The sequence below is a fragment of the Arachis ipaensis genome, chromosome B1 (assembly GCF_059453495.1).
Source record: "Arachis ipaensis isolate K30076 ecotype BB chromosome B1, ASM5945349v1, whole genome shotgun sequence".
Lineage (NCBI taxonomy): Eukaryota > Viridiplantae > Streptophyta > Magnoliopsida > Fabales > Fabaceae > Arachis > Arachis ipaensis.
This window is the reverse complement of record NC_142436.1, coordinates 116155239-116225965: the sequence shown is the minus strand read 5'-3', so window position 1 is coordinate 116225965 and position 70727 is coordinate 116155239. Positions and strand designations below refer to the sequence as shown.

General features: G+C 33.6%; 6 protein-coding genes, 2 long non-coding RNA genes and 1 other non-coding gene across 15 annotated transcripts; 5 read left to right on the top strand and 4 right to left on the bottom strand.

The window, feature by feature from the left end:
* Window positions 1–14518: 14518 nt before the first annotated feature.
* On the bottom strand, window positions 14519–15157 carry LOC110266317 (aldehyde dehydrogenase family 2 member B4, mitochondrial-like). Its single transcript, XM_088502941.1, has 4 exons — window positions 15092–15157; window positions 14857–14931; window positions 14623–14760; window positions 14519–14539 (listed from the first exon to the last, which is right to left on the bottom strand). The coding sequence occupies exons 1-4, from the start codon at window positions 15155–15157 to the stop codon at window positions 14519–14521; spliced, it is 300 nt and encodes a 99-aa protein (XP_088359067.1).
* A 5448-nt stretch (window positions 15158–20605) lies between these two features.
* Window positions 20606–23527, top strand: LOC148578041 (uncharacterized). Its single transcript, XR_015902403.1, has 2 exons — window positions 20606–21144; window positions 22085–23527. It is a non-coding gene; the product is annotated as an uncharacterized LOC148578041 (long non-coding RNA).
* LOC107632539 (uncharacterized) lies at window positions 21953–22969 on the bottom strand. Its single transcript, XM_016336214.3, has 2 exons — window positions 22798–22969; window positions 21953–22707 (listed from the first exon to the last, which is right to left on the bottom strand). Exons 1-2 carry the CDS (start codon window positions 22967–22969, stop codon window positions 22211–22213), a joined length of 669 nt encoding a protein of 222 aa, XP_016191700.1. The 3' UTR covers window positions 21953–22210.
* Window positions 23528–33720: 10193 nt separating the features above from the next.
* Window positions 33721–35685, top strand: LOC107609874 (uncharacterized). Of its 2 annotated transcripts, XM_021122959.2 has the most exons (7): window positions 33721–33831; window positions 33928–34012; window positions 34129–34302; window positions 34385–34522; window positions 34693–34817; window positions 34980–35054; window positions 35155–35685. In XM_021122959.2, exons 2-7 carry the CDS (start codon window positions 33977–33979, stop codon window positions 35177–35179), a joined length of 573 nt encoding a protein of 190 aa, XP_020978618.2. In that variant the 5' UTR covers window positions 33721–33831; window positions 33928–33976; the 3' UTR covers window positions 35180–35685. The 2 variants fall into 2 exon arrangements, with proteins under 2 accessions (XP_020978618.2, XP_088359474.1); XM_088503348.1 differs by lacking the exon at window positions 33721–33831 and having other exon boundaries at window positions 33841–34012.
* A 1554-nt stretch (window positions 35686–37239) lies between these two features.
* On the bottom strand, window positions 37240–40957 carry LOC107632509 (protein FAR1-RELATED SEQUENCE 5-like). 5 transcript variants are annotated; one of them, XM_021122937.2, is made up of 5 exons: window positions 40905–40957; window positions 40510–40837; window positions 39911–40040; window positions 37576–39782; window positions 37240–37484 (listed from the first exon to the last, which is right to left on the bottom strand). In XM_021122937.2, the coding sequence occupies exons 4-5, from the start codon at window positions 39658–39660 to the stop codon at window positions 37434–37436; spliced, it is 2136 nt and encodes a 711-aa protein (XP_020978596.1). In that variant the 5' UTR covers window positions 39661–39782; window positions 39911–40040; window positions 40510–40837; window positions 40905–40957; the 3' UTR covers window positions 37240–37433. The 5 variants fall into 5 exon arrangements, with proteins under 5 accessions (XP_020978596.1, XP_088357753.1, XP_016191669.1 ...); XM_088501627.1 differs by having other exon boundaries at window positions 39911–40120; window positions 40510–40922; XM_016336183.3 differs by having other exon boundaries at window positions 40510–40922.
* Window positions 40958–42962: 2005 nt separating this feature from the next.
* LOC107609855 (fe(2+) transport protein 2) lies at window positions 42963–51455 on the top strand. Its single transcript, XM_088501628.1, has 8 exons — window positions 42963–43143; window positions 43285–43373; window positions 43935–44008; window positions 44100–44150; window positions 44278–44354; window positions 48059–48639; window positions 48973–49122; window positions 50860–51455. The coding sequence occupies exons 1-8, from the start codon at window positions 43098–43100 to the stop codon at window positions 51163–51165; spliced, it is 1374 nt and encodes a 457-aa protein (XP_088357754.1). The 5' UTR covers window positions 42963–43097; the 3' UTR covers window positions 51166–51455.
* A 1850-nt stretch (window positions 51456–53305) lies between these two features.
* LOC107632478 (uncharacterized) lies at window positions 53306–57600 on the bottom strand. Of its 2 annotated transcripts, none has more exons than XM_021122929.2 (11): window positions 57355–57600; window positions 56906–56989; window positions 56705–56762; window positions 56465–56508; window positions 56233–56296; window positions 55890–56001; window positions 55729–55796; window positions 55542–55647; window positions 55113–55247; window positions 54073–54291; window positions 53306–53610 (listed from the first exon to the last, which is right to left on the bottom strand). In XM_021122929.2, exons 1-9 carry the CDS (start codon window positions 57462–57464, stop codon window positions 55228–55230), a joined length of 666 nt encoding a protein of 221 aa, XP_020978588.1. In that variant the 5' UTR covers window positions 57465–57600; the 3' UTR covers window positions 53306–53610; window positions 54073–54291; window positions 55113–55227. The 2 variants fall into 2 exon arrangements, with proteins under 2 accessions (XP_020978588.1, XP_088357752.1); XM_088501626.1 differs by lacking the exon at window positions 53306–53610 and adding an exon at window positions 54508–54577 and having other exon boundaries at window positions 54154–54291.
* A 464-nt stretch (window positions 57601–58064) lies between these two features.
* LOC107618884 (uncharacterized) lies at window positions 58065–60710 on the top strand. Its single transcript, XR_001615407.3, has 5 exons — window positions 58065–58231; window positions 58363–58422; window positions 59687–59875; window positions 59980–60049; window positions 60232–60710. It is a non-coding gene; the product is annotated as an uncharacterized LOC107618884 (long non-coding RNA).
* Window positions 60711–63264: 2554 nt separating this feature from the next.
* Window positions 63265–63348, top strand: TRNAY-GUA (transfer RNA tyrosine (anticodon GUA)). The gene is given in 2 exon segments: window positions 63265–63301; window positions 63313–63348. It is a non-coding gene; the product is annotated as a tRNA-Tyr (tRNA).
* Window positions 63349–70727: the final 7379 nt, after the last annotated feature.

The window sequence follows — 70727 nt, the reverse complement described above, 5'->3', positions numbered from 1 at the left end:
AGTTTAGTTTTTAGTTAGTTTTAGTGAGAGTTAGTTCCTAGAGAGAGAAGCTCTCTTCTCTCTAGAATTAGGATTATGTTTAGATCTAGATCTAGTTCTTTTTCTCTCTTCTAATTTTGCTTTTCCTTCCTTAATTGTTCTCTTGTAGTTGTAGAATTCTTCTTCTCTTGTAATTTCTTTGTATTGTTAGTTGTAGTTTATGAACTTTCTTTTGTAGATCTACATTTCTTTTTCAATGCAATTGGTAAGTTCTTTGTTGTTTCATAATTGTTTTTCTTTTCTATTGTTGATCTCTTGCTATTCTAGTTAGATCTCTCTTTAATTCTTGCAATTCATGTTGTTTATTTTTATTGTCTTCTATGTGTTTGATGAAATGCTTCTTCTAGTCATTAGTTAGATTTTGTTCCTCTTGGCCTAGGTAGAGTAATTAGTGACACTTGAGTTATCAAACTCTTTTGTTAATTAGAGATTGCTAATTGACTTGGATACCACTAAAGCTAGTCTTTCCTTAGGAGTTGGCTAGGACTTGTGGAATCAAGTTAATTCATCCACTTGACTTTCCTCCATGGTTAGAGGTTAACTAAGTGGTAGCAATGGACAATTCTCATCACAATTGAGGAGGATAGCTAGGATAGGACTTCTAGTTCTCATACCTTGTCAAGAGCTTTGTTAGTTGTTAGTTTATTTTCATTTCCATATATATTTCTTGTTCCTTATTCCCAAAACCCCAAAACATTCCTCAACCAATAACAAGAACACTTTATTGTAATTTGTAGGGAGAACGACCCGAGGTTTAAATACTTCGGTTTACAATTTTAGGGGTTTGTACTTGTGACAAACAAAATTTTTGTATGAAAGGATTATTGTTTGGTTTAGAAACTATACTTGCAACGAGAATCCATTTGTGAATTCTAAACCATCAAAATTCCAATCATTAAAATGGCGTCGTTGTCGGGGATTGCAATGGTGTTATGTTATTGGTTATTGTATATATGTGAATGTTGTGAATAGCTTGATTTTTGGATTGCTTGTTAGTCTTTGCTAGTTTAGGACTTTGTTTCATTCTTTATTATTAGCTTTTGTTTCTTATTTTCTCTTTCCATTATGAATTCTCACCTTGGCTATGAGTTTGGTTCTAACTATGTTGTAGGAAATGAGGGCTACAATGAAGATGTGTATCAAGGATGGGATAATCAAAGGTGGGAGGAGCCATATGCATATGATCAATCTTCATGGCAACAACCTCCACTAATACACTATGAACAAGAGCCATTCTATGATGTATATCAATCTAATGGCTATGGTGAATCTCCTTGTGACTTTCAAGAACCACCATCATATGCCTATGAGCTATATCCTCAACATAACCCTCAACCATACTCACAAGCCCCTTCTTACCAACCACCTTCATATGACCCTAATCCATATCCACGATTCCAACAACCATATGAGCCATATGAGCCACCACCATCCCAACATCAATATTTTCAAGAGCCACCCCCTCCTTATTATGACCAAGATGAATTCTACTTCCTACCACAACCTCCCATGAAAAAATACTCATGTCCATTGATCCAAGAGCCGTATGATCCTAATCATATTATCCAAGAGGAACAAGAGTCAAGGAATCGTCTTAAGGAAACATTGGATCAACTTCAAGCAACCATGGAGCGTGTTGTGCAACAAGTGGAAAGAGTGAAAAGTATTGAACCACCACAACTCTACCAAGAGGAACCACCTTCCTACTATGAACCCTTCCATCCACCCCAACCTCCAATGGATGACATCCTTGATGTTCTTGTTCAAGGAAAAGAGGAGATAAAAAGGGATGTGGAACAATTCACGGCCGCCTTGGACGAGGTGGTAAACCGGTTAGCATCCCAATGCTTAAACACTTAAGGAACTCCCATGGCTACATGTAGAGAAACAAATGAAGAGCATAACATGAAGGAGAGATTGGTGGAGAATGAGGGAAGTTGCTTTGTATTGGAACAATTGGAGGAAGCCACAATTGTTGAAGAAAAGAAAGAAGTGGTTGAAGACTTAGGAGATGCGGAACTACCTTGGGAATCTAGAATTGATGAAAACCCCTCCAACAAGATTGAAGTTGATGTTGAGGAGGAATGTGCACAAACTCCAAGGTATATTCCATATGAAGAATTGGATGGGATAAAGCAAGGATTGAGTTCCCTTGGTGATGAGGATCAAGCATCAAGTCTTAGTGGCGAAGAATCCTTTGAGCATGAAGAACCTTCTCCCAATGAGGTAGAAAGCAATGTGAAGGTAAATTTCTCTCACCCTCCCATTTATGATTTGAGTAAAGGAAAAGGCTTAGATAAAATTGATGAACAAAGGATTATATTTGAAGAATCTTGTGAAAAGGTGGAAGCCCTTAGAAAAAAGGGGATGGGAATTGAATACGCTTTGTCAAGATCCTCAGACGCTTCTTTGCCTAGGTTGCCATCTACACCTTCATTTGAGTGGGTGAAATTCATTTCTATTAGCTTTATTATCCCACTTGAATATGGCTTGCTTGAAATGGATTGCCAACTTAGGAAACTTTGTGGGATGAAGCATAAGCGAAAAAGGTTTTGTGGTTGGCATTGCAAATCAAGGCTCATTAGGGTTGAGACATCAAACATGAAATACAAAGGTTGGAGTAGTGCTCAACTAGATGGGTCTAGGAGGATTGTAGATCACTTTATTGAGAATTCACCTTACTTGCCACCCGGATGGACCAATGATGATCAATTCAAGGATGGGTGTGGAAACAAGATATGTGATCCGGGAATACATGAGAATCAATTTTGGGAGCCCCAAGCTTGTGGAGAACTCCATCAACACTTGGTGCAACAACTAAGGAATCTTGGAGCATAATGGAGGACCAAGTATTGGTGGATGTTCAAAGATAGCTTCAAGCACAAGCCACCTTGAGAGGAGCTCCCCATAAGTCCAACTTAAGGACAATAAACAAAAGTGTTAGGTAGGAGACACCCCACCATGGTAAATTCTTTTCATTTTTCTCTTTTGTAAATATTGGTAGAATAGGTTTGATTTCATGTTTTGTTTTGTTTGTTGAGTTATTTTGTAGCTTGGTATGTTAAATAAGGTTTTAGGGTGTTTTGGTAGCTGTTTGGAGGTTTGGAATGCTTGGTTTGGTGCAAGAACTTGGAAAAATTTTGAAAAATAGAACACCAACCCACGCGTACGCGTAACCCAAGCATTTTCAACTATCCACGCGTACGCGTACATGGCGCGTACACGTGGATGCAAAAATTCCACCCCCAGCCAAAAACCTGAGAGTTAGGCCTGCACTGTGCGAACATTGGGCCTAAGGCATAAACCAACCCACGCGTACGCGCACCTGGCGCGTACGCGTCCATAAAGCTAAATGCGCAATGCACGCATACGCAGGCTGTACGCGCGCGCGCCGATAGCGCTACCTGCCTTCCTGGTACATTTTCCAAAGAGTTGGGCCAACCTTGGGCTGACACTGTGCCCTGCGCATAATCCCACCCACGCGTGTGCGCACCTGGCGCGTACGCGCCCTTCGGCCAATCTGCACATCGACGCGTGGGCGTGCATGACGCGTCCGCGCCGGTAAAAAAAAGAGTTTTTTTCTCCTCCTCTTCCATTTTCTTTTGTTTATCGCATTCGTATACTTCTATTCTTTGCATTTTAATTTTGTTTTTATAGCTTGTTTTCATTTTATTTTCTAAGTTTTTCATTTTAATAATGGTGTTGCATCCTCTTACTCAATTGTTGAGAATTTCTTGGTTATTTTGGTGCCTCATGACTTGTTTGATATTATTGGGTGATGAAACTTCTAAAATCAGTGCTCAATCTTTTATGACACTTATGTCTTTATGCATTGATATGACCTCATATCGTCTTTCATGACCCACTCTTTCTTATTTGATCTTGATGCTCAATATGCTCTTCATGCTTTGACTTTACTTTTGCATCAAGCTTAATGATATGCCTTAGCTTATATTGTTTTCTCACCCACATGTTGTAGCTACCATGTAGGGAGAACCTTACTCTTATTCGGCATTAGCCCCCGCCTATGTTCTATTTGCTTTGCTATCTTTGTTGTAGGCTTCATTCTCTTTCTTTTTCTTTCCTTTTAGGCTGGCCACCAAGAAGGGAGAAAGGAAAAGCTTTTAAATAGGGGCAACAAACAAGTCATCTGCACAATCTTTTGAAAGAGCTCATCAGTTGTAGCACCCCGTCCACCTTGCTCTTCTTTGCATGCACCGAGGACGGTGCAATCTTCAAGTGTGGGGAGGTCGTCCGACTGATCTCCATGGGTAACAATTTTCTTGTCCAACACCAATTCTTATTTTTCTTTGTTAGATTAGTTATTGCATTGCATGATAGGTTGTATGATAGTTAGAATTTGTACATATTTTTACCACTTCTTTCTTATTAGGACTACTTGGTTAGGGTAATGATTTCTTTTCCAAGAAAACTGTCTTAGGGCACCCTACCAATTTGAAAAATTTTTGTTGAACTTGCTTGAAAGAATTTATTTTGGAACATGTTTTTTGAGCTAAGAACACAAGCTTGTGAGTTTTGAGCATAATGGCGTGGTTACATCTTATAACCACTTATTTGTTTGATTCTTTATGTCCATTATTCCTTGTATTCATGCACTTATATGATTGAGGCCATTGTTTCATTAGCTCACTTACCCAAATAGCCTACCTTTTATCAACCTTTGTTAGCCAACTTTGAGCCTACGATTAACCCACTTTGTTCTTTAATTTAGCACATTACAAGCCTTAAAGTGAAAAACAATAAATGTCCTCAATTTGGATCTTTGATTAGCTTAGGCTAGTGTGAGTGTGTATCATTCAAGTGTGAGAAAACTTGGGACATTGGTCGGGAAAAGGTGTATGTTGTATTGTTATTAAAAATATTGGGAATTGGGTACATGCTCATGTGTTAATTAAATGTAAAACCATATGCATTAATACTTTTGTATATACTTTATTGCAAAAAGAAAAAAATGATGGGAAAATAAAAAGAAATAAAAAAATATGTAGATATCAAAAGAAAAAGAAAAAAATAGAAAGAAAAGAAAAGTAATAAAAAGGGTACAAAATGCCCCAAGTGAAGCTTGATAAAATCAATGCATATGTGTTGTGATCAAGAAAAAATGCATGAGTATGTGAAAAAGTGAAGGATGGGTAGTTAGGATTGTATGGAATTGTATAGGTTGCTATATAGGTTAGGTGGGAAGTTTAAGGTAATCAAAGATTCAAATTTCAAGTCCACTTGACCAAATATGCATCCCTACTTTGACCCTAACCCCATTCCAACCTATAAAAAGACCTCATGATGAATGTATGTGTGCATTGAATAATTGTTGATTGTTAGATGAAAAACAAATCTTGGAAAGCATGAATAGGAGAGAATTGAGAGAATCGACCCTATACACTTGAGCGACTAGAGTGCAAACACTTCCGGTGAAGGTTTGATGCTCAATTCCGTGATTCCCGGCTTTAATGAGCGTTCTTCTTGGAAGTCTATTTGAACTTCATTTTTATATTTGAATTGGTAGGATCTATGAATTGTTATATGATCTTGGCCCTACTTGTGCATGTATGTCTTGGAGGATTGATTTATTTTTAACCAAGTAGGTAGAATCATTTGGCATTTAGTTGCATGCATGTAGATAAGTTTATATAGTTTCCTTACATTAAATAAATGTTCATACCCCTTCTCTTATCCTTCTTGGTTTAGCATGAGGACATGCTATGGTATAAGTGTGGGGAGGTTGATAAACCCCATATTTAGGGTTTATCTTGTGTTGAATTTAGAGGGTTTTGTCAACTTTTCTCCCATGTATCCAATAAAATAGCATGGTTTTGCAAAATCTCCTTTAAATGTGCTTAAGAGTGAAAACGTGCTTTTTTAGGTCTTAAAATAGCTAATTTTAATTCACCTTGATTCCATTAGATGCCTTGATATTTTTGTTAAGTGATTTCAAATTTAGGAGCCAAAGATTGGATTGAGGGAATGAAGAAAAAGCATGTAGAAATGGAGAACTCATGAAGAAATGAAGGAATCGAAAAAGCTGTCAAGTCTGACCTCTTTTCACTTAATCGATCATAACTTGAGCTACAGAGGTCCAAATAATGCGGTTTTAGTTGCGTTGAAAAGCTAACATTCGGGGCTTCGAAATGGTATAAGATTTTCCATAGTTGCCGTACTTATACAGACACATACGCGTACTGTATGCGTATGCACCGATGGTTGCACATGATTCACTTAATGCAACTCGTGGCCAGCAATTTTAGAAGCCTTGTGGGCCCAATCCAACTCATTTTTTATGCTATTTAACCCAGGGATTGAAGGGGAATCAACATCTTTAGCCATAGTTTAGTTTTTAGTTATTTTTAGTAAGAGTTAGTTCCTAGAGAGATAAGCTCTCTTCTCTCTAGAATTAGGATTATGTTTAGATCTAGATCTAGTTCTTCTTCTCTCTTCTAATTTTCCTTTTCCTTCCTTAGTTGTTCTCTTGTAGTTGTAGAATTCTTCTTCTCTTGTAATTCCTTTGTATTGTTAGTTGTAGTTTATGAACTTTCTTTTGTAGATCTATATTTCTTCTTCAATGCAATTGGTAAGTTCTTTGTTGTTTCATAATTGTTTTCCTTTTCTATTATTGATCTCTTGCTATTCTAGTTAGATCTCTTTAATTCTTGCAATTCATGTTTACTTTTATTGTCTTCTATGTGTTTGATGAAATGCTTCTTCTAGTTATTAGTTATATTTTGTTCCTCTTGGCCTAGGTAGAGTAATTAGTGACACTTGAGTTATCAAACTCTTTTGTTGATTGATAATTAGAGATTGCTAATTGACTTGGATACCATTAAAGCTAGTCTTTCCTTAGGAGTTGGCTAGGACTTGTGAAATCAAGTTAATTCATCCACTTGACTTTTCTCCATGGTTAGAGGTTAACTAAGTGGTAGCAATGGACAATTCTCATCACAATTGATGAGGATAGCTAGGATAGGACTTCTAGTTCTCATACCTTGTCAAGAGCTTTGTTAGTTGTTAGTTTATTTTCATTGCTATTTATATTTCTTGTTCCTTATTCCCAAAACCCCAAAACATACCTCAACCAATAACAAGAATACTTTATTGTAATTCCTAGGGAGAACGACCTGAAGTTTAAATACTTCGGTTTACAATTTTAGGGGTTTGTACTTGTGACAAACAAAATTTTTGTATGAAAGGATTATTGTTTGGTTTAGAAACTATACTTGCAACGAGAATCCATTTGTGAATTCTAAACCATCAAAATTCCAATCATTAAGTGCGTACAGCTCATTCTCCTGAATGATCCTACTCAAAACGCCACAAACAAGGTCGGATCTTCCAGATCAAAGAATGCTGCATCATTAGGTTCTAGCCTCTACCACAGAGACCCTAATCTCCCCGTAAATCGGTTGAACTGATGTCTCGAGAAGTCCCTAACGAAGTTGTGGATTAGCCGTCTGAGAGATGTATGATTCAAGCTGGTAGTGTGTGCTTTCCACTGAAGTATTCACACGAACCCAAGTAGATGTGGGTGTTTGTCAGGCACGTTCGTCTTAATGTGATGAACAGAGCTGATTGTCACTGATCATCCTATCTACCACGTTGAAGTACGAATATACATCTTAGAATTAATCAAACACGGATCGAAGAAGAAATAGTAATACTTTTATTAATTCATAGGACTCAGCAGGGCTCCTCCCCTTAACCTAGGAGATTCAGAAACTCATACTGATATAAAATACAATGGTGAAAACATGTATGGTATGCGTCCTCCCTATGGAGAATGTAAAATACACTTTAAATATTAAACAGATGAATAGTAAGGGTAAAACAGTCTTTTTAGTGCTAAAATCCACTTCTGAGGCCCACTTGGTGAGTGTTTGGGCTGAGCTTTGATGAGATCCACGTGCTATGAGGCTCCTAGAGCATTGAACGCTAGCTATGAGGTCTACGTGCTATGGAACAATTATGTTGTTTGTGAGATGATTGTATTGTTTGTATTAAATTTTTAATTTGCATGCTCATTAGATTATTGGTAGCACAAATCCCCACACATTCATACTGTTGTACCAGCAAGTGTACTGGGTCGTCCAAGTAATACCTGAGTGAGCCAGAGTCGGAGAAAAGGACAAATAGGTCCCTGACCTTTTGTCCCGTAGACATTTTTGTCCCTAACCATTGAAAAATACTTTTAAGTCCCTGACCTTCACAAAACTTGGACGGATCAGTCCCTCCGTCCAAATGCCTCCGTCAGGGACTGATCCGTCCAAGTTTTGTGAAGGTCAGAGACTTAAAAGTATTTTTCAATGGTCAGGGATGAAAATGTCCATAGAGCAAAAAGTCAAGGACCTATTTGTCCTTTTCTCCCAGAGTCGATCCCACGAGGATTGTAGTTTGAAGAAAGCTATGGTTATCTTGCAGGTCTTAGTTAAGTAGATCAGAAGGTTGTTGGTTGTGAGATCATGAAACTGTGAAGACATGTAACTAATAAAGCAAAAAGGGTAGAAAATACATTATAAGTTGGTATGGAATCAGTAATAGGAATAGGGTTAAGGATTGGAGTTGCTTTGTCTTTCTGAATTAACTCTGGTATTACTGTCTTCTTTGCTTGTGAGTGATCTCTTCAATGGCAGACTGTAATTGATTAACGCCTTTATTGAGAGGTCGTCAATACTCCTCCAGATCTAAACCACAGGGTTAGTGTGGATCCATCTCTGCTTGAGGGTGAAGCGCGTACAGTTCATTCTCCTGAATGATCCTACTCAAAACGCCACAAACAAGGTCGGATCTTCCGGATCAGAGAATGCTGCATCATTGGGTTCTAGCCTCTACCACAGAGACCCTAATCTCCTCGTAAATCGGTTGAACTGATGTCTCGAGAAGTCCCCAATGAAGTTGTGGATTAGCCGTCTGAGAGATGTATGATTCAAGCTGGTAGTGCGTGCTTTCCACTGAAGTATTCACATGAACCCAAGTAGACGCGGGTGTTTGTCAGGCACGTTTGTCTTAATATGATGAACAGAGCTGATTATCACTGATCATCCTATCCACCATGTTGAAGTACGAATATACATCTTAGAATTAATCAAACATGGATCGAAGAAGAAACAGTAATACTTTTATTAATTCATAGGACTCAGCAGGGCTCCTCCCCTTAATCTAGGAGGTTCAGAAACTTATACTGATATAAAATACAATGGTAAAAATGTGTATAGTGTGCATCCTCCTTATGGAGAATGTAAAATACACTTTAAATATTAAACAGATGAATAGTAAGGGTAAAATAGTCTTTTTAGTGCAAAAATCCACTTCCGAGGCCCACTTGGTGAGTGTTTGGGCTGAGCTTTGATGAGATCCACATGCTATGAGGCTCCTAGAATGTTGAACGATGGCTAGGAGGTCCTATTTGGGCGTTTGGACGCTGGTCTCTGCTCTTTGGGCACTGGACGCTTGGAAGGGGCAGGAAGCTGGCGTTGGACGCCAGTTTTGGGCCTTCTAATCCGAAGCAAAGTATAGACTATTAAATATTGCTGGAAAGCTCTAGAAGTCAGCTTTCCATAGCCATTAAGAACACTCCATTTGGACTTCTGTAACTCCAGAAAAGCTCTTCCGAGTGCAAGGAGGTCAGATCCAGACAGCATCTGTAGTGCTTTCTCTGTCTCTGAATCAGACTTTTGCTCCAGCTCCTCAATTTCAGCCAGAAAATACCTGAAATTGTACAAAAACACAAAAACTCATAGTAGAATCCAAAAATGTGAATTTAACACTAAAACCTATAAAAACTTAATAAAAACTAAACAAAACATACTAAAAACTATATGAAAATGATCCCAAAAAGCGTATAAAATATCCGCTCATCACAACACCAAACTTAAACTGTTGCTTGTCCCCAAGAAACTAAAAACACAGTAGGATAAAAATAAAATTAAGATACAATAAATGTCTAAGTTTCCAATAAAGCTTAGTTACAATTAGATGAGCGGGACTTAGTAGCTTTTTGCTTCTGAATAGGTTTGGCATCTCACTATCCATTGAAACTCAAAATGGTTGGTATCTTTAGTAGGGCTGGCAATTCATACCCTACCTGCGGGTACCCAACCCGGTTCAACCCGTTCGGATAGGGTAGAATCCAGATGATATTATTGACTCTCCTAGTTAAGCTCTTTTTTATTCTTGAATACAACTTTCAGAGTCTTGGTCATGACCCTAAGCACCTTGTTTTTCCGGTATTACTACCGGATACAATAATGCCATAGACACTTTAACTGGGTGAAACTTTTCAGATTGTGACTCAGCTTTGCTAGAGTCCCCAGATAGAGGTGTCCAAAGTTTTTAAGCACACTCTTTTTGCTTTGGATCACGACTTTAACTGCTCAGTCTCAAGCTTTTCACTTGACACCTTCACGCCACAAACACATGGTTAGGGATAGCTTAGTTGAGCCACTTAGGCCAGGATTTTATTCCTTTAGGCCCTCCTATCCATTAATGCTCAAAGTCTTGGATCCTTTTACCCTTGCCTTTTGGCTTAAAGGGTTACTAGCTTTTTCAATCTGCCCTCCTTTTCCTGCATTTTTTGGCAGTAATGGATTTTTTTGCTTTTTATTTATTTATCTTTTTTCGTATTCATTCATTTTTTTTCTTTTGCAACATGCTTTTTCTTTTTCTTTTTGCTGCTTTTTCTTGCTTCTAAAATCAATTTTTGAATTTTTCAGATTATCAATAATAATTTTCCTTTTTCCTTATTCTTTCAAGAGCCAACATTCTAGAATCTCAACTTCAAATATGCACTGTTCATTCATACATTCAGAAAACAATCAGAAAACAAAAGCAATGGCACCACATCAACATAATTAAACTATTCTTATTTTAAACTTGAAATTCATGCATCTCTAATTTTTTTTCAAATAAAATTTTCCTTTAAGCAAGGTGAGAGATATATGGACATTTTACATCTTTAAGGCATAAATGCAAATGATCATGCAATAAGAACAAGAGAACAGACAAGACAACGTAGTAGAAAATAGAAAAATAATAAAAGGAAATGAGTAAAAGAGAACGAGTCCACCTTTAATGGTAGCGGCTAGTGCTCCTCCTTGAGGATCCAATGTGATGCTTGATCTCTTCTATGTCACTCCTTTGCCTTTGCTGTTCTTCCCTCATAGCCCTTTGTTCTTCTCTTATGGCTCTTTGATCTTCTCTTATTTCATTGAGGGTGGTGGAATGCTCTTGATACTCTATCCTCAATTGCTCCATGTTAGTGCTCAATTCTCCAAGAGAAGTCTGCCATTGATCCCAATAATTTTGAGGAGAAAAGTACATCCCTTGAGGCATCTCAGGGATCTCATACTAAAGCGGCTGCACAGGCTCTTGTGCATACTCTCTAGTTTGCTCCATCCTCTTCTTAGGGACAAAAGAAGGGTTTGGTGCTGTTGGTCATGCTTTGAGTGCTGCTTGGACTGCTGTTAAGATTAGGAAGGCTCTTAACTCTAAGAATGCGCTTAAACCTACCTCCCTGGACAAAACAGGTGTTAAAATTGCAGCTGAGGAATTTAAGGTCAAAAGTTCCAAGTAATTATGCGAAGGTTAGTTCAATTTAATTTTATGTAAAGCTTATATCAGCTTTCTGTTATCTACTTTTTTCTCCAAGAGAACATGAGAAGTTGAGAACATAAACATATTGGTTGTTGTTTTTAGTGTATTCATGTACATGTGTAAAGTGTGCCTGTTGTATTTATTGCTAACTATCTTTGGCTACTCTTTTTTTGCCTAATCTTATTTATTCAACATTTTCTTATGAGATATTTTGCACTATGTTATTGATGTTGATTCATGCTAAATACTCATATCATCCTGACTGCCTCCTTCCTTTTATGTCGGTTGAGACAATGACATAAATAATAGGGTTATGTGACATTTAGGTTTGTGAAACAAATACTAAATTGTATTTTCCTTTAAGCCATTTAAACTAAATCGGATGTTTGTTTTACTATAATTGCAAATGGTTCTTTCCATTTTGAAGTGGATGGTTTTTGGGTATATTATTTGTAATACAATTTATTACCCTGTTGTGTTAATGTAAACAAAAAAATTAAAAGAAAAACTAAAATAGGCCAGATGTTCATTTTACTAGGTAGGCCGATAGTTATTTTATTTTAATTTAGATGTTTATTTGATTTGGATTGAATTTAATATAATTTTGCCTGATTAGAAGAATTTGTTAAAAAATATTATGAGCACGGTGCCTATTATAAACTGAAATTTTACTAACACGCTTAATCCGGTTTAAGTTAGTCATTTTCTTGGTGGTTCATATTGTTGATATTTATGACATAGTACCATATGTCACTTAATTCCTTTGGTTGATTTTTTTTTATTGTGTTCAATTGCAGGTTGTGGGTGTGACGGACGTGACTGAGTTAGAAACTGATGAGATGGAATGTGGTCATATTGTTGAATGGATTTAGTTTACCATTCACTGAATTCAAATATGCTTGGGGTTGTTGCAGTTAGATATAAGTGATTAAGTTATAACAGACATGTTATTACATTGCTAAATCCTATTTAATTATGTTATATTCCATAATGTAAATTTATCACAAAGTGTAAATTTTTTCAATTATAAAACATATGTCGTTAGTATGATGAATATGTGATTAAGGAGAAGTTTAACCCAAAAGTGTTATAAGTTGTGGTCAATGATGAATATTCTAGATGTTCATTTTACTATGTTGGCAAATGGTTCTTTTTATTCATACGTGGATGGTTATTTAAGTAATCACATGTTAAATATACTAAATGCTCAATTCACTAGGTGTGCAGATGGTTGTTTTAATTAGTAATTGGATAGTTATTTTATTAGATTCGGTTTAAGTATAAACAGTTAATAAATGCGGGATGTTCAGTTCTCTATGTAGCCGGATGGTTATTTTACATGCTACGTGGATGGTTATTTTGTTGGAATTGGGACTCTCAAACTTATCAGAAATTGCAACAGAATCACGGAGTTTTACAAAAAGAACAGAGCATATACGTAATTGTGACTAGCAAAACATCCCCCTGCGTCTTACAAAAGAAAAATCCCTATATTCAAGAAAATAAAATGTGGCAAAGTAAATTGTACTATTCAAATTTATCCGTCTATTTTTTTCCTCCCTTTGTCAGCCCTCTTCATGGGTAACCCTTCAGCCATTTGTACCAGGGTTCTTGTGCTTGGTGCTGTGAACGGTGTTCCGACCTCCTTACCCATAATTCTGGTTAGTTGGTAGACTATTAAGAACCAATAATCATTGGGTTTTCCTCAATCCGAAAATCATAATCTGATTACCAAACGAGCATGTAGCGAGCAATAGAACAGCATGACATTCATACTTAAAAAACATGATCAATGATACTGTTAAATCCGTCAAACTAGGTAGGTAAAATCGGAAAGATTCCAATAAAAACTTATTCGACCAAAGTGAGAACAAGAAAAAGTGTGATCCTTACAAAATTAAAATGCTTTTTAACCGATAACTCAACTTATTCTTCTTTGGCCAAAGCAAGGAGCGTATAAAAAGTAACTCAACCAAATCTATTGCATAAACATCATGTTATCAGCTAAACCCTTAGTCAACAAGTATAAAAAGTTCCAACCACCACTAAGCAAATTAAGAATACAAGCATTAAAATGTGTGCAACTAAATGTGCTCAAGTGTTCAATAAACTCACAATCCAAAACAAATAACAATCAATATGGTGTTCTTAATTAAATCCAATGCAACCATCAACAGCAATAACTTGTTCGATATGTTCCAATACATTCAAATTCCAACCATGGAGTTCTTAATTATGAACAACTAACTAACTCAGCAAGATTCATAGCATGAACATCTAGTTATAAGTAAAACTATTATCATCAACTAACCATATTAATCAATTAACCTTTGGTAGCAAGTATGGCTGGTCATGGCTGCCGTAGCAGCAAGGAGGGCAACCTGTTCAGCGGTCACGGCTTCTACGGACTGGGAGGCTAGGGCGACAGACGCAGGACACGGACCTCATGATAAGTGCCGGCACGCGAGAGAGCGGTGACCTAGGCAGCAGCGATGCATGACTGGGACGACGAAGAAGGCGTTCTACGGATAACACAAGAGACCCGCGACCGGAAGCAGGCACCGTCTAAGCTGTTGGCTGTCAGCGACGGGGACAGACGCGCGCTAGAAGGGGGTGCACTGCGGTCGCCGGTGTTGGATGGTCAGGTGTGTCTCCAATGCTGCTGAGGTAGGATGGTTAGTGAAGAATTTGGGCTGGGTGGGGGGTGGTGCCGGCTAAAGAAGAAGAAGAATTTGGGTGAAATTTGTTTGCAATTAGGGTTTGGATGGTTGTTTTGATAAAGTAATTCAATGGGGATTTTTGGAATTATGATAATTTGTGGGGTGGTTTTCATTTTTTATCCTTATTAGGCTAAATAACCAGTCTATTGTACACATTGTCAAGATTCTTTATTGTATCCCTAGCAGAGTTGTTAGCATATTTAGGTTATGAGTCTTAATGTGCAAGCCACTTGTGCCAATACAAAATGAAACAAAAGAATACCTTATCATTGGAGAAAACAGTTGGCTCGATGAAGAAGCCTTTTGAGCCCAATCGCTGACCCTCACATTCAAGGGTAGCATTGCTTTCAGTTCCAAATCTTATGTACTTAAGCACTTTCTCAAATTGTTCTGTGTCAATCTGAGATTTGAATTTCACTCAGTTAATTACATGCATCAAAGTCATTTATTCTAAAAACCGAGGAGTGAATGGATTAGAATAGAGAGCATGCAGCACCTGAGGGCCTTCTTCAATACCCTTCTTGAATGGATCACCAACAACGCGTCTCAAAGCACGTTTTCTTTGACTTCTCTAAGAACTCATCATAGATACATTCATGTACAAAGGTTTGAGACCCAGCACAGAAACATTGTCCCTACAAATCAAGATTATATTACATAGACATATTAGAATTCACCTATATATTTATACGTATCTTATTAAAGAAGAGAGCAAAGGTTGCTTGTTCAACAGCGTGGTCAACATCAGCATCATGACACACAATGAAAGCTGATTTGCCTCCCAGCTCCAATGTCATAAGCTTCAGATTGCTTCTTGCAGCCAATTCAAGCACAATTTTTCCAGTGTCTGTTGATCCAGTAAATGCTAGCTGCAACAAGTAATAAATACGTGCTTTAACATTATTGTCTATGATTTATGACTGGCTTATTAGGAATGTTAAAACAAACAAATCTTCAACCTTGTTAACTCAATAGCTTAACAAATTAACGTATGAGAAAATGAAGCATGCTAGTACCTTGTCAACGTCCATGTGACTTGCAAGAGCTGCACCAACAATTGGGCCAAATCCAGAAACTATATTCAGAACACCTGGTAGAAGACCAGCCTGCCAAAAGGAAAATTCAGGGTAAACCATGAACTCTCTCTTTTTTAAAATATATATACATCTTTTTTTTTTTACCAAAGATAGAGAGATTCGAATCTGCGACCTCTTGGATGAGTATGGAGAGACTATGCCATTTGAGCTATAACTCATTCGCATATATACATCTTTTGTTTTGATGATTATAAATATATCTTTTATTGTTTAAGTTTATTAAAAAATTAATATATAAAAAATTTATTCAAATATATTTGTATGTTAAGTACAATAATATACCTAATTGAGAGCAACTACTGCTATTTATACAAATAAGAGAAAACAAAAAATATATCTTTTATATGATTATAGTAATTGGTAAAGTATAATTTTTTTTTTTGAAATTTGTTAAAAAATTAAAAAATATTCATAAGTTTTATTTTATTTTAATTTTGTCTCAAAAATTTTTAATTTGCATCAAATATATTTTCTTGTGGTTAATTTTTCAAAAAATTTAAAATCAATTTAGTAACAATTTCATAATAACAATCTTTAACTTTAACACGTGCAAATTAAATATAGTTGTTATGCATTATTATTGGATTGGTTCTATATTTTCTGAAAGTTTAACGGTTAAGAATATATTTGATTTAAATCGAAAATTTTAAAGACAAAATTAAAATAAAATAAAATTTAAAAATTTTTAAAATTTTTTAAAAAGTTTTAAAAAAATATAATTTATCCTATATATATTATTTTTTTATTTATACCATATGACAATAGGACATCTGTTGGGGTCAAAGACAAATCAGAACAAATATATAGATAAAAATATTTTTTATTTTAAATTTTAAGTTGCAAATATTCTATACATGCAAAAAGTTGGAGACAATTAAAATATAGATAAAGACATCACTCATATTATTTTGTTGTTTCTGTGTTATGATTGTACCATTTATCTACAAACATTTATTAAGAATGAATATGTTAGTTAACATAGTGTTTTATGCCTTAAAAAGTTTATTTAAGGGGAAAAATATTAATCATTAAATTAATTATATATTTTTATATAAAAAGTTTTTTGAAAACTAAAATTACACAATTAATATGATAGTCCATATTTAACATTAAAAAATATTTAAAATTTTTAAATATAAGAACATTCAAAATTTAATTAAAAAATCCAAAATCTAAACTCAACGAAACTAATTGTTAGTAAGCTGTGTACTGAATCTACTATAATATTGGCTAAATTAATTACTGCAGTATTGACTAAATTAATTACTCGTATATAATTACACGTATCTTGTTTCATATTTTTAAGAGTAATTACCCAAATCAGTCCCCGAGAATTTTAGAATCGGACATTTTAGTCCCCAAGGAAAATTAATACACAGATCAGTCCCCAAGGTTTTACTCCGGCAGACAAATCAATTCCCAATTCATTTTCCGGCAGAGTAATTACCCAGATCAGTCCCCAAAGATTTTAAAAACGGACATTTTAGTCCCCAAGAAAAACTAATGTACAAATCAATCCCCAACTTTTCTCTATGTTAGACATAATAGTCCCCCGTCCAAAAATAAAATAAAATAAAATAATTATTATTATTAATTGTACAATAATATTGTACTATATTTTTTGTATTTTTTAGACAAAAATAATGATAAATTTATTCATTAAATTCTTATAATATATATATATATATATATATATATATATATATATATATATATATATATAGTCACTCAATAATAATAATAATAATAATAATAATAATAATAATAAAATTATTAGATATTATTTTACAAGAAATTCAAAGTTAAAATCATTTGATATTTTTATATTTAATATAATCAAAAGATGTCCTATGTAAAAAAAAATTATATATGTTTATATTAAAAATATGTATTAAAACAAAGTATTTTAATTTGAATTTATATTAAATATATATTTTTTAATACAAACATATTTTTAAAATAGTACATCTTTTGATTATATTAAATACAAAAATATTAAATGGTTTTAACCTTAAATTTCTTATAAAATAATCTCTAATAATTTTATTTATTATTATTATTATTATTATTATTATTATTATTATTATTATTATTATTATTATTATTATTATTATTATTATTATTATTATTATTGAGTGACTATATATATATATAAGAATCTAATAAATAAATTTATCATTATTTTTATCTAGAAAATACAAAAAATCATGGTATAATATTATTATGTAATTAATAATAATAATAATAATAATAATAAATAAAATTATTAGAGATTATTTTATAAAAAAATCAAGGTTAAAATTATTTGATATTTTTGTATTTAATATAATCAAAAGATGTACTATTTTAAAAAATATGTTTGTATTAAAAAAATATGTATTTAATATAAATTTAAATTAAAATATTTTGTTTTAATACATATTTTTTAATATAAACATATATAATTTTTTTTACATAGGACATCTTTTGATTATATTAAATACAAAAATATCAAATGATTTTAATTTTGAATTTCTTGTAAAATAATCTTTATTATTATTATTATTATTATTATTATTATTATTATTATTATTATTATTATTATTATTATTGAGTGACTATATATATATATATATATAAGAATTTAATGAATAAATTTATCATTATTTTTGTCTAAAAAATACAAAAAATATAATGCAATATTATTGTACAATTAATAATAATAATTATTTTATTTTATTTTAATTTTGGACGGGGGACTATTATGTCTAACATAGAGAAAAGTTGGGAATTGATTTGTACATTAATTTTTCTTGGGGACTAAAATGTCCGTTTTTAAAATCTTTGGGACTGATCTGGGTAATTACTCTGCCGGAAAATAAACTGGGGATTGATTTGTCTGCCGGAGTAAAACCTTGGGGACTGATCCGTGTATTAATTTTCTTTGGGGACTAAAATGTCCGATTCTAAAATCCTCGGGGACTGATTTGGGTAATTACTCTATTTTTAATATATATATACCCATAAAAAATAAACTACCAAACTAATCATATATATATATATATATATATATATATATATATATATATATATATATATTACCTCTATCATTTTATATATTTTTAATATATATTTTTAGTATCCTTCCACGTAGACACGTAGGACGGCAACAACAGTAGTGAATTTGTCGTCTCTTTTATGGCGTCTTTTTGAGTTTCAGTTACAGCGCTCTTCTTATCTTCCTCTTTTTTTTTTTTTTTTTGCGTTTTCTGCAACATATAAATGTTTGTTAAAAAGCACAAACTTATTGATGTAATATAGATTTTTGAAATATAACACACAAAATCTTGCGCATAACACAAATTTATCAATGTAGCACAAATATTTTTACGCATCGCACACATATTTTTGTATATAGCACACAAATCTTTATAAACAATACAAATTTTTGCTATATACGAATTTATTTTATTAGTTTGATAAGTCAATATTCTAGATATGTAGTCCTCCAAATCTTTCTATCATGCGCATGAAAATTTGTATATTATTAATTTATTATGTAACAAGATCTTTGTGCTGTTTACACAAATTTATGTGTTATGCGTATTTTATTGGTTAGATGTCAATGTTTTGGGCATGTGGTCCTTAAAAATTTTGTTTGCTGTATACTAAAACTTGTGTACCAACATTACAAGAAAAAAGGTATATGACCACGTTTTTCTTGCCACACTTTAAAAGCATGGCCAAAAGTGGTCAACGGCCACACTTTTATGGGTGCGGTGATTGATTACAAATTCGGCCATGTTTTTTCTTGCTACGCTTAAAAAGTGTGGTGAAAGGGGTTTATGGCCACGCTTTTATTAGGATGGCAATTGAGTTGAGATTTAGCCACGCTTAAAAAGTGTGACCGTAGAGAGAAACATGTACGCTTTTAAAGTGTTGCAACAAGGTTTTGTTTGGAGGTGTACATGGGTCGGGCTACACTGGATTTGTCCTATCCCAGACCCAACCCGAAATATATACCGAGCCTATTTTATAGACCTTAACCCGGCTCTAAACCCGATAAAACTTACACATCTTCGGACCAGGTAAAAATCGAACGAAAATCGAGCTTTTAGTATGTGAAAATCTCCCTTTCTCCAACCATTATTTCACAATTCACATGGTAAAATTCACTTAAAAAATATAATAAGAACCAATCATTTTTCAAAATTAAAGCATAACCACAAATCCACAATCAATATTAATATTGTCTAATAACACCAAATATTTAAACTACATACAAATAACACACAATATTATACATTAGTCTAAAATTTTGTACTTCTTAAACATAGAACTTAAATTTATAGTTTTTATAACACAAAACATTAATAAAAAAAATAATCATCATCCATAAATTATTATTAGGAAAAGTATAGGGTACCAATATACTATCTGCCAACTTATTGCCAACAATAATTAATTATTATATTTTAAACACATGTATAAGGAGACACATCCAGAAAATATATATATATATATATATATATAAAGACACTTCCATTAGACACAGGCATAAAAAAGACATTTTTGTTAGACACATCCACAAAGACACTTCCGTTAAACACAGTTATAAACAAGAGTTGGCAGAAGTTGGCAGAAACGCTGTTGGTAACGTAGCGGGATTGTTATTATTAATATTGTCAACTTGGTCTTTGTGATATAGATGCATTAACAAAACCTACAAAATACATATATATATATATATATATATATATATATATATATATATATATATATATATATATATATATATATATATATATATATATATATATATATATATATATATATGGAAGGTTATCAGGTATACCACCGTACGGATATGGAATATTTCAATTCCAATAAATTGATCCGTGTAGATTTAATATAGATAAAGGTGACGGTGTTGATGCAGTGTAAAAAATGTATTGTGAAGAAGCAGAAAAAGAGGCCCATGATACTCTGGAAACCGGTAGTATCATTGTGCATGGTTCAAAAAGTTGAACGCCAGCTTTGTGGTCATAGCTGTGACAAGTCAGCCAAGTTGAAGTGATTGTTTTAGTGGGGATTAGAAAATTGAGTCGAGCTGACATTCACTTGGGCTATGGGCTCAATAAAATGGACTTATCATAGGAATTTTTTTGTTTTTTTTATGGAAATGTTACAATGGAGTAATTTTTGTTGGGATAACAAAAACATAGCGGCATGAAAAAAATTGTTGTGAGTACAAATTAGATAAAAATATTTGTGGGCACAAATTTTTGGGAGTTGTTCTGATCCTGCATTTTGTCTGGTGTGATCCCATTCTCACGCTCCCAATGGAGCACTGCCGCCATTAGTGGTGGTGGCTTGGCCACAATCGGAGAAACACACCATGACCGAGTTGCAGCCGCGACGGCGTTCGTCTAGGAAGGCCTCGCTTCAAGCATCGCTAATCTGTTGCTTCTTCCTCGTCGGTGCCGCCTCCTCTGTTTAGCGTTGTAGCATCGTGGGCACCGCGTGAGAGTTCAGATGTGGTGGTTGTGGTGGTGGTCGCGGTACCCTCACCGCTGTCGGTGCTGAATCCGTGAACTTCACCCTCTCCATCGCGACCACGCCGCTTCGAGTCCCATTACCGTTGCCCAAATTGGTGTCGTCCACTGCTCGTACATCCACCTCGACACCGTCAATCCCAATCGCGATAGGTAATTCCAAATTTGCCTCTGAATCTTCTACTTGGTGAATTGCTTGTGTTGTCTTGTCCCGAATTGCGAAACCCTGTAATGTTGATTGGAATTTAGGCTTGTTCTGTATTTGCTGTAAAAAAGTGGAGCTGACGGATAGATCTGAATTTCTGGGTTTGAGATTTGAATTTCTGCCTGATCTGCACTTTTTGTTGAATCCTCTTGTTATTGTTGAGGTAGGAATTTGAAATGGAAATTTGATGAGGCTCCTTCTTCTCCTTTGATGTGAACTTTTGCTGTGATATCTAAATTCCATGCTGATTTTGAAGCTTTTGCTGTTGTAGAATCTAAATCTGCAATTTTATATTCTGAATCTGAATTCCGAAATCAGAGATTTGTGATCATTGAATTCTCTGCAACTAGCTTTGTTGCATTGTTGCTGAGTATTCAAGTGAGAATTCGTATTTGAAAAATCTACACTATACGTTCTGGCAAACGGATTTTTTTTATTCTTGTAGTATTTGTTATCCCTATTGTTAATGGCAAAAAATATTGAACTTTGTTAAGACATTGTTTAAAAACATCTTACTGTGACAATTCGTTGAAATCAAAGGTGACTAATGTTGACTGTGACAGCAAAAAAACTTAGATTGTGGATTGAAATTAGCATTTTGGGAGATTTAAAGTTTTGTAAATTTCGATAAGTGCTATTGTAGCTAGAATTATGGAATAAGATGTAAATTTCCATAATTTACGATTTTGGAAATGGTAGATTTCACCAGTTTCTCTGGATGGGTGAGTATTCTTCTAAACATATGAGTTTTCTTCCACATCCATACCTTGCATGTCCCCTTCAATAATTATTAACACACTGGTGAGAATGCAGCCAAAATTTGATGAAAAGATTTAATAAATACAGGACATTACGTTCAGTTGATAACATCACTGATAATTTGTACAGCGTTCACGAGTCTGTTACAACAAGTAGTACGAAGAGAAAAATGAAAATAGAATGGATTGGCAATGAACCAGTTATGACAGGAAATCACGACTTGTAGAAGAACCCGAACCCCACCAGTAATGCTACCTACACAGTAGGATCTTCGTCCAGGGGATGTGTTGCTTCCTGTGAGGAATGAGCGGTTCTGCCGGAATTATAAAGGGCATTGCGTAACGCATCCTTGTAACGTTCGACTTCCTCTAATCTGGCCTGGGTAGCTCCCAACTCACGAGCCAGATCAAGGTATCTTTCTTTCCACCGAAGTACAAGATCAAAGTTGTAATCGTATACGTAACCATCCACAGCCCGGCATAGGTGGCGAATGCAGAGGCGAGCACAGTCTTCCTTGCTAACTGCGGCATCGTATGCGAATCGGCCTTCAGAAACAATTGCCTCGGAGCTCCCAGGAGGGACGACCGCGACTAGGTGACGGTGAAGTCGGCGACCATGGTGTGTGTTATTCATCATTGAACGATAGATAGGTTCCGTTATGTTTAGTCTGGTGCAGGCCTTCTTCAGCATCTTTGTCATGCGGACGGAAATAACTTCCCAGCGCTTTGGCTTAGGTGGAACAAGATGGTGGGCTGCACGTAAGCAGAAATTAGCAGAGAGAAAATAGTAATGAGTTATGTTGCTGCAGACGGAAGTTGAGGGATGAGTGATAGCATACTTACTGGGTTGGTTATCATTATTCAGGTGCAGTAGCTGCAGGAATCGAGTGCCTAATGCATGGATAGCTAGTCGCTCCTTAGCGCGTACTGAGGGTGGCTGCATTGGTGCCCAAACTTTTCTATTCAGTACCAGTCTTCTTCCGTTTTGTGGGTCACCACACGCCAACGAAAGCATGATATGCCTCCTCGTCCTCCTCCTGTGTGCTGTAGGCCATCCAGCGAGTATCGTCAAAGTCTTGTATTTGAAGCCCAACGTCGTCCATGGAAGTGTAGACCCCAGGAACCCATCCCACGAAAACACAATAATGAGTGTGAACTGGAGTTGCCTGCATGATATTTTGTTTTCGAATGTTATTAGATATAATTCGGGGTGGATCGAATGGAAGGAATGAGATTATATATAGGCTTTAAGGTTTTTCCAGTTGTGGGATTTTAAAGGAGTGGGAATGTAAGGGAGGAATCTTAGCAGGAGAGGTAAAGGTCGCAGTTGTCATCAAGTGAGCTGTGATGGAATTATAAAAGAGAATCGGATTCTGTAAAATGCGGTGGACCCAACCATTGCAATTGATGTGAGTTTGCTTGAAGGACCAGCTAAGGGGGATGGGATGGGGGTTGGGAGCTAATGAAATCATGTAAACTTGCAATTGAATGGGTGATGGGTGTGTGGAAGCAAATAGAAACACGTCAACTTTGAATTATGGAATGAAATAATGAAGTAGATTGGAATTTTTAACCTTTTTTATTTTCTCGGTATCATTTAGTCATGCCATATAAAAATGTAGATAAATATTTAATCAGGATTCGAATGTTTTATTGTAGATGATCTGGGAGCAAAAGCAATACATAGATTGCATGTTTGCAAATTATAATTACGAATATATTAAGAGTAATATATCTAGCGCATTTTTTAAATATTTAAAATTTAATAAATGCCTAGAACAAATTATAATTACGAAATTAGTTAATTATATTTTACGTTGTTATACTAATTAAACATGACTTGAAAATTGTGCATAAATTTTGACCAAATAATTTGTTTTCATATTTAATACAACTCTAAATTTCAATATAAATAAGGAACCGAAAATACTGATTAGTTTTGGCAATAAAGTCAAAGGTTAAGCAATAAATTAGTAATCCAAGGCTAAAAATTAAGATGTTTAACAAGGCTAAGATAAAGGGTAAGGTATCCAAATGAATTTAAATGCAATTAAAATTATTTAATTATTGAAATTATGTTAATAAACTTTTCACTACTCTATAGCGAATTTTGTAAAATAGAGCCAAATGGAATTAGTGAGAGGAAGTTGTGGATTAAACCTAGCTAAATTTCCCACATATAGCTTTAGAGGGCAAGTATAAAGTGGTTGGGTATCATTCTTCACAATGATTGGTGAATAAAGTTTTTTATTTTTACGATTTAAAAAAATAATGACCTAATTAAACATTTAACATATTTTATTTAGTCGAGTATTACGTTTTCTTCCTTGTTAATATAGAAAAAAATAAAGAATAAAAAAATATTAATTTCTTCCCTAAGGAGCAATAACATCGTTTACAAAGATTATAACAATTTTTATTAGTGTATAACCGTTCATGAAAGGGATATTTTGTTATATTTTTTAAAACTCTAATTTATTAATAAATTTGTCTTTAGGGTTGTGTGGAGTATGCAAGCTCAGTTTTATTTCTATGATTTGACATATGCTGTTGTGTTTATGTAGTTTGCTAAATTTTCTAATAATCCTTCTACTCTTATACCCAAACCAAAGTTACATGACACATATTTAATATTTATTGTCTATTTTCACCTACCATTTCATACAACAAAACAATGATTCACCAACCATATCATACAAATTAAAATATTTTGACTTTATGTTAATTTTGTTACCGCACAAGTGTACGTGCAGAAATCGTAAAGCAGCGTTTAAACAACATATTTAAGTTAAACATACAATTTCATTGTTCTCTCTTTGACACCGTACGAAAATTACACTTCAAGCGTAAAATAATTGGATACGTGTATTGGCTGGGATATATGAAAGACATACGCTTCGAAATTTCTACTTAGATTTTGTATCCGGGATACGTGTATATGAACAACGTACTTTTTTACTAAACGTTAAGGTATATGCATGTGGACATGGTGAAGCATGCCCATATCCGAAGTGATCGGACTTCTCAATAAGTTTATGGAAAGTGCAAAATAACTGGAATAGAATAATGCTAGAAGTCTAGTAACCTAGGTTAATTGTTTAGAACATTTGGGCTAAGTACTGGTTAGCGGTATATGGTGCGGCAACCATGGTTCACATTAGGGTGGCTATGGATGTGATTAGTAGATGACAGGTCAAATCTTGATTGGGAAAGGAGTGTCGCAGTGAGCTATCTAAGCAGCGCAGAGCTTATGTCTGACACCAGATAGATAGAATAGTACGCTGAGACGCACTTTTCCAATGCATGTCTTCCTGCTTTAAATTTGGGGAGATCTTGGAGCGGGAACACTTTCTATTAGTTGGTTGGGCCGAGAAATTAAAGGCCATAGCCGACTATTGAATTTTTTTTTATCAAAGATAGGAGACTCGAACCTACAACTTCTTAATTGAGTATGGGAAGACTATTTGTTGTTATTGAGTTAAAGTAGAATATTACTTAACTATGCTTAAGTTATTCCTTGGGTTAATTGATCAGCAATAAAAAATTAATTTCTAAAATATTTGTAAATATATCCATAATTAAAAAACAAACTTTAATTTGTTTTAAAACAAAACAGCCTGAAATGGGTATCTTTTCCTTTTTATAATTTATAATATCAAATGTTATTCATTTATTGATAACGAATAAAATTACTATCTCCATGACACTTAATTACCTATATATAAAATAGGATTTCTTTTTATTAAAGCGGATTAACAAAAAAAAACCCACAAACTATAAGTAAGTTGACAAAAAATACATCCGAATTTAACTGTCGACAAAATTTTCTGTATATAATTTGAAAATGCGATATATATTTCAAACAATAAATACGTATCTTAAAAAAATTTGCTAGAGATTATATTTTGATGTGATTTTTTACGAGTATAACTCAAAATTTATTAACTCATTTTTTAATTCCTAAATTTTGGTGCTTTTTTCCTAAGTATGTTTTTTTAATAATTTTTTAAATGTTTTATTATATGTTACCAAATAAATTTCCAAAAAAATATATACTTAACCAAAGATGACTAAGTCTTAAGAGTTATTATATCTGATTTTTTTAATTATACTTGCAAAAATCTGTATCACAGGTAAAACTGTGACGTATTCTTGGGAAAAAACATTTTTAATCATGCTTGCAAGCAATCTATTCCATTATATACAAATTGAATTTTTACAATTACTCATAAAGATGACGTCGCATATTTCTGAGAGTGTTTCCAGATTTCTTTCTTCTAAATCAAGAAATAAAATTCATTACAATAGATTAGTTATATCAACTAATTGATTTGATTACATATTTCAGTATCATACAATTCAATATTATGTGTATCAATTATTTGAATTTAATAAATACAAATTAATTTAGTTAAAAGTTCATTGTTTTATAATCTTCTATACATGTATACAAACATCACGTAATATAATTGTAAAAATAATCTTTTTATCACTTTGATATTTTAACTCTTTTTTCTTTTCTTTTTTTTTTTGGTTTCGTATAATTTTATTTTGTGTTAATTTTGTTTATTTGATGATGAAATGTACTGATGTTGATTCTATGGTATAATAGTCTATATTTCTCATATCTATTTTGATTTTCGTAGTTACTACTGATCTTGCCTTTTAGTTCTCTTCAATTGTTTTTTATTTTTTTAAATATTTGATCAGTTAAATAAAATAACAAATGAAGTAAAAAACGCTGGCCAAAGACAGTGGCTAGAAGCCTAAGGTAACATCATTCTTTAGGATTATCCACGTTAATATGAGCTTACTTCTTTTGTAATATTCGTCAATATGAACATCATTTTTTATTCTTTATTCTTTATTCTTACTAATGTCTTTATTATCTTTGTCTCTAATTATAGATCTCCTGATTATAGTTTTTCGGTAGAATATTTTTCTGGTCTAGTTGATTTTCTTTCCTATATTTCTGTCAAAAATAATATATATTAAGAGAAGAAAACAGATATAAACTACAATTTTAAATTCAATTTTAAATACGATGTGCAAAGGACAATTATTGAAATTGAGATCTAGAATCTATTTAGTAGATCTAAACTCTTTGTATTATCGTCATTTAAAATTTTAAATATTAATATGAAATTCTAGATATTCTTTATGCAATTATTCTTACATTATACGTTACAGCGTGTATTTGAAGAGGTTCATTTTTAGCAGCAATAAGTGTAACATTATATACTTTTTTGGATAAAAAGGGATAACAAAATTGAAGTGAGTAAGAAAATTGATTATATAATAAGATACAAATTTAGCATTTTCAGCACTTATGATAATCAGTGCCTAAGAGAAGGAGGGGTTGAATCATAACCCCTATTTGCTCAGTGTAACTTTCTGGCCTTTGAAATTACCTCAGGAGATTTTTCCTCCTTTGAACTCGTAACTAGTCAAGAGGCATTTTCGATTTGTCTCGTAACCAGTCAGAAGATATTTTTCAATTTTGTCTCCTATACAACATAAACAGAAGTGGAGTAGAAGAGAAAGAGAGAATAACACCAAGAAGTATCCTGGTTCTGGTGGCAAGTGCAATGCAAGTTACATCCAGTCTCCATCACAACAACGATGGAATTTCACTATAATCATCCTTGATTACAAACACCAATTCTCCGTCGGAACTACCCTTTCTATCCGGGACAAGTCTATAATCTATCCCCAATCCTGAACCTCACTTGCTCACCTACGAAGCTTTTAACTGCTAAGTGCTAACCGAACTTGCAAGGGGATTCCCACAGAATCATGATACACAACACAGATGTACGTAGGACCTCTAGGACATCTATGGCTTTTTCTTTAATTTTGTAGTCTATGAATTTTTCCGCTCACTTGCATTTTCTTACAAACCTTACAGTTGTTTGCCATTTTCACCATGAGACTCAAGACAGACAAAACTAAAGAGACAACAAAACGAAACACATCGCAGGAGAAGAACTCCTGTAAGCTTAGGTAACTATGAGAACTCTGTGCTTACTCTTCTTTTCTCCATGTCTCAAGCCTTCGCCGTTCACCCTTACCATAGAAGGGGAAGCTTCCAAGGTTGAAACGGTTTAACCCAGCCAATTTCTTCTTCTTCAGCATCAAACCGGTTCGGACAGAGATAGAAGACACGAAACCAAACGCAAAAACCAACATGCAATTACCTTTATCTCATCTCTTCTCATATAGCTTTATCAATCTGAGCCTTTCATCTTGACTTTGTCCCCAAGAAGGATTTCTGACCCTTGATGAACACTTGATCCTTGACAGGTCCATCTGCTCCACTTCTGTTCTTCCTCCACGTAGCTACCTTCTATGATGCATGAACAAAAAGTAAAGACGACCCATATCCTAGGGATCTTCTTCTCTGACCGAATTGGATCTTCCAACATTTTTAGGCTTGGTGCTCTTGAAGTGTCTTCACCACACCTTACCATTTGTGGTAAAGATCTCAGCCACGCCAACTGTACATCTTCTCTATGCAAGGGCCATTATCACCTTGGCCACTTGCTTCTTCTAGCCTCTGTTCTTTCTTCCTATGATAGCTTGTTCTTTCTTCCATATTCTTTTCTTATGTTAGTGACTGAAAACTAGTGAGAGAAGAGACGGAGAAGAGAAAAGCTTTCAATAGAATCAATGAATGAAATTAAAATGAGTTAATTCCCACTCCCCATGATTTTTTGCACAACGTTGAATATTATTATCTCATTGGGCTTGTTAAATTGTTGGCGCAAGAGTGTTTTCTCGACGCAACAAAATTATTAATTAATACTATGAAGTTAACAACTTAATAATTTTGCAATTTAATTTTTTTTTACAATGTCTGATCATCATCATTCTTTAAAGTTTTTCAAACTCAACAAGCACAATTGACAAATTTTTAGTCCCGAATTAATTTCTACTCACCTATTTATCTTTTATTTGAATTTTTTAATTAATTATGATTGTTATACTTTCATCGCAAATTCTAGGTTTATAGAGAAATTTTTTAACTCGCGAAATGTAGAAAGACTTAAACCGAATATGTAAGAAATGTTGGTTATTATTCATAAAACAAAAAAAAAATATGAATTGTGCTTTACTTGCGTTCTAAAATATAACTTCGAGCTATTGAAAATAAATTTTTATCATTAATATTAAACTAAATTATAATGAGGTCTCAAGTCATAACTATATATAATAATTTAATTTATTCATTTACACCACCAAAAATTATTCTTTATTATATGTAATTTATTTTTATTTCTTGGTGATCTTCATTTATCTATTTTAAATAAAAATTTGGATTGATTAAATTAATTTTTTTCCACTTCGTCATATAATTATTGTAACATTTGCTTTGCTAAGTAATATTTTCTTACTTATTTAACCTGATTCGGCTTCTCTTTTTTATTGGCAAAGTATATTTCTGTACGAAAAGCAAAAACAATTTATGAAAAGTATATCAAAATATACTTTATTATATTATATAACTTTTAATTTTTTAGTACTCTTGGTACTCTTTTATTTAATATTATGTTAAACCATAAATTTTAATTATTTACGACTTTATTTTTAATTTTAATTAACTTTTTTTTATATATAAAATAGAAATATTGTAGTAATTTTTATAAAAAATATGAATTTATACCAATTCAAAATTTAATTTATTAACTTTTATGATAGGCGGATTTGTCCGATCTAATTTTAATAAAAATAATATAATTCAATTCATTATATGTCTTAAATTTTAACTCTGTTACATTAATGTTGGTAAATTTCTTTTAATAATTTTGTGCTAATCCACTGAAGTTCATAATGTCTCAAATTCGTTAGATCTACTATCTCACTATAAAACAAAATATTGAGAAGATGGTTGAGGTATGCACATTAGTATAAATTTCAAGCGGTGCATGATCGTTGTTACCCAATGCATGTGCTCATGAATCGTATCAAAAGAGTGCCATAGGATTACATTCTTTTAAATATGGGCAACACCTTACTCATAGTAGAAAACAAATCCTGGCTTGGAGGGATCTAGTGCCTATGGAAGGCAGGAACAAAAAAGGGATGCCGATGATTGCTAATTAAGGTATACATGCTCGTGATACACACGTGCACAAGGATAACAAGTTCCCGAGGCGGTGAAGAACTACCTCTGTGTCAGAACCTGCAGTGTACTACCAACTCTTGGTGGGAAAGGATGCAAAAGGCATCTGGCCAATCTGAGAGGTGATCAAAGTTGTTGAGCCAATCATCATCGGATGCATCTAAAGGCTGGGAATGTCCTTAATGGCCTGCTGTCTATCCCCATAAACGGTGGGTCTCGAATAGTCTCTTCGTTCCTGGTTCAGTCATCACAAAAAATTTAGCCGCTGCACGAAGCGTTAAGGGAACAAAAATGTCAACTTTCGAGTCGTTCCTCACCGACTCTCACGATGAGCCATGCATAGAAGGGTAAGAAAGCTTAACCTCTTCCGCGTTGTTTATGTACGTCAGCTCTAATAATAGTTTTTTCGTATTCACTGTTCGCAGGGATGAGCCAAGTAATAACAAACAACCGGTCGACACTCCTGGCAACGACCCCAGCAGCTGTGCAATGAACCTGGAGTTAACAATGGATGTGGTGAGTAGCGGAAGCATATGTTATCCACGTTTCGTTCACTGTAAATCATGTTGTCGTTGAAAAATTTATACTCTTGTGAACGCAGCCCATCCCGGAAGAGATGTCACGGAAACAGGAGGCAGAAGACAACGATGATGGTAAAAATGGGTTACTTCAACGCCTCATGGGGATAGCTGAGGTAATCTCTAGTTATTTTCGTTCCGTTTGTGAAGGAGTTGTGTTAAGCATAGTGGAACTTTGGTTGCCCATGATGGTATATTACACCATGTAGTATATCCAATGGTGATGAGAACATTGAGCAGGGGTAAAACAAACGTGCTTATATCGTTTTCCTTCGCCATGTTGTCATTGTTCACGTCGAACTGGTTATGTTTTTATGGATGGTTAAGGTTAATCTGCCTTGCAGAAGACCATGTTCTCCTTTATTAACAGGACCTGGCCGAAGCGGTCCGTTCATTTTCGAATTGAAAAATGTAATATCTTTTTCAAGCACTTATTAGGCTCGTGGTGGCGGTGACTCGTATTTTGCAGAAAGTCGAGGCGAGGCTTGCTGTTGTTGAAGCCAAGGTAGAAATTCTGGCCAAGCGGTCGTCTGTTGCAGAGGGAATGCTACTCCAAATGCTCCAACTCAGTTAGCAAAATCATGATAAGCATAAGATTGTGATGATTCCGAGGCCCCTCGGCAGCAGCCTCAAAGAATGGAAGCATGACATCCACTCCTCCGACAGTAAGGTCGCTCCTATGGCTCCACCTGCTGACAAAAGGGGCCCAGCGAAGAAGCCTATTGGCGATGAGGGCAAATTTTTTACTCACCTTAGAACACCATCTGAGAAAGGCAAGGGAACCGTGGTTGCGGCAGATACCGAAGGTAGCCTGTTTGATCTCATTGTACCCAACTCGCCTGGATATGACAACGACGTACTCATCGACGAGTCTTGATCAACTCCACACATCTCCATCGGTGCGACGTTGCTTGTGCCACCGCAAAACACCCTCCTGAAGTGGGGATCTGGACCCCAAAGACACTTCGGGACCAACCCAAGCAAAGCACCTACGACCGTCGGAGCAACCCAAGACAAGGTACGCAACTTATATGACTTGCTCCAAGCCACCATGGTTGGAGTATTTTTGTTCCTCCTAAATCCATTAAGGTGATTTGTTCACCACTGTCGTTGTGCCCAACAGGACCTCCGTGGTCTGCCGGTGTGGACACAGTTTGAGTCAACAACCTGCGTCGCCGGATTGTATGCATCAAGCCCCCAGCCTACTGGGCCCTGTAAGCTGCCGAAGCTGGAGCGAATCGAGGTTACTGCCACTGATGCAACTCCTCCGTCGACGCTGAAGCGAATGATGGCCTCTGCATTTCACGCTGTACGTCAAACGAGTCCCCTATCTCATGAGGCAACCGAAACTGTTCCCGCAATTAGGCGCAATCGCATTGAAAACAACAGCAACTGTGTTCCAATGGTGGGTTTCAAATTATAGTCCCTGATCCGGTGTTAATAACTGCATGCATGGTTATGTAGATTGATTTATGATGACCAAACAATGCTGAAACTATGAAAACAGGCTTACGAGATGGCATTCAGGCCAACTCCCGAAATGGAGCTGACCATGGAGCAAACCAAATTAGCAAACCAAATTAGCTGCATATGTCTTTGGGAAGAAGCGCCCTTTGGCGTAAGTGAAAGATCACTCCTTGAAATTATCTTTTTTTTTTATGTGTTTGTTGTGTGTCTTAACAATGTTGACAGAAAACCATGATTTTAAATTTTATTTTATAATATTTGGTTTTTTTTAATTTAGAAAATGAACTCTAACTTTATCCTTTAGTAACATTAATTTTTTACCTTATATTATTATTAAATTATTTTTTTATTACATCAACATATATTACTTTTAATAAAATTTTGATGTGTTATTCATTTATGCTTTTTACAAAATAATTAACAATTAAAATAAGTAAACACTTTCACGACAAAGAAATATAAAAAATAATAATGAACGAGAAAAGTCAACCATCATGAATGTTTTGGAAAATCTATACTATATTTACACAATTTTAAGGCTTTAACAATTCTTTTAAAAAAAAACTATGTACAGTCTATCTTAGTTGGTAAATTTTAGGATTTAAATAACTAGCTTAATTACCTCATATGCTAACAATAAAATGATCCCGTTATTTTTTAAATTATAAGACCTTATGTATAGAGTGAGAAAATAGACGGTGTAACCTGTAACCCAAGAATTTTATACTAAAACACTTAAAAGGTAAGGAAAATAAATTTAACGTCATAAAAAGTGGTAACCATGAACTAATAATATTACAAATAAAATTCGATTACTTACAAGTTAGTTTATTAATAACTTGGAGAATAACATACCCTCCATATTTTCAACTATTTATTTGGGGTAACCAAAATAATTTTAATGTTTGTAGTTAAATACAATTCTTAAAATTTGTATAATTAATCTAACTACTGCAAACGCTAACCACACAACGACTTGTTTATATCTTTAATTAGAATATGTTGCATATATTTTGATGGTGCTATGAGAACAATCAAAAATAAAAGAAAAGGTTTTTATCCACGAGAACAATAAAAAATTGTACATTAACTCTAATACTAAGAAAATTATATAATTTAGATATGAAAACGTTAGTAAATCATATGTATACCTTTAAATGTTAAATCTTTCATCCTCAAGTTAACAACCTTTAAACTTAAGATATTATAATCCCTAATAATCAAACCTTTTAATATAAATTGTTCGCTGCTACACCATGAAAGCTGTATATACCACGTTTGTGTCAATGGTTAGAATAACTTATGATTCTTCGGTCACGGTAGTTAAAAAAAGTTCATCTTATTTTTTTTCCACATACATATTAGTTTATGCACATGCCCATTCAAGTGTTGATTAGGAAAAGCACACCAAATAGGACCCAAAATAACACACATGTTGAACGAATAGACATTTGTTTGCTGTCCAAACAATAATGATACAAGGCCCAGAAATGCCAAAATGCAAGTCAAAGCCAAGTTTGTGTGGGCCCAAAGTCAGTTAAATCTTAAATGTTATAAAAATAAGATTATCACCCAAAAAGGTCCAACACGTTACAACATCAGAAGCTTCAACTCCTTCAACGTGAACATCAGGCCAGGGATTCAATATTCATGTCCAGTTATCACCCATCATTTACGGTGCCTATGTGGGCGAAGGCGAACCCTAAATAAGTGGGGATGCAATTTGTCGCCGTAGTTTGATTTCAATATCACGAATTGCATTTCTATGAACGAAATGTCACTAACGCTGTGTTGCATGATTTACAGGGAGGTTCTGTTCCGGTATGGAGGGTTCAGCATTCCCCGGGGTGTTTTCATGTCGTTGGTGCCTCCATGGACACCTCACACTAATGTAAGTGAATCCTTGATTTGACTTTGTCTTGTGACTCCGATAGGTTAACAGGTTACAAAAATTTTCATATAGTAGAAATTATGCACGGCTAATCAATTACATGTTTCCACATTCAGCTTATCAACACTGCCTCAATGATTGGGTCCATGGTTGCTTCAAAGCTGATGGCACCCCATATATGGTACTTTCCGTCTAACTTAGCAGACGAGGTCCTCAGCGGTGCTACTATGGATCGGCTACAGGCTGCGTATACACTGCCTTGGATGCCAGAAACAAATAATCTCCACTATGTGAGTTATGTGTCTTTGTAATAATTAAGCACTGAGGTCTAGTGTTGAGATCTGTAGACTCCTAATGTTGTCTGCATTGTAGGTTTTTGTGCCCATCTGGGAGCCAGCAGATGTGTGGTACCTGATAATGCTTGATGTTAAGGAATCAAGGGTGTATGCATTTGACGTCAACAAAACCCCCGACAGCATTATTAGAAGAGAGGCCAACATGACTCGCATTGTGAGTATAGTTGTAACCGTAAACTATGATATATATATATATATACACGCAGGTTGGATCTGATTTTAATCTATTGTGATTCACATTTATTTGCGTTCTTGTTGAACGGTGCAAACATTGACATGGACAACATGCTTGATGACCCAATTTAAAAAAAATCGTGAATGCAGTGTCGCATGTTGGGGAAGTTGTTCATGTTGAATCGGAACCTGGTCAACTTTAGGCATGGGAACCCAAATCCTGCAAATTGGGGCAACTTCCACTACCCAGCAGGTCTTCCGACCGATGTTGACAGGTATGTAACTTATCCAATTAAACACCAACTCACCCAGACATTACTGATGTTGGATGCCTACACTTTGCTTCCACATGTGTGTTTTCTGGCTAAATTTTATGTATACCCGAGTTGTTGCCAATGAATTATTCAGTTGTCTCCGGTTGGTATTCTGGTTGCAAGGTGGACATTGCAGTTTGGTGTCTTTATTGGCTCCTGCACGAAGGCGGATTCAGTCCGAGGATATTCAATCCTTTGGTATGATGGTCATACTTTGCAGATTGTTGCCTTCTGTTGTACCAGAAAGGAGTTATTGTTGTTAGGAACGTAACAAGGTTTATGTTTGGACTCCATGCAGGTTGATGCCGATACTGTTAGGATGAAGGCAGCAATCAAGATAATTCAGTCCGTTGGGAACGAGGAAGGAGGATCTATAGATGTGCGCTCGCAAATCAATTGGTTGGACGTCATTTCCTTCAACTAATCAGACCAGATATCTGTTTGTTGTCAGTTATGCTTTTCTCGGAAGAAGTCCTGTTAAGTATTTATGGCAGTAAGTCTATTTAGGTCGTTTGAGCAGAAGATGATGACACTAAGTTGTTGCTCCTTTTGGCTGTGCATTCAAGGCCCTTTTGCACCACCTTATTATGTGTTTTGGGCAAGGTTTAGGACATGCTAGAACCTATATCCTGTGTTTATGTCAATAGTGTACTGGACATCAACTGTCTGACTTATAAACTTTGTTAAGTTGAATCTAGGGGATCAGCTACTCGAGTAGCAACTAAAACAAGTCCAGTCTCATCTAGGGTGATTGGCCTTTTTTTAGTTGTGTGACCCTGAATCCCTGTGAACGGTCTAATTATGTGAATAAGTAATGAAATGTTGCGTCGTATCTTATTTTCTTATTTGCATAGGCAACTTAAATAGTTACTAAACAATATGAAGATTTTCAACTGAGTTGGAGATATCATCCTCTCAAAATCACCTCGTGACCTCATAAATTAATTTCTTGCTTATTGGTTTTAGGTGTAATTCTGTCACTCGACTTGAGCTACGGAGGAGAATTGAATCTCCCAACTATCCTGCCGATTATATTTGTGCGTTGCCGCATTTATCGAATACGGAATGAGGCGGTTAACGTACATGTCTAACTTATTTTACATTCAAACAATATTCATTTATTCCAATTCTAATTAGAATGGTCGGAAAGATGATTAATGTAGATAATTGAACAAGTGATATCCAACATAAAGGAGTTTTAGGAGAATGAGAGTTGAGTTAAAAGCAAAGGTTCAGGTACTTGGATGGGCAATGAAAAAAAACAACGCAACACAGATTTGTATAATGAAAAGAGAAATGGTAGTAATGTATGAACATTAAGTCTTCTATCGTCCTTTTAAATCTGATACAATTATTTAATTAAGTCTTAGTTAAACCACGTTCCTTTGTCGGAGATAGACATGTTGGTAACAAACTTTAACGTAACTATTAATTACTAAAAGTTTTCTCATTTCCTAGCTACACACCAAATAGTTACTTCATCATTCTCTCATTCCCATAGACTGCTTCTCGAATTTTATTATTGTCGTAAAACCCTAACAACTTACGCAAAATATTTTTTAAACACACCAAAAATCTCAAATTTAAAATTTAAAATTAAACATAAAAAACAAAAAATATTATGCTAATATCTTATTCCATTAAAAAGCCTTTAAATCTTAGTATTTCTTACTTTTTATTATTAGTAGATTCAAATCATGAATTACATATTTGAACGCGTTAAAATGATAAAGATGTAGGTATATAAAAAACCTATTTGTTTTCGTTTATAAAACATCAAAAGTGGTTTCTAAAAATTATTTTTAAATTGAATTTTGTTAGTCATCCAAAGTGGCGAAAGTGGAATGAAAATTTTCAATTTTAAATTTTTAATTTAAGATTCAAAATTGAGAATTAAAATTCTAAAATTCAGCCTCAAAATTTTGAAGTGTAAATTTTATACACTTTTTATAAAGAAGATTTTAAAACTGATGCTTATTAATTGTTTGCACCAGTTGCGTAACTCAACCTAAGCTGCATGGGGTATCTTGTATATACTCCTGCTAAGTGTCAATTAAGATACATTTGGATAAGGTAAATTTCAGGTTATAGTAATTGAGAAATACAGTGACCCAATTATTCTAATGCGTACTCTCATGGAGAAATCTTTCTGAGATTTATTAATGGGTACTCTCATGTGCTTGCTGTACTCATGCGATGACTTGACTCTAAAATCACCCTTGGGGGTTGCTCTCAGATCCAGGTGGATTGCTTTCATAATCAAAACTGTTTATTGTTACATAACACAAGTTGATTTGGTATAATCTTGTTAAACATACTTGCAAATGAAACACCCTGTTCTATGGGTAAAGGTGATGGTAATTACCATGGTCACCTCATATCGTTTTTAATAACCTCATTTAGATTAACAAGAAAAGTCTTCACATAAAATTAATTGCCACTGCGGGTATCATCTCTTTAGAAACATTTAACATATTCAATTCAGTTTGGAAACTTCTTTACCTGTTGCCAACACACACCTCCCAATTCCTTCACACCATCTCTTCTTTACCATAAATCCTTCTTTTGTGTCCAAATTTAGCCTACCCTCCTTCGACAAGTGTTGCTTTCATTGCCAGCATATGACACCTGCAACAGATTAAAATCATGGCTTAACATCGACCGTCCCCTCTAAACGAACTGACATGCTTAAAGAATTTTATGCTTATGCCATCATCACCGTTAGGTCTCTATTAGGCATACGCTGACTTGGCATGGTGTTCTGCTCTGTATATGAAGTTGTTACTCGTGGCCCGTTGGGACATCGAGTACGTCTATGACCTAGGCAACCGCATGTGCTGCACTTCCTCCGCTTGACAGCCCTTGAACCAACCAGCTCATTAGCACGCCCGGTCCCCTTTGTGCGAACGCCAATTGGGTCTCTAACCCCCTGCGCCGCATGAGGACTCCCTGCACCAGCACCAGCGTCCCCATTTATCATTTCTAGCCTCAGTGTGTCCTTTACCACTTTCTCTGTGTACACCTTGAAGTTCTCTTCACTCTGACAAGCAACCCGAGCGAACCTTTTGCAATGTTGCAAGAACGCACCAACACGGCTACGATAAAACGCCTCCGTGTTGTCGACTTGATTAACCCCAGACATTTCAACCTTGGCTGCCTTCGACCATCGTTGCAGCACCAGGCTCTTCGGGAGGGACCCAATGTCTAATCGGACAAGCACTGCAAGTATGTGGACGCAAGGAAGTCTGAAAGATTCCATCCTTAAGCAAGTGCATACAAAAGTGTCGGACATTCCATGGTGAGTCACGCTCCACCTCTTCTCTGGCCTCCTATATTTCTGAGTCACGTATGTACATGTGCCTTCCGATTCTATGCACCCTAACACTGTAACACGCACACACCTCTTCAACGACTCCCGGTATCTTGCAAAAATCTCACGTGTGAAATTCATTGCACCTGATTTTTCCAGCTCGGGAAACTCTGTTTGGATTACAGGGGTCCCATATGATGATCGAAACTCTAGCTCATCTTCGTTGTCTCTGAGGAATTCCACACACTGCTGGAAATTTGTTATGAATTCAAGAATCCCGTACCTGCTCTCCACAAACCGCCCAAGCTTCGCATGCAATGATTCGCATCGGGAAGTCATCCTAATGCCAGCAAAGAACCTTCCACGTATGTAAGCTGTGGCCCACAACAATTTCTTCGAGTATAAATCCTTCACCCACTTATGATCCTTCACGCCACACTCACTCACCATCGCTTCCCACTGCAACTCAAACTCCTCCACCTCTATGTCTGCTAGCATGCAGTGCCTAAACAAGGATGTGAACCTCGGCATACATACATTGGAAATAGCATTTTTCAATAGGTGCCATGCGCAAAGCCTATGATGAGCATCGGGAAAGACCTCATGGATAGCTAGTCGCATTGATCTATCCCCGTCAGTTATTATGGCCTTCGGAGCTCTGCCATCCATACATTCAAGAAATTTTCTTAGAACCCATACATACGAAGATTGTGTTTCACTTGATACCATTGCGGTTGCAAAAACACATGTCTGGTTGTGATTGTTAACCCCAGAGAAAACAACGACTGGAAGATTGTATTTGTTTCGTCCGTAGGTAGCATCAAAGGCAAGAACATCACCGAATAATTTGAAATCCTCCTGACTACGACCGTCACTCCAGAATAAGTCACACATGTGTTGACCAACCCCTACCTCGTACCTCCAATACATCTTCTCATCTCTCCTAGAAGCCACCTCCAAGAACCTTAGTGCTGCATTGACATCACCATTCTGCAAGGACCGTTGTCGCCTAACCTCGTTGTACATGTCTCGCTTGGTGAATGATAAACGGTTGAAACCCCCAGCTTGTGCTGCTATTGACTCGTATATTTTCGGGATTGAAATTCCCACTTGCCGCAGGCTATCCATGTGCGCTATGTCAACATCCGAAATCCTCCTATGCGCAGGCAAGTACTCCACAAACTTTTGAGGCAAGAGATCATGGTTATGGTCATTCACAAAACGTGCCACAAACCACTTTCCCGTGCCAATTCTTGGCTTTATCCGCATCTTGGCAGGACACCCACAACGGGTGACAACCTTGTGCTCTCTTTTGCGATCCTGCTTTTCTAACCATTTCTTGTTCCGAAAACCTTCTCTATTGCACAAATACGTAATCCACACAAATTCTCCTCTCTTGTTTTTTATCTTCTTACCTTGTCGAACAGCAAAACCCTTCACCCGGCTGTACTCTTCATATATACGAGCAGCTTCCTTAGGATTGTTGAACTCCATTTGCAAAAAATATCAGCCGTTACTGTCACAACTTCAGCCGCGTTCATTCCATTCTCAACACTTTGCTGTCCTCCACCTACCTCAACCTCTTCATCTTCCATTCCCATGTCTTGTACTATTTCCTGAAAACACAATTAATTCATGTATTGAGTCCACATTGCCAAACTTAATGAATGAAGCTATTTGCATATTCACATTGGGTTGCAGCATTGTAAAGTACATCTTTTAACCAAAACTCGCTACCACATACCTCTTCAAAGGCAGCGTCCCCCACCCTTTCACTCACTCCATCCAATACCGCCTCATCCGCAAATGCGCCTTCCATACAGGACCTAAGAACCTCTTTCATTGCGAATCACTTTGTCTGCCCTGCACACCACCTAATCTCAATGGGTCAAACCAAGCAGGTCTTGAAATTATTGTTTTCAGAGATATCTCATCAATTCCAATTTCAACATGACTGAAATAAGAACAATTCACAACCATACACCTCAAACACTATCATTAAACCAGTAATTTTAATTTCACGTTCGTTCACATTAACTCAACATACTCTTAACATGCAACAAATAACCATATTGCTGTCTCACTTATAATCTCATACTCAAACCCTTCCCAAATTTCAATTCTTAATGACCATGTTGTGAGTACACTCCCAACATTACTGCAGTTCGCTCATTCATACTTTTGAATGCATTAGCAGCATTACCCACCTCCCCTACAATCCAATACTCAATAAACCACCATCAATGCCTCACAATACACCATTCTCAATTGCAAGCAAACTATTAAACATGTATATACTTCATCATAAATATCATCTACATCTAATGTATCTTTATTACTAACCTTACTTGTAGTATTTCTCCGTCTAACTTTGCCCACTTTGGTCTCGCTGCATCCAAGTGAAATTTCCTTCTTAAATTGATGGTCCACCGTATCCAACATCCCCTAACGCTGCTCGTCACACCCTCCGTTGGCATTGCTACCGACCCTTAACCCTTCACCGTCTTCCATTTCTGACACCACCGGAAGCCCCAATTTTGCGAATTAGCGCATTCGATCCCAACACCAACTTGGTTATTACTCTCTCCTCATCCTAATCCAGCTGAGTCTGTTACTAACTTGGCTATTGCTCTTTTCTCATTCGAATTCAGCTGACCCTGCACGTAATTTCCTAAATAAAAAACGAGGATGTTATTGTAATTTCAGTGTTTACATAACGACAAAAAAAACACTCTTACCCGTTAGCGATACTGCGCTAGGAACATCGCTATTCCAAAAAGGACAATGGCATACCTGATAATTTTCCTATATATATATATATATATAATTACTCATTTTCTTATTAAAAAAAAAAAAGAATAAAGTTACACCTAATCAAAATCAGAACAAAACACTAACAGCAAGGACAAAGTTGCACCTAAATCGGTGCTCCCTGCGTCGGCACTACTTCCGTGTCCCTCCATGGTTCAACACCCGTCGGGTTGCCGTCTCCCTCTCTGAAGTCGTCGCGCCGCCGTCTCCCTCTCCCTCACTCGTCGCACCTCCGTTTCCCTCTCTCAACCCTCCTCCTTGCCACCCGTCAGCGCCAACTGTCAGCCACGTTCAGCGTTCGCAGCGCTGTGGTAAATTATTTGATCAAATTTTTTCTTGATCTGATTATTTGTAAAATTTGATTTTCTTGGTTCTTCATTTTTTCTGATTTTTCTAAACTGTTTTTTGTTCTATTCTGATATTTGGTTCTGTTCTGGTGCAGCTGTGGTAGTGCTCAGCTGCTGCTAGGTGGTGGTGAACTGCTAGTGCTTTGCCTGTTCTGTTCTGCTAGTTTTTCTACATCAACTATCAGCAGGTTAATTTTTTCATATTTTAAGCTTTCATGATTAGGGTTTTGATTTTGTTTAATTTTTGTTGATTGGTATTGATGGTTTGATTTAATTGTTCAGAGTTTCCAGTTTTTGGGTTTTATTTGGTTTAGTGTTTCGTTCTTATCTTCACTGCACCGTAACAGTAGATGTATCCGAATCACATAGTAACTCATTGGAAAAGTCAATTTCATAGATCAGTGGCGCTTGGCTGGATGAGAGTGCTTTTTTGGTTTGTGGCTTTGTGAATTTGTGTTAGATATTAATAGTACTTAATTTATTGGTTGAGCTACTTTAGTCCAAGGATTAAGTTTCTTTCAGGCCTCAAGTTTCAGGTTCTCTGTTTGTTGTAGTAAGTGTTAGTTATGAGTTTTGATTGCAATTAGGATTCACTAAGTGGAATCTAGGGGCCTTCTACAAACGTTTGGAAGGTTTTAAGGAGTTTGAGGCTGGTGCAGGTTTAGAAGATGAATGGTTCTACTTTAGTTTTGGATTTTCTATTGAAAACTAGCTTAATTTTTGCAGGCTTTTGGTATCTGACAATCTAACCTAAAGCTTTATTTAGTTGCATGCATGAGTTCTATTGTAGGGTTTGAAAGTTATTTATTATTCTACACATGTTGCTGGTCTTCTTTCTTTTCTCTTCACTATAGTATTAGTGCTAAACTTAAGTTTTCATCTGTTTTGTGCTGTAATTCCTGACTTTAATATGTATGTATGTATGTATGTACAAGTGTGGATTTGAGAAAACTCCCCTTGCAGTGCAAAATGTGATTGATTGCATGTGGTTGGAAGAAAGTAATACGTAATTTTCAATCCTTGAGAGTGATGTAACTACAATTTGAAATTATGTTTTAATCCAAGTTAGAGCACAGATCTTTTTTTTTGGGTGTTTTGTCTTTAATTATTTTCTCTATAGGTTTTTTTTCTTGTAATTCTGAAATTGGAATATATTGTTCCCAGTGGTTCCTCCAAATTAAGATATCTTGGCGTTTGGATTGATTAGCTGAAGTTGGAAATGGTTAAAAGGTTAGCTGGTCCTACACCCACCAATGATTTCATTAGGAAAGAACTAAATTAAATATCTAATTGATTTCTTTTTGGAACAGTTATGGAGTATTTTGATTTACAACTTGGAGAGATGTCATGTTGCAGTGCATAGAGGGATTGAGGCATCTATTTGCTCCCCTTTTATGGTGTTGTGACCTTGATATATATGAACAGTCAGGAGGCCTTGAAGATCTTGGACTCCGTTTTCTCTTGTGCCCTCTAGACTTCTTTTACTCCTATGTGGAGTTTCTTATCCATCTCCATATGCAAATCCAGATGTGTTGTTAACCAAGGTTGTTGCTTTTGCTCTTATCATTTTTGTGATAAACCATTAATATTAATTAGTGGAACATTTAGAATAGTTGAGTTTCACTTGTGTATACAAAGTATTTTTGTGTTATAAAAATAGAAAATTTATTAAGCCAAGAAAGCGTTTCAAGCGTTTGAACTCGAGATTTTTGCAGATAATTTTGACTATGACATAATCTAATATTTTGATATTCTTGGCTTATTTCCTTGCATATGAAACGTGACTTGGTGCATCTTTGGCTGCCACTACAGTATTTGGGTATGAAAAGCTTCCTCTCAAAATTCTACTCGTTCAACTTATATTAAGCTTTTGCACAGTTATATACTATATACATTGTTTTAAGATATGGTAGTCTTTTTCTGAAACTTATTAATAAATTATTGTCATGGTTATCATCAGGTGAATATGACAAAGAAGAAAAGGCTGCGAGAGCTTATGATTTGGCAGCTTTAAAGTATTGGGGTCCCACTGCTACCGCCAACTTCCCGGTAAGGGTCACTTCCGTGTGTATTATGCTTTTCATCCTTTCTTAGTTGCTTTGTGTGCATGAAATGATCCTACGTTTATAGCTGAAAGGAACCTTGCTTGTTGAGATGGGACTAAAGATTTAGCTATTCTATTAAATTTATAATGTTTAATTCATATTCATTTATCTGAGTACGTATGAGCATATACATATGCATCGCATGCTCAATCTTTTTGCTAAAGTGGATCTAGGTAATTGGCTGTTGTCAAAGGAATATGCTTTACTTGCATTGGTAGGCTAAGGTGCCATGAAAAGTGCATTTAGGATTTTCTGGTCAATTTGTGAATGTAAAACAACAAAAGTAATTAAAATAAAAAGAAAGAAGAGGCGGCTTGGCCAAGGGACTAATTATATATACAAAAATATATAGAAATATTTTATGCAACTATTTTATGTACGTCAGTTCTATGCATGAGTGCAAATAATATATCTTCAATAAATAATAATTCGGGGTTTACTTGGTAACTTGAACTGGCAAGTTGCAACATTTGCTTATTAATTATTTCTACCTCTTATTCCATAGGTTTCCAATTACCCAAAGGGACTGGAGGAGATGAAACACGTAACAAAGCAAGAATTCATTGCATCACTGAGAAGGTTTTTCTGCATTGGCCTGTTAAATTTGAAACACTATATTATAACTATACTTATATGTGGGTACTGAAATACGTGACTATCTTTTTTGCAGGAAAAGTAGTGGCTTTTCCAGGGGAGCTTCCATATACAGAGGTGTGACAAGGTATGGAATTTCAAATGACTCAACATCATCTTTCATTCGATATCATTGTAGAGAATAATACATGTACTCATCTTTTCTCGTGTACTTTGGTCTTATATCTTATGCTTGTTTCCGATTAATCCTGCAGGCATCACCAACAAGGGAGGTGGCAAGCAAGAATTGGTCGAGTTGCCGGAAACAAAGATCTTTACTTGGGAACATTCGGTAAGTATTTCACCTTCATTTTCCATTGTGTTCCTGTGTTAACGAAGATGATTATTCAAATTGCTGAGTTTCATATACTATATGCTGATCTTATGTTATCACTTAATCCTTTTCTTAAGGACAACATTAACAATAACATCAAGAAGAAGAAGAAGAAATGGGCGATCGTTAAGAAAAAGAGAAAGTAACACGAATTTTTATTTTTAAACAACTTGATTAAATTTAATTATTAAAAGACTTTAGACAACCAGCATTTTTAATAAAAATATACTATAGAACTTAGAGCTCCTGAATAAACATTTTCCACCTTAGAAACTCTCTATTTGTAAGCTAATAAGAGTTTTCTGGGATGAGTGTTGAGGGTGAGAGCCGAGAGACTATGAAAGAGGACAAAATACGGCGGAATTGAGAAAGAAATCTGGAAATTGAAAATTTCTTAGATTGGATATACGCGACAACCGGCATATCCTATTGTATGATATGGTTCTCATATCTATGGTAAGTACTATAGAGTAATTAGTAATTTCACATTAACACGAGACTATGTCACCCTTATACAAATAACATTATAATTATAAATAAATTAAGAATTTAATTTAATGTACTCAAACAGTAAATGATTTTAGTAATAAATTTTAAATGGATATTTTAAAATTTTAAACTAAATCTTCAAGGGATAATTTTATCTTTTTCAAATTTAAATATGAATTTTTTATTTTTTAAAAATCAAACCACTCTAATCCTAAAAAAATATTTCTATCCTTTTAAAATAATTAGAATATATTTTACTTTTTTTTTAAACTTAACTATAAAGAGGTATTATGTCTTTTTTATTTTTTTAAATTATTAATTTTTGTTTCTATTATAATTTTGTGACGAGACAATAACAATTCAAAATAGATATTTTAATTAACTTTTAAATATATATTTTAGAATTTAAAAATATTTTTGTAGATAATAAAATTCGAATACATTTTTATCAAAAACAAAATTATTCTGAATACATTTTTTATAATTTACCTAAAAATTATTATTATCATCACGTCGCAATCAGTTTTTGTATATACCTTTGATATTTTGCACACCCTATTCTACTTTCCTTAAAAACTATTAAAAATAAATCAAGATAGCCAAAAAAAAAAAAAAGAGCACATACACATACCCACCAACACTACCTTATATTTCACAATCCAATTCTCCGTACAAGAGATATTAATTTAATTCAACTAGGTATCATTTAAAAATGGTACAATATTCAGTCTTTTATTACAATAATTTATAAAAAAAATAAAACAAACACATCTAAAAATTATGAATAGATTTAATGTCTTTTTAAAATTAAATACACATTTAAAATACAAACTAAATAAAACTGACATTTAAAATTTAAATCTTAAATTTCTGTTTCAAATTTAATATATTTAATTATAAATATATTAAAAAATTAAAATGAATAAATACTAATGCTCAAATAAATAATAAAAATTTCAACTAATACTACGATAATACATGTTAGATATATTTTTATTCATAACATCTAAAAATTTGACTTAATTATTGATTTTAATAATTTTTAAAACGTTAATGTTCAAATAAGTAGAAAAAATTCAACTAATAATAAAATAATAAATATTAGATGCATTTTATCAAATCAAATATCAAAAGATTAATTGTATTTTTAGCGTTTATATTTAAATGTTAGAATTTATGATTTTGGATGTGTTTCAAAAATAATTTATATATAACATCGTACGTTTAGATGTGTTTTCATTTGAAAAAAAAAACAAATTTTTATGAACATACAATCTACATCTTCTTACTTAAACTTTTAATTTTTTGTGCATTTTTAATCAAACTAATTAAGTATGAATTATTTTATTTATACCAAGTCTATTATTAAAATCAAATAAGATCAATCTAGTTCCAATTAAATAAAATAGATTATTATGTTTATTTTTAAACATAATTAAAGATGTTGATCATGATATTTCTTAACATACGGATAAAATAATTAAAGAAAAATATAAAATAGATAATCACATAAACAATGGGATAAAGAATAATAATAATAATAAAATATAAATTTAAAGTAGTATATTTACTGGGAGAAATGGAGCAACTTTGTCTTTGAATGGACTTGAAGAGACTTTCACCGCGTCGACCTCACGAGGCTGCTTCCTTTTATGCCGGAGAAGCTTGAGGAGGAGAAGAGCTCCGAAAAGTGGATTACGAGTTTTAGGCTAACTGGACTGGCTAAGGGTGGCGTGATGAATGTTAGTTTTGGGTATCTGGTTGTTGGTGATAATAGGAACGTAAAAGAAGGAAATAATAACGGACTCTGAAGTGAGTAATGTTAGTTTTGGGTATCTTGTTGTTGGTGATAATAGGAACGTAGAAGAAGGAAACAATAACTAACTCTGAAGTGAGTAAGAAGTTAGAGAAATTTTAGTTTTTAAAATTTAAATTGATTTTAATTATTAATGTGTATTTAAAAAATGGGAATATATTTTAATTAAAAAATAATTAAATAACATTAAAGGCTTACCAAAGATTGAATTTTGTTGTACAACTAGCATTTTCTATTACTAATATTGTTTCAAGTGGATTGCCACGTCACTACCCCGTATGTGTTTGGATTGTAGTTTGTCAAATTAGAGTTTGAATAAAAATGATTTTATAGAATTGATTTTGGGTAGAAGTAAGTTTGTGTCAACATGATTTGTGTTTGGCAAATTCTTTACTAAAATTAATTTTGATAAAATAAATATTATTTGGATAATATTAGTTAAAATCACTTTTAGATAGATAATTACTTAAAAGGACATGACATTAAATTATAATATTTTTTTTATACATGTTTAATTTTCTTTTTTATACTTTTTTCTTATGTTTTTTATATAGTATATTTTTAATACTCTTTTTTAGTACGTTATAATTTTTAACTATTATTATTATTTATAGTTAATTTTTTTGTTTAATTTATTTTACCTAATGGGATCAATAAATTCTATTATAAAAAGATAATAATAAATATAATACACAAAAATTATAACTATAAAAATATATAATGTCAAATAAAAAAATTAATAAAAAATATAAATAATAAATAATAAAAAAAGAATTCATATAGAGAGAAATAATAAGAATTTTATAAATAATGCAATAACATGTATAAAGGATAAAGTTGGTAAAAGAAAAATAAATGTTAAAGGTAGTGGCTAAAAGCACGTTAGTCCAACGGAGAAGCTAGAAATTATTGCTTATTGTAAACGTGGTTTTATGAACAAAATCAATTCTGCGCGATTGTAGAGAAGAAAATTAGTTGAACAAAAGATTGAAGCTCTAAAGAAGCTAACTGCTTTTTCCCTTCAAAAAAAGGTGAAGAAAGTAACGGGATTATTATTCACACGCCGCAGTTCATCAACCTCACTCCTAAAAATTTGGTCAAAATACCCCCTCAAAGTCTCAAACAGACGACAACAGATACACTATATTAGAGTAATTCCCATTTTTTAAACCTAGATTCACAAATTGGTCAATCTAAAGTTTCGCCAAACCAAAGCACTATATTAACAGGCATAACAACTCATAATTTCTAACCCTCATTCTCTCACTTACAATCATGGCTACTACACCAATGAATTCAAACCTCCTCTACAAGATTATTATTATTATTTCCTTCCTTGCAATCACAACTTGCCCAGTTGCCTCGGCGGAGAAATGCTCCTCGAACCACCAAGGAGCATGTCACAACCGGAGTGAGGCGCTCAAGTATAAGATAATAGCAATACTTGCAATTCTAGCGATGAGCATGATCGGCGTAACGCTGCCGATGCTCTCACGCGTTGTGCCGGCGATTCACCCAGACCGTGACCTTTTTGCGTTAGTGAAGTCATTTTCCTCCGGTGTCATCCTCGCCACCGGTTACATGCACGTATTGCCGGACTCATTCAATGACCTCATGTCGGACTGCTTGCCGGAAAATCCGTGGCACAAGTTCCCATTCACTACATTTATCGCTATGTTTTCCGCTGTTTTCACCCTCATGGTGGACTCTTTCTCCAACAGTTTCTTTAAGAAGAGAATCCCTGCTGCTTCTTCTACTACTACTAGTGATCTTCCCGAGAAGAACATTGAAGTTGATGGTGGTTGCTGCAATAAAGTGAATAAAGAATTGGAATTGCTTAGTCACAGTCACACTCACGGTGATGTGATTGAACACGGAAATGGAAACATGAAAGTTGTCAGTGCAGAACAGTTGCTACGCTATCGTGTTATCGCTCAGGTTAGTTATCTTAGTTGGTAAACTACCAAAATAGTAGTAGAAAGCTTATACCATTAACAAAAAAAGAACCCCGATAAATATGAATGATAAATAAATTTTCAAAAATATTATAAACGTGATAACAATAATAAAACAACATCATATTTTGTTTATAAGTGACAAGTAATATTTTTTGTTATATTATCATGTTTTTGTTATATGCATGTAGCACTACTAATCTTCGTTTTATTATTGTTGTTGGTGGTGAATTTCGAGCTTGTGGGTTATGTTTATTATTTATTGTTTGGTGTATGAATTGTGAGATGTAATTGTGTGTATATAAAATGTATGCAGGTGTTGGAGCTAGGGATTGTGGTGCACTCAGTGGTGATTGGTTTAGGGATGGGAGCTTCAGATAATCCATGCACAATTAGGCCTCTCATTATAGCACTTTGCTTCCATCAATTCTTTGAGGGAATGGGTTTAGGAGGCTGCATACTTCAGGTTTAATTTGCTGATCACCGATATATATTATATTTTCTTATGTTAAAAAAATTATTTTCTTACTACTAATAATGAACTAATGAAATAGTTAGAAAAGTTAGTTCCTAGTCATTCTCCTAACGACGACAATAATAATAATAATAATAATAATAATAATAATAATAATAATAATAATAATAACTCATTTTTTTTCTAAAATAATTTTCTATTTTTTAAATTTATACATAAACTAAGAAAATAATTAGAGAATTTTAAGGTTACAAAAAATTGAACATATTTAACAAAATTATATTAATATTTTTTCACGTATTCCATTAATTTTAATATTTACCAATATTTCTTTTCTTAATAACTTAGTTCAATCATGTCTTTGTGTAAATGTATAATTAAAAAAAAAGATATTAAATATTGCCACCAATGTTTGTTTATTTTGTAAGAATGATATCTTTTTTTGTCTCTCTATTTTCATTTATTGTATTTTCTAGTTTTACAATTTTAAAAGTGAAAAATTGAGAATAATGAAAACAAAATTTTTTTATTGTTACATATTTTATTTTTTACAGTTCTCTAAAAGTAAATATAAAACACTAAAAATGATTTAATTAATATGTTAAAAGTGGTAAAATATATTGATGCTTATATTTGAATGGCTTAGGGCTTGTTTGGGTGAGCTTTTTAAAAAAGATCTTTTTTCGAGTTATCTTTTTTTAAAAGATCTTATGGAGAAGTAAAAGTAATTTTATGTTTGGATATCTCATGTAAAAAGGTCTTTTTATCAATCAATTATGTTTGGGTATAACAATATAAAAGTACTTTTTTGTTTATTTATTACATGAAAAATATCTTTTTTTAAGGAAAAAAGATTTTTTAAAAAAAGATGTAAATTACAGCTTCTCAAAAAAGATCTTTTTTTGATTTTACTAGTGCTTTTACTTTTACTACTAGAAATTTGCCAAACACGTTAAAAAATAAAAAAAGATCTTTTTTTATTGAAAAAATATCTTTTTTTAACAAAATAATGGCGCCTAAACATGCACTTAATCCTAGTCATTTAACAGTCGGGTTATACTGTTGTCAGTTTTTATGGTATTCAAAGAATAAAGAATAATAAAGGAAAAATATCTAAAAGTGTAACATTTATTGAGATAATAATTATGATAAGAGTGAACTACCATTTTGGATTCTGAAAATTTTTATTTTTTAACAAAATGACTTTTAAACGAATGAAATAACATTTTGATTCTCCAAAAATAATCTTAATTTGCAAAATATACTCAGAATAAAAAAGCATACTAAAAAAAACTCTAGAGGTCGAAATGTATGCTTAGAAAATAGATCTTCTAGGTTTTAAATTTAATAATTTTATTTTAAGTAAATTCTTTTTGAAATCATTTTGGTAAAAACATAAATACTAAGAAAATACTCTATATATTGAATGTTAGGTAAGTTTTTTTGTAACAATTTCTACATGTTATAACAAAAAAAATTCAAATGTATAAATTGTTTGCCCATTATAAAAAAATACTGTAGTTTATCAAATTGAGACAATTTTTCCAAGCTCAATTTTATTTCTTTCTTTTAAAGATTATTTTGTCAAATATTAAATTATTTGAGATCAAATTATGATTTACTCACAAGTGATATTCAGCTTTACGTGAAAAAAAATGTAACTAAGAATAATTTAATATATAAATAGATATCCATCTAATTCTTTTCCATTATCTTTTTTGGTAACAGGCAGAGTATGGGATGAAGATAAAGTCTATTATGATATTCTTCTTTTCCGTGACAACTCCATTTGGAATTGCATTGGGGATAGCTTTGTCAAAGGTATACACTGAGACAAGTCCAGCCTCACTCATAGTGGAAGGTGTTTTGAATGCTGTGTCTGCAGGGCTTCTCAATTACATGGCATTAGTAGAATTATTGGCCACTGATTTTATGGGCCCAAAGCTTCAAAGTAGAGTGAAACTTCAAATTTGTTCTTATGTTTTCGTTATGCTCGGAGCAGGAGGCATGTCAGTCATGGCAATATGGGCATAGACAAAAAGAAATGACGAAAGAAAGAATAAAGTAGAATTTTTAGCCAATGAGCCTTAGCTCACATGTCATATCTCCCCTTTCCCACCTCAAAGGTCTAGGGTTTAAATCTTAGAGATTACAATTGAGGAAAAAGGTGGTAAATGTGTGAGGAGTGTGTGGGTGTGTTATGTACCTAAGGTTGGGGGTTGTCCAATCTATTGGGGTACTTAGGATTGGGGGTTGTCCAATCTACTGACCAAAAAAAAAAGTAGAATTTTTAAAATGGGATTGTTTTTTACCTTTTTTTTTCACATGCCATCACTACAATATTTCTATTTATTTATAGAATTTTTTTTTTAGAAATTTTTTAAAATTTTTCCAACATTTTTTATTTATGGCATAATATAAAACTCCATTAATTATTATTACTTAAAATTTAAAAGTCTCAAGTCCAATCTTCCAAACAAATGTTTATACCCTAAATTATTATAATTAAATCCAAATAAATTTTAATTTAAACAAAAACTTGTCCAAACAAATTTAGAATTGAAGAAAAAGTGAGATCTGAAACTCTAGAACCATTGTAGTGTAGTGTTTGAGATCAGAGGTAGAGTAAGCTTGCCATTGTTGTCATTCATCACATCGCCGTCTAGTTCACTGTTGCCTCCTCTGGTCTTGCCACCTCTTCTATTCATTTATCACAAATCGCATCAATGTCCAGATCCGCCGTTGCTTGTCATTATGTTGTTCTTTTCTCACAATCGCCTCTTTTGGTAACTTCTTCTACGACATAAACAACAACAGTCCTCTGGTGAAGTTGACAAGTATATATTTTTATTTTTTACTATTTTCGTTATTTCATTTTATTGTTGTTTATTTTCGTCTAGTAGTCAAACTTGAAAAATTGAATCTCTATACTATGTTTGATTCTATGTATGACATGCATTAACTAGTAGTGATAGGTAATATCTTGGTGCTTAAGCTAATTTGGCAGCTTCTCATTAGGGAAACCTTTTTATTAATTTATTCATTTATGTATATGGAGGACATGGTTATGTTGTTCCTAAGAGTAAAATTATAATTTTTGTTCAATAAAGTATTGAATCTTATTTGAAGAGAAATTGGCATATAATACACGGAGTGAAAAATTTAGTATGCAATTTTATGTGGTTAATTTTGGTCAAGTGAGAAAAAAAAGGATTAGTCTTTGAATTCGGTATAATTTGTCTGAGATATAGTGAACCATGAGTAGAACATGTTTGTGAATTTGCCTCAGTGAATGTAGGTATACTGCCATGACTATCATACAATTATGATGCGAGTATGTAATACTTGCTCACCAATTTTGAATGAGAATTCAGATTACTTACTAGGGCTATCCTTAAAATTCTTGATATTTTGTTTGCACTATAGTTAATTATCTCTGTTCTTATGAGATATTATGTCATGTAATGCAAGCTAGTGAGACAGACTTCCTAAATATGAAGATCTGTTGTTAGCTTGATATAATATATAATTTTATATTTGATAGAAACCTTATATGAAATCATTTAAAATTCTTTCTTAGATTTTACTGCTCACTATTTTAATTCTACTAGAAAAATACCTATTCAGGTACACTTAGAAATTGTAGCTAAAAGTGAAAAAAAAAAAAAAAACGATGCCTTAAACAAAGGTTACGCTTGTCAGGTATGGAGACGTTTTAGTGAGAGATGCCTATTCGACCATTGTCTATTCTCAAAGGCTATGCTTTTCTATACCTAACGCTACACTTTTGGTGTTTGGGAATAGAATGCTACACTTTTGGTGTTTGGGAATAGAATGCACTTTTCAAGTACCAAAGACTACGCTTTTCAACTTCCATGCTTACCAGAATAAGCTACACTTATCCTTACTACTGCATCACCTGTAAAGCGTAACCACATTGTATACCATAACTACTCTATATAAGTGTAACCTTCGGTCCCTCGTTTTTTTTTCCCAATATATATATATATATATATATATATATATATATTCTAATAATTTTTTCTATAACCTAATATTTAGTAATATAATTATATATATAATCTTGCATTTTTAATTAAATTAGTCAAATATTATAAAATAAAAATAAAGTACACAATAATACTATATAATATTCTTCAAATAATAAAAATTATCCTTAAACAAATATATTTATAATGAACTAAAAGTATTGGGATGATCATAATTTTGAATATTTATACATCTCACATTAAAATAAAAAAAAAAGATAAGTAAAATTAAATTAGCTTTTACAAAATAAATAGAGTTACTCCTTAGCACATCTATAATACACTGCTCTTTATATAATGTAAAGAATTAGCAACAAAGGTTTTCTTGAACAGAAATATACTAGTCCAAGAACTTAGACCCTCTATCAATTAGTTCTTCCTTTGTCTCTTTAGGATTAGCCTTCGACCAAATATACTCATTGCTATTTATCTGAAAACAATAAGAGGACACTAAGCATAAAGAAGTGTGTCATTTTGTACCAAAACACAAGGGTTCTTAAATCAAAGTCATGAATTCTGGAACTTAGGCAGTGTAAAATCAATTGCAGAAAACAAATGTTGTACAAATACAGAGCAACACCATGCACTTTTGCGCCAAATAGAAACTGAAAATAGAGAAAATAAAATAGAAGCCTATGCAACTTAATTCCTTAATTTGAAAGCATGATAAGGAGTGAAGCAAAAGACAGATACTAATCAGCAACATTGACAAACTTGACAAAGGCGTTAAAATAAATGAGCACTAAATTTTAGCAAACATAATTATTTATATTCTAACTATATCAGAATTGCAAATTGAGCAAGTAATATAATATAATTTGAAATACTAACAACAGAAACTGCAGAAAGCACTTCTCCAAAAGAACTTTGTACAACGGTAACAAGGGCATACCTTGGGAGAACTGGGGCAAGAACAAGTGCAGGATTTTGGGAGAACGCAGCAGTTTCCGAAGTCGTCTCTACCTTGGCAGCATTTTGATTGAGGACAAGAGCAACTGAAACAGCTCCTCCTCCATTTACAGCACTCTGATCTGAAACAGCTCCTCCTCCTCCTCCTCCTCCATTTTGATTGATGGAGGGAAGACAATTGCAGCTGCAGCAATTGCATGGCCTGCAGCAGTGATACAAACAAAATTAGGAATCGCTCAGAGTTTCAATCTTCAAAGCTAAACAATATTAACATACTATTCATATGTGAAAATCAAAGAAAGAAAGGCACAGTTACGGCAACAACATTGAAGAGTGTAATAGAATTAAGGTTAATAACTCAGTGTAGTACTACAATTAATAGTCAAGACTTAAATGCTGAAGTAGGTTAGGACATTACCAATAATTTAGAATGTCACGAGAAAACTTTCTGAATCTAGCAAAACCAAATTATATACGCATTGAAAAACCTAAGCAATGTGCATTAAGAGATTCAGAATTTGCATTAAAAAAATCATACCCAGAGAAGCTAACGATACTAAAAAGAGAAAAATATCATCGAAAAAAGCAATTCTATCAAGACAAGGGACATTGATATCCAATTGCAGTGCAACCTCTATTGTAGTTGTTTTCTGAATTAAAGTCATGTGAGCATATATAGAATTAAAGTGATTGATCATCACCATAAACAAATTTTGTATTGTCTTTATATACCTTTAAAACTGATAACATTGCATAACTAAACACGATAAAGACAACAAGCAATGAATTGTATAAGGAACACGTTTAATCAACAATTCTAATTCCCTAAACTAACCAGAGATCTGGAACCAGTTAGACAATCACAGACATTGATAAAACTATTATTTCCTCTAACAGCAAGAAATCATCATTAATTTATTATTTATTGATGGCATCAATTGAATAAAACAAGCAAAATAGAAACTGCATATCACTAAATCCAGTTGTGTAAATGCTACTAAATAGCCAAGTAAAACACTGCACCTGAAGCCCGAGGGCCCATTTTCTCTCAACAGAGATCTGTGGTCTCATTCCTACTTGATAGTCCATATAACCTGGAAGGTGCCCAGCAACTGGAGAAGAAACTTCACTGGAATGATTACGATTGAAACCAGCATCCTAAACAGTTACATTATAAACACAAAAATAAGCTTTGCATGATATCCTATTTGAAAAGAGAAAACAAAGAAATCTAATACCAAGAACAGAAAATCTACAACTCCAGCACAAAATCCATAAGAACTCGTTCTAGCTAGAAAGATATATTCCATCACATGGAGTGTAGAAAGAAATACTGGGCTGCTTCCCATTTGACATGGGTATAAAGTTAGAAGCAAGTTAAAAAGTCAGATCACTTCATTTAAGATAGACAAGTGAAGAGATCTTGAGCAATTAGAGGGAAAAGAAACCCACCATAGTCTCTTGAACTATTTGACAAAGCAATTGCAACAGCACTCAACAGCCTGCTAGCCTCTGGTGCATCAAGAACTACACCACTTGCACTTTGAGGAGCAATGAGCTAGCGATATACAAGACAAGCAAGCAGTTACTCAGTGAAAACATTAATCTTCCAATGAAAAATTAGAGTGTTAAACCATACCAAAAATTCCTTTACACCAAAACATAACTGCAGATCATGAAAAGTAAAATTCCAGTCAAACGATTTGCCTGCATCACCCAGAAGGCAAAACAAATAAACAAAAACAAGTCCTCAAAACCAACCAAACATTTGCAAACAAAAAAGATAGTCAAAATTAGCACCAGTTTTTATTTCAAAATAGTACTCCATGCAATAACTTTTCACCTCATATTGCAGTTCAGATTTGATCTTGTATGAGTTTTTGAAATTCTCCAAGGGAATTGCACCTTTTTCCTAGAATCAAAGAAAACAGCAAAATTCCATTAATAGAAAACAGTAAAGAATAGGAAAACACACTTGGTATACTAAACTGATAATATCTTACCACGAGATTTCAATATTCATACTAGCAGCAACTAAACAAACTGTATTTACCACAAGATAATCCAAATCAAACATAATTTATTTAAAAAGAAAGTTATTTCTTAAATTCAAATCCTGAAACATGAAATTAACTAAGCATACCAATAAATTATTAGGACCATCAGCCATCCAGAGACGACAAATTGCCTCAATTTTAGAAATGAACCTACAAAATAAATTTATTAAGTAACATAAAAGAATAATGTTATCATGACAGTAGAGTAGCATCATTTCAACACAAAGAACCATTTCTCTTACAGTAATGCTATAAAGTGTTCTTGTAATTGAGATTTCATGCAAATTTGAACGAAGAGGGCTCGAAAGATAAACAAACCTTTCCCATGAAGAAGCTACAGTGAAATCATCAAAATGCTCAAACTGCATTGACATTTGAAGAAGGAGGTAGTAAAATTAGCACTACCCCTAATACCATCATTGCACGCAATAAGGAATCCACCAATTAATTAAGAAATAAGAATTTTGATTCAGTGGTAAGGAGAAAGAGAATACCACTTCCTCTGAAACATCAGTACTTTCTTTAAAAGTCTGATCTCTTCCAGTGAATGATACTCACCTCTTCAGGGAACAAATCTGGGTGTTTAGAAAATATTCTGAGCCTCAAATCGTTGTATCTGGAAGAAATGGGAACTACACAAATTAAAAGAGAAAAAGGATTATAATCAATAAAGCACAATAGATTGAAGCTATATACCAAGAGAAATGATCTAACAATAAAACCCTGAAGAAATATAAGGTACAAACAATTGATTCATACGTTCCAATAACATTATTAATCCTGTCAACTGCTCTCTCCCTAATTTGTGAAGCTTCCAAATAGCGATCTAGTTCTGCTTGTGGCCTGAAATGACACCAATCAACTACAATGAGATCAATTAGAGAGCAGAGTAGACCCCTTTATTATTTGGGGAAATAAGATGAAAAGTCCATTTAATCTATCCTTTGCTTGACGCCAAAATTACGATAGTAAAAACATGGAACAATATAAGAACAACAACTAATTAGAAAATTAGAAAACCTAAAATTAGAACCCAAAACTCCCAAAAATTCACAGAACCAATTGAAAATTAATATATACCTTCTCTATCTCAATTAGCCATTGCAGTTCATCATCACTATCAAAACCATACACACCTTCGAACTGAAAAGTGGGAGCGACTTAGAGAATGAGCGAGAAAGAGAGGATACAGAACAGAGAATGGTTACCTGGTGACAGAGAGTACTCCCTTCGAGCTCCTTCGCGGCGGCACAGCAACCCCTAGCAGTGGCGGTGGAGCTTCAGCGGCGACGGAGCACCCCCTTCTTCTCTCTTCCATCGCGTTTTCTCTCTTCCTCGAGCTCTCTGTCACTGGCGCTCGACGACGACAGCGAAGCCCTAGCCGGCGTCGTCCTTTCTTTCCTTCCTTCCCCTCTCCTCTCTTCTTCTTGCCGTGCTTCCGCTTTCTGATTTATTGTCTTATTTGGTGCTTTTATATTAGGCAACATTTTTAAAGAGCACCCAAAACATAAGGAAAAGGTTATTCTTTAAAATGTACTCTTTGGTAAAAAAAGTGCAACTATAGATAATTAGATATTAAGAATTTTAAATAAGACTACGCTTTATAAGTAATATTTATATTTATAATATTTAAAGAGATATTTTTTAAGTAATGGTATAATTATATTTTTTACTTTTTTATAAAATAATAATACGAAAAAACGTAAATAGATTATATTTTTTAAATATAGCTTAAAAAAGTGTGATTAAATAAATATTTTTATTGTAGTATCATGCCAAGAAAAATCAAAACTCAATTTGGATTCAGATTATTGATTACTTGTAGTCATGATAAAAATTAGTTTAAATATTAGAGTCAAAATTCTATCTAGTTGATTTATATAGATTGTTACAAGGTAATAGTTTACAATAGATTTTGGCAGGACATAGAAAAAATATTATCCAATTTATATTGAAGATAAACCTTTTAAGGTGATTCAATCGTCGCCTCTCTCACCCTCATCAGCGACACAGTTGCACAGATTAGAGACCATTGGAATAAAACAAAGGCTGTTGATATTTGATAAACACAACAATGACCCTCAGGTTAGTAAGTAGAACCATTTTCAATTTTATTTTTCCAACTCTTGTTTTCTCTATTTTATTGTATAAGTTGATTACAACATCTTTGCTTATGTCAAGGTTAATGCACTGTCTAACTAACCTTGTTATTGCAGTTTCTGAAGATAATGGTGATTCATGGTGTAGTTTGCTTTACGTTTGGTAGCAGGTTTGACGTAAGAAACTGAAGCTTTTGTTGCACTAGTCACTTGTTCGATTAAGATGCTCTTTTAATTAGTTAGTGCGCAGCACTGCACTAGTGAATTAATCATCTTTAATTTTATGTCATTAGTAGATATTTTGAACTTTCTTATTTTGTTCCATTTTACGTTATCTTTTTAACAAGTAAATAAGTTTAATTGACTGAGTTGTAACATGTTCATCCCTGTGAATGTGTTTAGTCTAATCCCTAAGACATTAGTTTGTTGGTTCAATGCTAATTAGATTTATTAATTTTGCAATTGATATTCCGGCTTCAGGCCTTTGTTTTTAGTCACTTATAGAAGCATCTTCGGACTTGCCTGAGCATGAATGGTTGGTCTTTGGCATCATATAATAAACCTCAGCCATCAAAGATTTCATTCATACTCAGGTTGTCTCTTTATTTTTTTAACATAAATTACTTTTAGAGCAAGGTCCTTTTGATATATGTACATTACTTCCTCTTCCAGAAGTAACTTCTTTCCTTCAAATCAATCCTTAACTCCGATCAATTTTCTCTTCTTAATTCCTTCCAATGGCTTCATGTGAGTCCTCTTCCTGCTTTCTTCTCCTCACTTTATTTTTCACTTCTCTGCTTTACTTTTCATGCCTGCTCCTTTTGCTGTTCTTCTTTAAACTCTCACAGATTGTGGAGCTTGGCTGCCCATTAAAGTCTTGAAATTTGATGCATGCATGCCCCAACTACTTCATTTGGATTAGGATTAGGAATCCATGCATAATGTGTTCTTTGGGTGCCTTAACCCAAATACAAAAATGGGTTTTGATTTGACTTCTTATATATGCTCATTGGTTTCTCGTTACTCAATATTAAATTTATTTTTTTGGGAGTCACAATTGAGTTTGCATTCTTATTTTCTTAGTAAAACAACATGACCAATCAGAAAGTTATTCTAATGAAGCAATCATAATTAGAATCTAATTTATTTGGATTCAGCTTTAAAATTTAAATTATCGTCTTTTAATTAATTTTTAGGGTAAGCAGCCTTTGGTTCAAAACACTTTCTATCCAGATTACTAACTTCATTTATAAAGGAACCAGGTTATTGTTGAATTGCCACTAGACATTAGTATCTTTCCATCTTCGTTTGAGAAAGAACATTGTCTCCAATTCGTCAATGTTGGGTTTGCAATCTAGAAGCTTGTCCTGTGTGTCTTACTGAATGTCCTAGTTAGAATTTAAATATACACATATAATTTGTGTCATTTATTTATATACAGGTAGCTTAGGGGCCGCAAATAATAAGTTATTGAACTTGCAATTTGATGGAAGAAGAGTTGGATTCTTGCAAGGATTTGGTACAAAAAGTTGGATCAGTAGGAAGCCAGTGCAGCACACTACTTTGGTTATGCAGCAACAGTCAGTTAAATCTTTAACTGCATCTACTGCTCAATCAATAGAGATCCAATGTAAGTTGTTTCATTTGTTTCTTCTAAATACTTCTTGCAAAAACTTTTATCTTGGCTTCCATGACATGCTTTTATTGATGACAATACATAACATCTATTACAAGGTTAGAAGATTCTTCTGAAGATATTCATTCTTCTGGTGTGACGAGTGAGCTTGTCACTAAGTTTCATGAGGTCAGTACTTTGTGTATAATCATCTTCTTTTTATTTGGTCCTCGTCTTTTGACCTTATATGGTGATTTAGCTACTTTGTTGGATTTATCTTCTGCATCTTGCATGATTATGTGGCCACTGATTTTAAGTCTATATTCAGTTTTCCATCTTCTAATTCGACCTGTAATTCAATATGTTTGTAGGTGGAGTTCTTGCTCAACACAATATGTGATTCAAGTTCAGTTGGGGAATTTGAATTAAAAGTAAGCAGAGTTATTGAACTATAAATTTTAGACAACAACCAGGAACCAAAAGCATATCAGCCAAAAACCAGCCAAAATGTGTTTGGGCTCCATAAAAAATCGGGTTTTGGTTTGTGCTCCGTGATCCCAGGAGCAGTTTTCAAACATATTATTCAAAAAGTGATTCTAATTAAACGGTTTTGTTTACTTTTTGGCTGATCACCTTTTGGTTCCATATACTTTTCCTAAATCCTAAATTTTAATCTCCCATATAATATAATTTTCATTCTCTTCTCTGAGGACAATAGGACTTGTTAACTACATTGTTAGTTTATCATTTTTTTTGGATGATAATAGTATGGCTAGAAGTCAAGATCTAGTTACATTGTTTGCAAATACATTTATCTAAGTATATTTATTGTTCAGAATTTTGGACATAAGTCTACATTTTATTATGTTTATTTTTAATCTTTTGTTGTAATTAATGTGATTGGAAAATAATGGTAGTGTACTATATTATTTTGTTTTAAAGTATTTCTTTTATTTTAATTTTTTTCTAAATTTTTAATGTCTTGCTTAAATATTTCTTTTAAATAATAAATAATCAGTAGTTTAATAATATAAATTAACTTTTAAAAATAATATTGACAGATTTGGAGAAATTTGAAACTTCTGTAGAATAGCAATTCTTTTTAAAATTGAAAATTTCTTTTGTGGGGGTTTTGGCCACAAATAATAACCAAGAATTGCCACAAAATGGCAATATGTAAGGGATAGAAAACCTCTACTAAATGATATTGTGGAAGTTGTGAAAAACTGCATAAAAAAGTTCGTGGCACCTCCAATTTTAGAGTTTTTGAAACTACCACAACTTTTTTTTGTGGGAGTTTGAAATTGCCACAAATAAGAGAAAAAACTGACACAGATAAACAAAAATCTTGTAGTGATTCATTTGGATCCATTAATTTTTGTTATCTTTTTATTAACATTTTATTTCTACAACATCTATTTAATTTAAAATTTTCATACCAAAAATAATTAATTTTTTATTCTTATGATAAGTTACACATATATTTAAATACTAATGTAGATTAATTATAATATAATCTAAAATAAATATATGTACAAGATAAATTATGTTTAAAAGAAAAAAATATCTTTAAAATGACTAAAATTTTAAAATTCTTAATAAATTTAGATTAAATTTAAAAATTAAAAACTGCTAATAAATTTTACTCAAATGGTTATAATTATAACACAATACTAATATAAAATTTATAGTCAAAATTATAATTTAACATGCTAATTAATACAATAAGAATATAACTTGATTATTTGTATTTGTATTCTTTTGTGTTTATTTATTATTTTATTATAAAATAGCTTTTTTTATTGAACTCCGATTAAATTGGTTGGACCAATAAACCAGTAAACTAGTAATTAAAATAGTTCGATTATCGATTCGATTTTTAGAATTTTTGTAAAATATGCAATTTTTCATATTCAGTTGTTTTTAGATGAAATTGTTTGTTAAAAAAATAAATAATTTAAAATATTTATCTATTTTGGTCCTCAAAGAATTTTGAATAAGACACTTTAATCCTTAACTAAAATTAATTACTCGATTGGTCCCTAATAATTAATTCTGTCAGTCACTTAGGTCCTTGGCTCCGTCAACTCTAACGGAAGACAAAATGGTCCCTGACAACTCTAACAGTGGACAAAATGATCACTAACAATTCTAACATGGGACAAAATGATCCCTAACCCCTTTGTTCAAAAATGACATTGTTCTTCTCCAATTTCCATCATATCTCGTATAACCTTAACATTCATACTTTTCCTTCTTCACCTTCATAGTCTTCTTTTCCATCTTTTCCTTCCTTCTCTTCAGCTTCAAGATCAAGCCATTGTATAACTGCCACGCGTGTCGCACCTACCTCAACATGTCATGGATCACACACTTCCTAAATTTCTGTGACTGGTACACCCACCTCTTCCGTACCTCACCCACCAGAAGCATCCACTTCCAGATCCTCGATAACAGCATCACCTCCAACCCTGACAACGTCTACCACATCCTCAAGACTAAGATCCATAACTGCACCAAGGGCACGCCTTTCTCTACTATCCGACAAGTAATATAGATTATTGTATATTAGGACATCATAAGAAGATATTCTTCTACGACATTGTATGCAAATTCTCATTTAAAATGAACTTCGAGTGCTTCATTCCTTCTTTTCCAGAGTCCAAGTTGACAAACTACTTTAACATCGTATCCAAACTATCAGTACAATGAGCAACGTCGTCGTTGCTGCTCATATGGAAACTGAAGCGATTACTGAATATTGGTTTGGAGAAGAAGCTGAAGAAAGCAATCGGAGTGGTAGACAATGTAGTCATGGAGATCATAGGGCATAGGAGGAGGGAGATGGCGACGACGACGACGAGTCTTAACAAATCAGACTTGCTGTCTAGATTCATGGGATCCATTGAAGACGACTAGTACTTGAGAGACATAGTCATTAGTTTTCTGAGTATGAATTGGTTGAGAACAAATTGAGGATTTTTTTTCTTGTGAACATTGAAGTTGCGGAGTGTGCATTGTATAACTTGAAGTTACAGTGTTAGACTGTTAGTGTTATGTGAGATATGATGGAATTAGGAGACGTTTTCGAACAAAGGAGGTCAGGGACCATTTTGTCTCCTGTTAGAATTGTCAGGGACTATTTTGTCCTCCGTTAGAGTTGACGGAGCAAAGGACCTAAATGACTGATGGAGTTAATTGTTAGAAACCAATCGAATAATTAATTTTAGTTGGAAATTAAAGTGTCTAGTCTGAAATTTTTTGAGAACCAAAATGGGTAAATACTCAATAATTTAACATGTTTAACAAATTTATTAACATAACGACTTTTAACTTTTACCTTCATATGAAGACTATTGGATAAAAACTAAATTATATATCCAACATTACATTAATCTCAACATCCGACCTTAGCTCAGTTGGTAGAGCGGAGGACTGTAGTTGGTGTAGCAATCCTTAGGTCGCTGGTTCGAATCCGGCAGGTCGGAAATGATTTCCTTTTTGTTCTACATTCTCTAACCACTAATAATCAATAATTATTCTGTTATGTCATGATCACCCAGCCACCCACAGTTTTGAAAAGTTATTCCTCCAATTCGAACTGTTTTGAAGTCAATTTTCATCTCTCTACATAATCATGTTTAGCCATTTATGTGTTGCTTAGAGTTAGAGGACCAATGCATGCAGACGTGTCTAACATACAGGAAACAAGATTACATACTCTCTTTTTATTTTGCCACGGACAATCAAGGAGGCTTTCATATGATGAATCATTAAACATTAATGGGATGATGATACAATTTGAATACTTTATTAGTGGTACATGTATACAAATACAAATATATACTCTATGTATGACCCTTTAGTCAGCTTTGAAGGCTGTCATGATATTCTTTTGGTTATTATTAGCTGTTGCTGGCTGTTATCCTAAGAAATGATATAAAGGGACCAAAATATTGATACATGCTTTTTTCCATTTATTTCTTTTCTCATACTACTCTATTAATTATCTTTATCTGTCTCAAAATTTCTACTTTTTCTATTAACAAAATTAATTATGTGTTAAAATTTTAATGAAAAGAATACATCATAAGTTGATAACCAATTTTCCATAGTTGGTTCACTTTACCGATCTTCAATTCATGAGAGATAAATATTTAATATATACTACTATGTATTTACTCATTTTATTACATTATTCAAAAGCTTTGGTCTGAAATAGATTAAGACGAGCTTTTTCTCGATCTAAATCTAAACTTTTTGAATAGATTTTGATTTTTAAAAAGAATATCGCATGTGTATGTGCATCTTTAATTTGGTATTATAGTACTATTGTAAAAAAAAATGTGCTATGGCGGCAAAATAGATAATACAATTAAATCTGATGGAGTAAAACAATTTGCAATTCTTAAGGTTTAGATACTTTGATCTAATATACTAATTGTTTTATATTTTATAAGTTTATACACCTATATTTTAAAATTTTAACTCAAAATAAATTACATACGGATCTCGCTAGGGAGAGAATGGGCTATTGAGTTACAAAATGAACATCCCTCATACTATCTAGAATAATCATCCGAGTACTAGCGATAATAAACATCTGCCCAAAAGCTTAAACTGATTTTGGGGTTCACCAAAGATCGAACTCTTGACCTTTCGAATCTAACGTTCTAATACCATGTCATAATACCACTCATCCCAAAAGTTTTAGCTGATAGAAAAAGGTAACACTAATGATTATATCTCTAATACTCCCTAAACCTCCATTGTACACATTGTATAAATATTCCATTAACTCCTCATACTTTCTCATTACATATTATTCAGGGACCGAAAATTAATAACTAGTCCATTACTATATCAAAATTCATATGAGAAAAGGACAAATAGGTCCCTGACCTTTTGTTCCGTGGACATTTTCGTCCCTGACCATTGAAAATTACTTTTAAGTCCCTGACCTTCACAAAACTTGGACGAATCAGTCCCTCCGTCCATATGCCTCTGTCAGGGACTGATCCATCCAAATGCATCCTTTAGGGACGGATCCGTCCAAGTTTTGTGAAGATTAAGAACTTAAAAATATTTTTCAATGATCAGGAACGAAAATATCCGTGAGACAAAAGATTAGGGATCTATTTATCCTTTTCTCAATTCATATTTTAGTGAATAAGAAGCTGGTCATAAAACCTACTGCATATACACTATTTTTTATGATAACTTGACATTTAAACAAGAAAAAGTATAGCGGTTTAATTACACATGTGCAACCAACTAAAATTTTTAGAAATTAGGATTAGATTCAGGAACACATCCCATTCAAACTCTGTTAGAATATAATTAAGATCAATTAGGATCAATTAGTATTATTTAGTATATCTGAATATTTATTGTAAGAGATTACGTCTTTATTATTACAATTCCCTTAGTACTTATAATTACCCTTTTATATTGTATTATTTTAGACAACTTGAATAGACAACTCAATAATATACAAATCCTTTTTTCAATTTAGTCTCTTGCTTCTAACATGATATCAGAGCCATGGTATCCTCCTTGAAGATGATAGGCCGTTTTTCTTGTGGTGAAATCACCGTAGATTTTACACTTTTTTTCTATGCCATTTTTTCTTTCCTTTGTCACTCCTTTGAAACTTTTTCACCTCACCGATTAGCCTGTTCTCTCTGTCTTGTGTTTTTTTTCGAGTCAAATGATCAAACACCATTGTCATCCGCTGCTTACCTATTCTCATGAAGAAATCATATAGTTTTCGCTCTCTTTCGACAGTTCCGTCTACGTTCTCTCATGGCAGTTCCATCTGCGTTCTCTCGTAGCAGTTTTGTCTGCGTTTTCTTGTGGCAGTTCTGTCTGCGTTTCGTCTACGTTTCCTTGTGGCAGTTCCGTCTGCATTTCTTTCCGGCAGTTCCGTCTGCACCCGTTTTATCAGTTTATGCCGTTTTTCTCTTTATTTCGTTGTTTTAAATAAGTTTCAAACTCAAGTTGTCACTTGAGTTTGAGGGGGGTGTTAGAATATAATTAGGATCAATTAGGATCAATTAGTATTATTTAGTATATCTGAATATTTATTGTAGGAGATTACGTCTTTATTATTATGATTCTCTTACTACCTATAAATACCCTTTTATATTGTATAATTCTAGACAACTTGAATAGACAACTCAATAATATACAAATCCTTTTTCCAGTTTAGTCTATTGTTTCTAACAAACTCAACCATAAGCGCAACCCTTTTCTTTGTTTACTCTCCCCGCGGCGCCTGCCTCCATGTCCCCCCTCTTCTCTCGGCGGCGCCGACCCCTCCCCATCCAATCTTGATCGCATTCAACGCTCCATGGAATACGTCGCATTGCGTCGCTGGCATTTTCATGGCCCATGAACTCTCCCCGAAGTATGGGCCTTTGTGTCCTCCCCCTATATATGTCTTCTTTCGGTGGCATCAGCCTCTCCCCATCCAATCCTAATTGCGCGTTACGCTCCATGCAACACGTCGCACCGCGCCGCCAACCCTTTCACGGCCCGTAATCGCCACGATAGAAAGCGTATCCTTGCAACACCTCTCATTGAGCTGCTGGTCTTACCACGTAAAGTTCTCTCATGCTGCCACCCCCTTCTAGATGATCATCTTCTTTTCTTCTTCCACTTCTCCTTCTCGTCCTCCTCCTCCTTATTCTTCTTTTTTTTTTTTTGAATGATTCTCTTTTTACTAGTTTTAGAGGTTTCTTTCTCCTGAGTTTCGAATGTTTCTCTTTCTTATATTTTGAATGTTTGTTCTTTTATGGGATTTGGATGATTTTTTTAATAGTTTTAGATTTTTCCTTAGTCTTCGGATATTCTTTTTTCAATATTTTCTTAAATGTCTCTGTGTTATATTTTGAAATTTAAAAAAAATTGGATATCTCGTTTTCGTTAGCTGTTTTATGTTTCTTTTTGTGGAATTTTGTATGTTTTTTTTATTAGAAATTTTTTAAATGAAATTATTTTAGAATTTTTTAAAATGATATTTGAAATTTTTAAAATAATCTTAGAATTTTTAAAATAATTTTACAATAATTTTGGATGTTTGTTATTTTTAGATATTTTTTTCACTACAAGAAAAATGTTGTATGTCGTTGGATTTAACGTCAGACGTTAGCGGCGGATTTGGCAATTAATTCATCGGATAAAAAGGTTATCGTCGGATTTAATTTCCGACGGTAAATTCGCTGGTAATAATTGGAAGAAAAATAAGAAAAATTGGCACTGAGATTACCATTTTCCTGATTAGTGCAACGCTGCATTTAGGTCATTTTCAAAGCGTTACTGTCGGATTTTTCTGTTGGTAAATCCGACAGTAATCTTGCTTTAAATTCGAACCTGAACCCTCTTCGCCTTTATTTTCGAACTACTCTCTCTCTCTCTCTCTCTCTCTCTCTCTCTCTCTCTCTCTCTCTCTCTCTCTCTCTCTCTCTCAAACCACCTCTGACAGCCCCTTCGCCAGTTTTGACCACTACCAATTGAGTCCAAAGACTGCGTGAACTCAGTTAGATGCTCCTTGCGACGCGTTGGTTGCTCTGTCGCTGCCTTTTTGTCCCCTGCCACTGCTGTCACCGTCGTTGCTCCCTTAATCGTCGACCTGTCTCTCTCCTCCCTTCTCTAGGTAGGTTGCCATTATCCCTCTTCCTATTTCTTCCTCGTTTTTACTTCATTTTAAATAAAAAATCTCTAACCCCCTTTTTGAACCCTAATTCTAAACCCTAATTTATGGTGTATGCCTATATTCTTGTTTTATTTTGATTTTGTGATTTATGAATTCATTATTTTTTTTAATTTTGTTTTGATTTATTCTTAATTTTTTCTGTTCTTGATTTTAGTTGTTTTTCTTGCTTTAATTTTTCCTGCGAGAATGAAGCTGATGACGCTGCCTTTAGCAGTGGCTGCCATTACAATTTCACCTCTCCCCTAATTTCTTTCTACTCTGTTCTTCAACTCAGGTTCTTAGATTACTTTTTTTCGTTAATTTAGGATTAGTCTTATGTTAATTTCTAGGTATATGAATTGTTTAGGATGATTTGCTGCTGTTAGTTGAATTTAGAGTAGAATTCGGATATTTTAATTAGGATTAGTATTAGTTCATATACAATTAAGTATGTTATTGTGATTCTTGTGTTTGAAATTTCAATTGTTTGGACTGGTTTGATTTATGTTTGATGCATTTGCATTTTTAGTAATTTTTCTTGTTTTAATTTCTTGTGTTATAAATTAGATTTCTACTTTCGAGAAACTGTTCTATCTTTTCTATATTTGAAATTTTAGTATAGATTCCATTATTACACTCTTATTTGATTATACATTTATACATGAAACCTTTATGTATAAAGTATTTGGTATAATCAATTACCTTTTGTGACTGATTCAATTACCTTTATGTGGTTATTTTTTTGTATAGATCCGTCGAGACAAGAAGCTTGTTGTAGACATGATAAAGACTATAGTATTTCAAGGGTAAAACACCTAAGGGAGATCAAACTGATTGAATTTTACATGAATACTGACTTCAAGATAAGGACCTTGATGATAAAGGTGTTCATTAGGTAACTACTGACTTCTCATTCATGAAAATGAAGTTTATTTCTACTTTATTGAGATTAAAGACATATGTGTTAAAATATATGCTGCTAATTATTGGTATCTATTAGTATCTGTGTTTTTTTGCGCATATGGGGATAACTAGGAATCTAGGATTGTTGTTATTTATCTTATTATCATCTTATGTTTCACTAGAAGCTATGCTCTTAGTTGATGACCATATTTTAATAGATTAGGATTAACAAATTTTTTTAAAAATTTAAAATTTAAGTTTACCGTCAGATTTGCCGTCGAATAAATCTCTCGGTAATTATTAATTAATAATATATTACCATCAAATTGATCGGGAGAAAAATCCGACGGTAAAAATTACCAACAGAAATTTTTCGACAGTAATTAGCCGCGGACAAAAAAATCTGTCAGTAAACAATTATCGGCGAGGTTTATAACGTCAGATTTATTCTGACGGTAAACATATTACCGGCGAATTTTTTTGGTAAATCCGACGATATTCAATATTTTTTTTGTAGTGTTCTAAGTTTTGGATATTTTTTTCTTATGTTTTGGATGTTTCTTCTTTTTGGATTTTAGATTATTTTTTAATAGTTTTAGATGTTTTTTTCTTAGTTTTTGGATGTTCCTTTTTTAATATTTTATTGGATGTTTTATTTTGTTAGGTTTTAGAATTTGAAAAAAAAAATTGGATATTTTATTTTTGTTAGATCTTTGACGTTTTTTTTTTCTTTTTTATGTTTTAGATGTTTTTTTTATTAGAAATTTTTAAAATAAATTCTTAAAACGATTTTGGATGTTTGTGTATTATTTGGTTTTAGATTAATTTTTTAAGATTTTGAACTTTTTTCATTAAGTTTTAGATACATTTCTCATAATAATTTAAGTTTACGTTTTCTCTAAAAAAAATTTTTAATTGGCTGCACTCTTTGTTAATTATTTGGGGGATTGTTTAAACAAATCAAATGACTACTATTTTTACTAACTTTGATAGTTCTTGATTTGAATTTTTAATGTTGGAGGTTATTCTATAAATGTTAATAAAAAGAGTTAATCGTTTAGAAAATAGTTAGATAAGTAGTAATTAAGATGGAAAAAGTAGAATTAGTAAAAGCATGGCTGATTTTTTTAGATATGATTTGGGGGTGTGAGTTATGCTGGGATATGATGATTACAGGTGATTTACACTGTTATGACGGCGTTGTTTTTTTGGAATTTTGGGGGAAGAAATCGGAGGCACCGATTTGAGGAGGAAGGAATCGGTGCCACCGATTTGTGTGAGGGAGAGACTAAGGGGTATTAAATCGGTGCCACCGATTTGTGCTAGGGAGAGGGAGAGGCTAAGGGGTATTAAATCGGTGCCACCGATTTGTAGATGCTGGAAGACGTTAGCTAAGAGTGCAGTAATCGGTCCCACCGATTTTCGTCCCACCCATCGGTGTCACCGATTTCTTCATCAACGCCGTCACAACTCCGTCAAACACCCCAAAACCCCATAACGCTGCGAAACACCAGCACCTTCCCCATATCAAAATTAAAAAATTCTAAAAGCATGGGGGTTAATGCACGAATACCTATGCGTATGGTGCATGATCGATATGATGATGATATTGAAAGAGAGGAGAAGGGACAAAGAAAAAGAAAGAAATGAAGGGAAAGAGAACAGTGGTGGATGTCGTGTTTTTTTTAAACAGAAAAAAGAAAGCACATTGATAGATATGATGGCTGAAAAAGCAAAAGAGTGAAGGAAAGAATTCTATGTACTGTGTCTGTAGAGACCCCTCGTCCCTCGTGCACTCCAACTAACTAACTTTCATGCACGAGTGCTCACTTCCTTTCAATTGTCTTTTCCTATATTCCTTCAATTCTTTCACATTTTTCAAATTCTTATTGTGTCCTGCCTTTCATTAATTTAACTTGGATTTGGACTCCCAAAACCTCTTCATAAACAGATTAGGACATTATTATTTATGGATTTTTTTTTTCTAAAATTAGGATAAAAAACTATGTCATTTGAATTATAACTGGTTTGCTATAAAATTATTCGATATAATTGATAATTAATTGGTCTTCATGTTAATCAAGTTTAAGATAAAAAATTGATTATAAATAAATTAAATCAGTTAAAACTGAAAAATCATTCAAAAACCATAAAATAAATTGAATTAATATATTTTTTTCGTAGTTAATCAATTTAACATAATAAAATAGAAAAAAATTATATTTTAAAACATATATTTTACATATAAATATATTTTTTATTATAATT

Bases quoted from the DNA above. Each gene is read 5' to 3' on its own strand.
- LOC107609855 (XM_088501628.1), top strand. From the start codon at position 43,098: ATGAAACGTGACTTGGTGCATCTTTGGCTGCCACTACAGTATTTGG. The intron at 48,640-48,972 runs GTTAGTTATCTT...AAATGTATGCAG, and splicing joins GCTATCGTGTTATCGCTCAG to GTGTTGGAGCTAGGGATTGT. The intron at 49,123-50,859 runs GTTTAATTTGCT...TTTTGGTAACAG, and splicing joins TAGGAGGCTGCATACTTCAG to GCAGAGTATGGGATGAAGAT.
- LOC107632509 (XM_021122937.2), bottom strand. From the start codon at position 39,660: ATGGAGTTCAACAATCCTAAGGAAGCTGCTCGTATATATGAAGAGTAC. The intron at 37,485-37,575 runs GTGATGATGGCA...AATCTGTTGCAG, and splicing joins TGCCTAATAGAGACCTAACG to GTGTCATATGCTGGCAATGA.
- LOC107609874 (XM_088503348.1), top strand. From the start codon at position 33,887: ATGAACGAAATGTCACTAACGCTGTGTTGCATGATTTACAGGGAGGTT. The intron at 34,523-34,692 runs GTGAGTATAGTT...TCGTGAATGCAG, and splicing joins AGGCCAACATGACTCGCATT to TGTCGCATGTTGGGGAAGTT. The intron at 34,818-34,979 runs GTATGTAACTTA...TCTGGTTGCAAG, and splicing joins CTTCCGACCGATGTTGACAG to GTGGACATTGCAGTTTGGTG.
- LOC107632539 (XM_016336214.3), bottom strand. From the start codon at position 22,969: ATGCTTTCGTTGGCGTGTGGTGACCCACAAAACGGAAGAAGACTGGTA. The intron at 22,708-22,797 runs GTAAGTATGCTA...GCTTACGTGCAG, and splicing joins GAATAATGATAACCAACCCA to CCCACCATCTTGTTCCACCT.
- LOC110266317 (XM_088502941.1), bottom strand. From the start codon at position 15,157: ATGACATTGGAGCTGGGAGGCAAATCAGCTTTCATTGTGTGTCATGAT. The intron at 14,932-15,091 runs GTTGAACAAGCA...ATGAGTTCTTAG, and splicing joins ATGCTGATGTTGACCACGCT to AGAAGTCAAAGAAAACGTGC. The intron at 14,761-14,856 runs GTGCTGCATGCT...TTCAAATCTCAG, and splicing joins GTATTGAAGAAGGCCCTCAG to ATTGACACAGAACAATTTGA.
- LOC107632478 (XM_021122929.2), bottom strand. From the start codon at position 57,464: ATGGAAGAGAGAAGAAGGGGGTGCTCCGTCGCCGCTGAAGCTCCACCG. The intron at 55,797-55,889 runs GTGCTAATTTTG...TGGGTGATGCAG, and splicing joins CTATTTTGAAATAAAAACTG to GCAAATCGTTTGACTGGAAT. The intron at 55,248-55,541 runs GTGGGTTTCTTT...GTAACTGTTTAG, and splicing joins AAATAGTTCAAGAGACTATG to GATGCTGGTTTCAATCGTAA.